This window comes from Protopterus annectens, chromosome 7.part0 (genome assembly GCF_019279795.1).
Source record: "Protopterus annectens isolate FY-2018-M chromosome 7.part0, PAN1.0, whole genome shotgun sequence".
In the NCBI taxonomy this organism is placed as follows: Eukaryota; Metazoa; Chordata; order Ceratodontiformes; family Protopteridae; genus Protopterus; species Protopterus annectens.
This window is the reverse complement of record NC_056739.1, coordinates 1,013,658,555-1,013,730,643: the sequence shown is the minus strand read 5'-3', so window position 1 is coordinate 1,013,730,643 and position 72,089 is coordinate 1,013,658,555.

Here is a 72,089-nt window from a genome sequence, read left to right as displayed (position 1 = left end):
TTTAAAGAGGAAGGTATACGTGTGATGAAACCCGACAAGGGTGGGGGGGGTGGTCTTAATGTATCACTGGGCTTATGAAACACACATTTACAATATGCTGCAGGATGAAGTGACTTACGAATTAGTTTCGAGAAATGAGCTCAACATAGCGTACTCTAAGATTAACTATATGTTGAGTGACCATTTAACGCAGGGTTTTATTAACGAGAAACTATATAATTATTTGTATGTTGCTAAACCTAGGATCCCGGTTATTTTCGGGATCTCCAAGGTACATAAAGGATTGAACCCACTGAAATTTAGACCGATAGTAGCAGGTGCAGGGGGAATTACAGAACCTTTGGGTAAGTTTATAGACCAGACCCTGAAGAATTTTGTTTCAACTTTGAGTTTAATTTGTAAGGACTCTTGGGAATTCCTCAGTGACATTCATCAAAACCTATACCACTCCAATTTGTTGATGGCAACCATTGACTTCATAGAGCTGTTTCCGAGTATTCCCCATGTGACGGGATTGGAATGGTTTAATGAGGTCCTAGCAACAGAATCTGAATTTAGTAATGGTATGGTTAATCTATTGGTGGAATTTATGGAGGTGGTGCTTCACAACAATTTTATATATTTTAACGGAGAGTTTTTCAGGCAAAAGAAAGGGGTAGTGATGGGCTCAGCCTGTGCCTCTACATACGCTAATATAGTACTACACCTATGGGAGAACAAGTTTATATTTTCATCTAGCTGGGTAGGGCAAATTGTATATTACAAGCGATACCTAGATGACATCTGTATACTTTGGAATGGTGACATGGATAGTTTTCTGGACTTTGTCACTTACATTAATTCCACTACTGATTTTTTAGCTTTCACACATGAAGTCAATGACAAATCACTACATTACTTGGATGTTCTTTTAAGTAAGGACCAGGTTAACAATCTTTTTCATTCCCAAATTTACAGGAAGAGAACCTTTTCTAACACCTTTTTACACTTTGATAGTGGTCATCCGTTTTATCAGAAAAAAGGTATTGTAAAAGGACAACTCATTCGAGCATCCAGAATGGCAAGTACCTTAGCACTTTTTTTAAATGAGGTTGATTTTCTGAAGAAACTCATTTTAGAGAGGGGCTACCCAATTCATCTGGTGGAAAATTTGATCAAAGAAGTTTTACAAGAGAGGGAATCAAAATACCCACCACTACTTGGTAAAGGTAGGGGTTTGATACCAACTATTGCCACTGGCCAATGTTTACAAAGCAGTAATTTTATTTATACCTACACTAGAGACTCCCAGCATATAGAAGCATCCATTCTTACATATTGGCCACTTTTGACATTGCAGGATAACATTAACAAAATCATTCCTGACAAGCCTGGTTTTACAAGAAGGAGAGATACCAACTTAAAGGGTTTGTTGGAAGGTGGCTACAGGTACAAAAAGGATTTGTATCTTTGCAACAAAGTAGGTACTTTTAAATGTGGTGCATGTAAGCAATAGGTTCATAGGTTCATAGGTTTATACTAGGCTATCTGCCCTAAGGCATTTATAAGCCTAGCCCAAATTTTTGTGGCTTACGCCACCCCTTATATGAAAAAATACTGTGCCCATTAGTTTGTTGTGCCTCTGTCCAGCAGTGACACAGAGATGATTCCCAGGATAAACCTACGATCTCCCATCCACAGGTCAAGATTTCTCTTGAACAGAGCCAGCGAGGTGCTCTGCCTCACATGGACCGGGATTTTATTCCACAGCATAGGGAGTCTCTGAGTGATAAATCTATCCCTCCAGCACGTCCTATTTATATCCGTGCTAAGGTTTAAGTCGCTTGCTCTAGTGGTTTTGGTGGATTTAGATTTTTTGAGGTGGAGCATGTCCATTAATTCCGGGTTGGACATGGCCTTGTATGTCAGGCACATGTCACCTCTGAGCAGATGGTATGCAACTGAATAGAGCTGGAGTTTCTTCAATCTGGCAGCATATGACAGATTTTGGAGTCCCTTTATCCTTTTGGTGAGGAACTTTTGGGGTCTCTCCAATTGCTGCAAATGTCGGGTGCAATACATCCCGAATGGGGCATTGTACTCGATCATTGGTCTGATAAGTGAAGAGTACAGGGGAACAATGACCTCACTAGATCTGGATGTGAATCCCTTCATGATCAGGTGGGCAATGTAGAAGGTCTTTCTAACCACTTTAGCAACATGAGTGTCAAAAGAAAGGCCACTGTCAACCTGGGTCCCCAGGTCCCTGATAACCTCTTCTGTGCTTAGTGGATTGTCACCTATATGGTAGCTTGGGGTTACCTTGTTTTTCCCGAAGGGTATGACTATACATTTTTTGGCGTTTAACTTCAGGCCATGGCTCTGGCACCAGCTATCTGTTTCCATGAGTCCCTTCTGAAGGATATCTGTGTCCGATGCACTTTCCACTATGGCGCCCAGTTTGCAGTCATCTGCAAACTTTGTCAGCCAAAGTCCTCCCATGTTGGCCTGTACTTCTGAGAAGTAGATGCCGAACAATAGGGGGCCAAGTACCATGCCCTGTGGGACACCGCTTGTGACCGGCTTGGAGTCTGACATAGTGCCAGCAACTCTAACCCTGTGGGTTCTGTCCTTAAGCCAGTTTGCAACCCATCTTGTGACATATGGGTTTACATTTAAGCTGGTAAGTTTTTCTACAATACCCGAGTGGGGTATTGTGTCGAAGGCCTTTGCAAGGTCAAGGTAGGCTGTATGGACTGCCTTTCCCTCATCAATGGCCTTGGTGACTGTTTCAAAGAAGTTGACCAAGTTCAAAAGGCATGATCTGCCCTTGACGAAGCCAAACTGGGTCGGGTCCAATGTCTGCAAGTCCCCTATATCTTTGTTTATGAGCTCCATTATGATCCACTCCATAGCTTTGCAGACTAGACTTGTTAAGCTTATGGGGCAGTAATTACCAGGGTCCGTAGAGGCACTGCCTTTGTGGAGTGGGACCACAGTTGCTGTACGCCACTCCTTGGGCACGTATCCTGTGGTAAGGCTGAGATTAAACAGCTGCCTTATGTGCAGGTTTAATTCCTCATTTAGCTCGTGTAGCACACAGCCGGGGACACCATCCGGTCCCATTGATGCTGTGTTTTTAGCTTTAGAGAGAGCAGCTTTTACCTGCACATTTGAGATGTCTGGGAGGATACACTCTGCTGGGATAGTTATCTCTCCTTTGGGGGAGAGAGGGGGGTGAAGTTTGCACTGAACCTGTCTGCCAGTATGTTGGCAATGTCTGTGGGTTCAGTGATTTTTGTATCATTTTGGACTAATTCTGAGCATATCTGGGAGTTTCCACCCAGGTTCCTAACATAGCTGAAAAAGGCCTTATGATTGTCCTTTGAATCCATGGCAATTTTTCTCTCAAAATTGGCCTTAGTTGATTTTATGAGTGCTCGTATTTTTTTACTAATAATGTTCAGGGGTGACTTCCCTTTTATGGATTTTGTTCTATCATGTAATAGCTTTCTCCTCTTATTGTAAAGTTTGTTAATGGCGGGGGTCCACCAGACTGTACGTTTGCCCTTTGTGAAAAGAGTCTTGGTTTTATTTGGGATTGCCTGATCCATGCAGTCCTGGAGGTGTTCATAGAAGGCATTTGTAAGGGCTTCCGCAGCTTGGGTTGTGGTTTCCACTGGCTCAGGGGCCTTGAAAGATACCACACCAGTCTTGAGTAGTGTGAAGTTTGCTTTAGAGAAGTTCTTCACTGTGGTCTTTTTTGTTTGGGGTGGGGGCAGGATGTGGATTTCCAGTGAGATTAGTTTATGATCAGATCTCACCAATGAGGGATATACTTCCGGTGTGGAGCATTTTGTCCCCATGTTTGTGATAATGAGATCTAGTATATTTTCTCCTCTCGTGGGAACAGTGACTAGCTGTTCCATGGCATTTGAATTTATGAACTCCAGGAACCGTTGGGCTAGAAAGTTAGGGCTTGAGTAATGTTCCCAGTCTATATTCGGGTAGTTGAAGTCACCCAATATGATGGTGTTTGGAGATACATTTATACCCTCCAGTGTCTTAAGGAAGGCTGTGTGGGGTTCCTGAGTTTGAAAGGGTGGCCTGTAGCATGCTACAATTTGTAGAGCAGTTTTGCCTATGGTTAATTGCACCTGGATGGTTTCCGAAGCTTCGTGCATTGCCACCAACCTGGAGGTGTGGGTATCCTTTATGAATATGGATACACCAACTCCTTTTGTGGTGTGGTCCGGGTTTTGGGGCCGGAACGCATGATATGAGGTAAAACCTAATAGTGCCGGGGTGCTCTCAGGAGCCTTGAACCAGGTTTCAGTTACAGCACAGACATCGATGTTCTCCATACTGAGAAGGGCCTCAAGTGCGTGCATTTTGAGATTTAGACTTCTGGCATTGAGCAGCATTACCCTCAGTTTCTTCCCATTTTTGTTTTCTAGGGTGGTAGGTTTAGAATTTGAGCCTTGCCTAAAAAGGCACTATGGGGGTGGCAAGAGCCTTAGCCAATATCCGGAATCCCAGGGGTGACAGGTGCAAGCCGTCCCTTGCGAAGCAGCGTGGCTTGTCAAGCATGTCATTCCAGGCAGACAGACACTGGATCCCCTTAGAATGACACCAGACATTAAGCCAATTGTTAAAGCTGATCATCTTGTCTCTATATTGTGGCATCATTCTTGGTGAAGGAAGGATACTGCTCAGGGTCAGGGTCATACCTGCCTGGGCTACATGATCTGAGAGCTCCTCTATGTCTCTTTTCATGTAGTCCAGGGAGGTACGTCTCAGGTCGTTCACACCAGCATGGACAATGACTGTGTCATATTTGTACTTGCCGTGGAGTGACCTGAGTGCTTGTGTTATGTGGCGGATTCTAGCGCCTGATAGGCAGCTTACTGTGACCCTCTCCTTGTTCAGCCTGGTGAGTGGGACGTCAGTGTGTCTGTCTATAGAGTCACCTATGACAAGTATGTTTGGTGTTGTATTTGGCCTTAAGGGGTGTGACTGCTTTGCACACTGCTTTTGTGGTTTATGTGTTGCTTGTGGGGTGTCTTGAGGTAGCAGTTGTTTGGGTGTCTGCTTTGGAGGCCTCTGCTGTTTAGGTAAATTTTTACTCAGAGCCTCTGAGTATGTCTTTGTGTGTTTATGTGTTTGATTCAGTGGTGTGGTAGCATTATGTGAGGCTGGTTTTGTGGTGTGTGTAGTTGCCTTCTCCTCCTGCCTGGTCTTGCCAGTCCTGAGTTGAGAGAGCTCAGCCTCCAGTTTGGCTAAATAGCTGCATCTCTCGCAAGTATTTGTGTTATGTGGGAGGAGAGGGTTGTCTGTGTACATGAGGCAGTTATAACATTGCCTCAAGATTCCCAGATTCACCAGCTGGACCGGAGAGGAGATTGACAACTGACCTTTGGACATGCTAGAATAATATTGGGAATTCCTTAATAATTGAAAACAAGGGCCAGTGGGGAGTGGGGGTGTAGTGCTTTTAATTTTTAGTGCTGACTTATATAATTGATTTAGTGAGCAAGTGCCAGGTAACTTGAGTGCAATGTGTTACAAGTAACTAAATGCAAAAACGACAAACAGTAACTTTCTTTCAAGTGAAACAAGGAACTAGTACAGTAAGCAATGCAGATATCACTAGTGATCCACAGAAGCTGAGAAGTTGCGATTAGGTGGAATTAGCTTCCAGGAAATAACAAGCAAACAAACAACAAGCATATAAACAAAGCTAGATTCAGCAGGCCTGGATCTAGTCTATGCTAGAGCAAACAAGGTGTACCAATTTCAGTAAGATACAGTTTAAATATTCAGGCACTATAAACCTTTAACCAGAAATTCCCAGCTCAGAAGGGCAGAGTCCAGCCTCTTCTCCCACAAGAGTGCAGACCACGAACCTTCTTAATGTAAAATTACTGGCCTGAAGCCCAAGTGCCTAAACTAGAACTAATACACTTGGACACTGGGCTCTCAATCAGCAGTTCCCAACTTAGAAGGATGAAAGCTACCTGTCCTGCCACCACAGTGCTTGCCACAAACCTTCCTAATGTAAAACAACTGGTCTGAAGCCCAAGTGCTTAATCTGCGCCTACATTCATGACCAAAGTAATCTCTTTATTCCATCCAGAAATTTTAGAGTTAGTACCCAGGGCTACTTTAATTGTGCATCCAAAGGGGTGGTTTATCTCGGTACCTGCATTGAATGCTGTAGTTTTTATATAGGCAAGACCAAGAGACCACTAAGAAAAAGGATATATGAGCATCTATATGAGATTTCAAAGGAAAAGGATACCAACGCCTTTTACAAGCATTTTTTGGTCTGTAGTAAAATGAATTTAAAATTTCTGGTTTTGGATCAAGTCACTCAGGACCCCAGAAGGGGTGACAGGGAGACGCGGTTGGAAAACAAGGAATTGATGTGGCAACTTAAGCTAAATGCCACAAAAATTCCAGGTTTGAACGAAGGTATTAGTATAGCCAGCGTTCTAAAATTAAATAGAGAAAAATTATGAGTTGGTCACACATTACTTTTTAGGTTTTATTTTCATTTTTATTTTTCTAGACTGGGAAGTCCCTACTGTATTTTATTGTTTTGGTAATTAATGGTACACTTAATTTTTATAATTAAATTGGGCCTTATAGTCTAGCAAACAACAAAATAGATTGGTGCTGCAGAAGATGTATATGAATGAAATTCATGAATTATTTGCTACATGTTTTTAATATGATAAACGACTGTATCTATTTATCTATTTATTTATTTATTTATCTGCATGTTTAATACCTATAAGAGCTCGTATAGATGCAATATTGCAAATTTTTAAAGCATTTTTATCAACATTTATTTGTGCAATGAATTTCACTAGCTTGCTGCTAGATTTGATATTACGGATGTCACTGGTGCTTTAAATCTGTAATTAGAACAACTGTAATTGAAGTTGAACTAATTAGTTGTTAACTTCAAGTAGTATATAACAATCCAGTTTGGTAAGGATTCTACATCTTGAAAAAGCCTGGTAGGAACCAGGCGAAAGCACTTGACTGATTTTTTACCTTTTTATATTTCTTAAAGAATAAAAGTTGTTGAATATCTCTCAGCTATTTTGCTCGTGATTTTCTTCAGTTGGACAAATTTTGGATCCTTCGAACCAAGTCCTGTCACCCGTGGTGGTTTTTAAGCTTTGGATTTTGTATTGCAGTGGTTTTTTGGTCTTTATGAATGTCACTGAGACAGTTTTAAGTGCTTCACTACCAAGTGTGGTAGTCATACCTCATTTTAAATATAAAGACAGTGGACTTCAATAATTTTCTGGTTAACTGGTATCAGTCCAGGGGGGGACCTCAGTGTTTATCAGTGTGGAAGGCAATGCTTTCCAGGCCAACTTACTTCACTTGGGATGGCTTTCACTTTTCAAATGTTTTTGTCTCTCATAATGTCTGTAGCATCTGTTGCCCCATAGTGCTTTATTAGGCAGAGTTTGAGTACTGGACATCCCAGTCTAACACATTCCAATTCAGCCACCATTACAATGACGTTACTTATTGCTAGCAGTCAAAGCGATAAAAGGCCAGTACATATGAACTGCCTGAATTATGAAGATATCCATAGTGGTGCTATTACAGAAAAAGGGTTACATTGTTCTAAAACACACTTTTCATACCTAGATTCAGCATCTAATATGCATTCAGTCCATCAGTATCTTATTGGGAGATAGCTACTATATTTATCCAAACTCTTATATCATAATTTCTCATGCTACTGAACCTTGAACTCCAGGCCAGCCTAATGAAATTGAAAAAAAATATGACTTTATCGTTAACTACTGATCGCTTTTTCAGTTCACCTACTGAGCACAATGTATATTAAGCCATGTAGATGATCCAGCAATGGAATGCACTAACCATGGGTAACAGAACTACTTGCCCAAGTTGAGACATTACATATCATATGAATATGGAATAATCCTCACCTTTGTCAGTGCTAGCATAATCAAATTTCTCTCCAAAAACCAAAGGTACAAGTCTTCTTGACCTTGTCCTTAGAAAGATTTCTCATACCTCTACCTTTCAGATCTATTTCAGATCATTTTTTTCAGCAAAGTATTGATAGCCCACCCCTGCCATACCCACAAATGCTTCCAATTACAGCCACTTTCTTGACTTCACCTCATATGTCTCACTTCATCAAATGAATGAAAAAAATTGTACATTCCAAGTTATTGCAACCCCCCCCCCCCCCATCCCCAATGCTTCTCAACTCTCCCTGCCTTTGTCTCATAGTTTTTCTCTGTTCTCCACAATGTTGGATTTTCTGTTAAATAACTGCTGAGGAGTACAGTGAGTCAAAAAATCAACAACAAAAAAAGCTGAAGTATATCTACATTCTCTTTTGTATGCACACACACACAAGTACATGCAGTTAAGTCTGCTTGTCTTAGCAAGTCTATTTTTTTGTATTTTTAAAGTTCTGCACATTTTTTCTTTAATCATAGTTTGTGCTGAGGCTTGATTTTATAATAGATTTAACAGAGCATCTTTAGTTGTGGTTAATAGTTCAGGCTGTTCATATTTCACAGGTAATCTAGGATATTTTTTCTTCTGCTTCATGCCTTGAGATCTGAGTTTTTCATTTAAGTTAGTTAAATCATTTGTGTACACCTGCATATTTTATTACAGCTTAAGTATTTCAGCTTTATTTTCAGCAATTCTTATTTCAGAATGACTCAGTCTTTTGGGTATTTCAGTTAATATTATGTTCATATTTATGTTCAATTCATTGGATAGATTTTCAGTTGCCTGGTGAAATCATGATAGTGCAGCTTTTATTTCTTCTTTTGTAAAGTACTTTGTTTTAGTTTTAGCACTGGATTATTTTGTTTTCTACTGGTTTTACATCTGTTGCTTCTATTTTATCTTTTACAGGCTGCCATTGAAGAGAGTTTTGTCATGATAATCGGTGAATCCATGCCTTCCATTTCTTGAAACATGTTGGTTCAGTAGAAATTAAGTCCATACCTCTCAATCTCTAAGCACAAGAAATGTGAACAAAGCTAAAGGTGACATGGAGACAAAGGCCCCAAATGAGGGACAAATTATAAATATTGCCCTTATAAACTTAGAAAGCTGCAAAATAATAGGTTTTATGTTAGCATACATTTTCTGAGGGACATAACCTGCAACTCAAATGTGCGACATTATTTAATGACGTCAATCCTTAATGATTTGACACAAAATCCCAATTTTTATGAGGAACAGACCAAAAGTATGAGGCAAAAAACAAGTGACATTCTGCAAAAATCTGGACAGTTGAGAGGTACAATATGTTAAATCTTATTTTAAATGTCTTTTTATTATTTTTTCATTTCTTTTTTTTTTAACTTGCCAAACTTAGGGTGCATGGACTGTACCACTCCTGTTATTTTACTGGAAAATGTTATTTATGTTATTTGTTTGTGCTTGGCGTACTTGTGGTTGAATTAAAACTAAAGGTGTTTGCTATCCTGTCTCTGGTACTTGTTTTCTGTGGAGTTTGGTTGGGACATCGCTTGCTTTTCGTGGTTTACTGGAAAATGTGTTTCTAGGTTCCATTTCTGATTAATTTTGCCATAGTGGCAACATCCAACTAGGGTGGTTTTCAGAGACATGAGACAATCACTCTGATAAACTTTCTACAATGTTGCTGGATGCTCATGGATTTTATATAGAGCGTAGTACAGGTGCACTTCACTCTTCAACAGCCATCGTGCCCCTTGAAAATATACGTCATGTATGCTTTGGAACCATGAATGATGACCCCATCAAAAAGCTCCTTGTCCATGACTGAGATGATGTAAACCACCACACATTTACAGACATGGAACACTGTTAAACATTATGGTGACCCATTAAATTACAGACGAGACTTGCAGTTTGTTACCTGTGTTGTGTGCCATCTTAAATAATATGGTAGTATAGAAGCATCTACAACATGGGAACAATGCTGTATTTCCTGAAAGACCTGCCTCAAAGCAGATTTTGGAAGCAGTGTCATTGGAGTAACTGGCTACAGCAGCACCCCATGCAAGGCAAAACTGGTGCAGTAATTTGCAGTCTTAATTATAAAAAAAAACACAAATAAATGGGTCAGTTCTCTGGTATGGCATAAATAAACAAGAAGCACCACAAAACCAGCACTGCAGAGGTGGTATAGCCCAAATGAATCACTTTTTTTAAAAAATCTTGCTACAGTGGCTTAGCGCTTTCATCCAAATACAAATAGACATCATCAGAACTGTTAAGGCAAATTGACTGTCCCAATAAATAAACTTCTTAAAAAACATGTGACCAAGTTCATTGTCACATCACCTTAAAAGCATACTAATGACAAAAATATGATATATATATATATATATATATATATATATATATATTTAACTTGTTAAAAACAATTTAAATATATGCTTGTGATCTCAACTCTTAAAGTATTTCTTAGTCTATTTAAAAAAATACTAAATCTTTAAACAATTATACTTTAATTCAGTAGCTATTGATATGCTCTTTAAACCTGGTGGGGATCTCATCTGCCACTTCAGTTCTTTCCCCATTAAAAGAGATATCCACTTTTTCCAAAATCTTCTTCTTCTTCTTCTTCTTCTTCTTCTTCTTCTTCTTTTGACTTTTCCCAGTTAGGGGTCACCACAGCAGATCACCTGCCCACTCATGATTGGCAGTGGAGTTTTACAGTGTCGAGTTACCAGGCTGGCACCCAAGCTTCCACAGAAGGCACACACACACACACACACACACACACACACACACACACACACACACACACACACACACACACACACATGCACGCACTCATGCCTAGGGCCAATTTAGAGTGTCCAATCCACCTACAGCATGTCTTTAGGATGTGGGAGGAAACTGGAGCACCCGGAAAAAACCCACGCGGCCACAGGGAGAACATGCAGACTCCGCACAGAAGGTACCCCAGCCAAGGATCAAACCAGAGAACCTCTTGCTATGAAGCATAAAATGTTTAAAGGATATTCTAGAGAATGCTTTGCCAATGCACTTTTATTGTTCTGCCTACTAATACTGTAAATATGTTGATATATACTAGCATTCAAATAATGAATTGTTTTACCTACATAAAATGCAGAACATGTCTGACATCATGCCAGATACATAACATAACTCTCTTGGTACTACAGTTAAATTGTGTTTTTTTCCTCCACCTAACAACTATTGGAATGCTCACTGAATTTTTATTGGTGTTTAACAACACTGCTAACACCCCCTCATTTTTAGTTATGAAGTCCTGATTTATTCCCATGTTGTTAATTCTTTTCTCAAGAATATTTTTAATATTAGATTTTTTTAACACAAAACTGCGTTTCTCACTTACAACAAATTCAGGCACTCTGAAGTTGTTCAGTATTGCCTAGTGTTCTGTATAATGTTCCTGATGGCATTTAAGTCTATGGAATAGTCAAAAACAAGCTTGCCAACATTGTCTATAGATGGTATATTAGAATGTTTCTCTGACTGTTTGTCATTTTCCACTTTTTTTAAGTTGACTCAAGCCAGCTTTTAATATTGGATCATAATTTAATTTCTCCCAAGTTTTAACCCTCTCCAATATATGACATTGGGAGAATGTCGCATTGCAATGTCTTTTCATTGTTTGAAGTATTCCTCTTCAAAATAAATATAGTTATTTGACAAAGGTAAGTCCATAAATTCATTGATGAGTCTAATATGTACTGTCCAAATGTGTTATCCAAAGGAATAAGCTTATGGAACCATTCAAGGCCTAACTGATGAGGAATACCAGAAAATAAACTTTTAATGTCCATTATAATAAAATATGATTCTATAGTAATATTGCCACTTTTTGTGAGTAAACACATCATCCTGTTGACATAATTACAAGACTCCATCACAAGATCCCCCTCCCTTGTCTGGATTCATGTATCTCGCCTTTTTAGACATTTCATCTAATATTGTCATTTCTTCTTGTATCAAGTTATAGATTTTTCTACCACAGGGACTTTTAAAGCTTTTCTAATGTCCACCTCACACAACTTTTCAAATGTATGTTTCTTTGGATGGAGAGGTGGATTAAAAGTGCTACAACATATAAAAAATACAGTTAGCTGTTTGTCAGCAAAATACGTCCTTAGGGTTAATCTCCTTGTAAACAGTTTAAGGTCTAACAATGTGGCAGCAATATCCACATGACTAGTCAGGACAAAATTAAAACCATTGATGAATAAAACATGTTAAGTCTGTTCAATGTGAATGTCATTAAAATTATATATTTTGAAATTGAAAAAAAGAAGTAAGTTTCACAGTACTTGTTGACATAGCAGAGGGAAAATAAATAAAATCTAGTTCCTTTCCTCATTCCAAAATTCCACACTATGTTGATGGTGGGATTTGTTTTCATTCTGTTCCTGCCCTTCTTGAAATGACCATAACTACATGTCACATTAGATGCCCTCTGTATGGCTATTCTCTCTCACGACATTTCAGTTGGACTGTGCCCAATAGGGTTAATTCATTGTTATGTTTTTTTGAACTGTTATCACTTGTATTGTCCATTTCAAAATTGCTTGGAGCATTATATTTACGCTTGTTCCCCGATCTTCCAATACTATTGGGGTACAGCTTTTTATTGTCCATCTCTTTCATTAGCTTCTAGTTTTTTGTCTCCAATTATTGACCGAGAAATAGATTAAGATATAGAGATCACAAGTAGGCATGTTTTAATTATATTTAAATTGTTTTTAAAAGCAATATATATTTCAATGTTTTTATTTCATTTATTGCACCTTTAAGTTGGAGTGACAGAGAACTGGTTCACTTTTTTAATTAGTATATTTATTGGGGAAGTTAATTTGTCTTAATGGTTCTGATGATGCTTATTTGTATTTGGATGAAAGTGCTAAACCACTCTAGCAAAATTTTTTAATAAAGTGATTTAGTGGACTTAGATCACCTCTAGATTGCTGCTTCTGGCATTCTTGTAGTGGTGATTAGCAGCATTATCAAACAGAAAGCACCTGTACTGCAGTTATGCCCATGATAAGCACAGCACAGATTAAAATTGATGGATGGCTTAACACCTCTGTGCTATGTGTTAAACTGTAGAGCCTGGCATTGCTGTGTATCAGACATTGATTTTCCTGCTCAGACCAGATGATATGGTAGGGCACAGTAGTCATTATTTACAAAGGTGGTGTGGGGACACTGGCAGCTGTAAGGGTTATGAGTGGGAGTCATGGTAGCCATGCAGGTGGGAAAAAGGCTGGGTGGTGAGTCAGGGAATAGATTTTCCATTGTTGAGGTAGTGTTTCCAGTCTGTAAACACAGATTAAGTGTATTGAGGAGCCCTGCAGTGCTAGAGCTAGAATGCATTTTGCATAAGAGATAGGGTAGCACATTGGGGGCAGGTACAGGAGCCCTGAGGTGTCCACTTTTATGTTGGGAGCTAAGAGCTGGATGTTATGGACAGGAGGAGATATGTATAGCAATGAACTGCAAGGGACAGAGTGGCCGCCTAGTGTTATACCTCAACAGTGGAACAAGATGATCATAGTTCTTCATGACAAAAAAATTAGCCATGCTCATGTGGGGTGGCTGACTGACAGGTATGCAGTCATTGGAACAGTGAGTGTCATCTGTGGAGCCTGACCTGTGACTATCCATACTGTATATTGACCCTTACACAGAATTAGCTTGTATGTCCTACAGAGACACGAGAGGGCACATGCCTCATGGGATGGACCAATAGCAGGCATATTTGTTCCAAGTCACTATATACCGTGTTATACTTCATACCCTGCATGCCATCCTGCTTTCCATGCAGCAGTCGCTCATTCTTATGTAGTCCATGTGGTATACTCACCGTATTAACCATGGTCTTCTGTTGCAGCTGTCTGTTAATGGATTACTGACCTGTGCATCCATGAACAGATGCCAAGTGTGGTACCCAGCTCAGGAAAATATATGTCTTCATGGTTGTGATTGATACTAACATGCCTCTCCCCTGTTGTGGGGTGTGCCTATCAGAGACAGTGAGGCCAAAGGATATCATCTGTGGTGATGATTCTTTTGTGGGGCTTTCACTGATAGGACAACCAGTATTTAACACATATAATATAGCAGATTCAGCCTGCACCTCCACCATCATCACTTTGAATAAAATGTGTACATGCCCTAAAATTGCTGTGAGTACCTCTGTAATCTGACTGTGCACTGTGCAAACAGCCATCATTATATTCTGGTACAGGTGGATTGCTGATCTCAGGCATATGCCATACTGTTGTGCTGTACTCTCCATCAATGAAAGATGTTAATATATGAAGATCATGCACTTGTGGCACTTTTGGGATATATGCCTCACTCTCCCCAAACCTATGGCAAACAGAATTGTGAACAACATATGGGAAAATGTTTACCTTGTGATGCATCTTGTTACCATTGCAGCACCAGTGTTTCTAGAAAAAAAAAACGATAGGTAGAGCTATTCATCAGTTTACATCTTGAAATATGCATGCTATTAATAATGTGGCACATCCTCCACAGACAGTTAGGCAGTCATCATCAATGCAGCCTCCACATTCAAGCCACAAGCTGTCTGTAATGGTTCACTCATCTGCCCGGACACCGCTGCTAAAATCTTTACTAAATGCCTAGCAAACTGGCTCACTTATAGAACCCACATAATCAAAATAGGGGAAGCCACCTCAAGCAGTAGACCTGTAACAAGTAGCGTACCCCAGGGTTCGGTCTTGGGTCCTCTGTTATTTGGGATATACTTTTCTGAGGTGCAGGCCAAAACCAGTAGGCTATGGCTGACCAAGTTTGTACATGAGTGCAAGCTGGGTGCTGTCATCAATTCTGCTAGGGATGTGGACATTGTCGAAGAGGTCTTACTCGGACAAATGACTGTTGCCAGAAACATGGCCTCAAGCTGAATTCCAAAAAATGCATCATCATCCTCTTTGGGGAGAGTAATATCCACACAAATTATCACATTAATAAGAATGTCCTATGTATGCAATCAGTCGTGAGGGATTTGGGCACCCAAGTTGATAGCAACCTGTCTTTTGACCACCATGTTGCTTCCGTTGTATGAAAAGCCTTCTACATGGCCCACCTCATAAGTAAGGGTATGTCATCCAGGGACAAGGAGGTCATAACATCCCTGTATTCTTCCCTTAAAAGTCCCATTATTGAGTACAACATTTCGGCATGTACCTCACAAAGCACATGCAGCATCTGGAGAGACCACAGATGGTCCACAGCAGGAGAATCCAGGGCCTCAAACATCTACCATACACAGATAGTCTAAAAGCTCTATCCCTCTATTCAGTTTCATAAAGACTTCTCAGAGGTGACCTCTGTCTGGCATACAAGGTGATCCCAGTCCCCACCTTGATGGGAGTACTGTGTATCTGCAAGTCAAGCTCCACTTGAGTAACCCCCATGTGTGGCCTCAACCTGGTCTGTGACATCAACAAGACTTGTTGGCGGGACAGATTTGTATCCCAGAGACTCTCCCATCTATGGAATAGACTGCCTCTCCACATCAAGCAGAGTACCTCTTTACCCCTTTTTAAGTGCAATCTGTATAACTGGATGGGAAACAGAAAATATAAACCTGGGATTCCACCCATGTCTCTGTTGGACAGGGGCATCGAATGATGATTTGTCTAAACATGGGCTAAACTCTTGGCTAGGCTTATAAGGGCCTCAGGGCCAATAGCCTAGTAACCTCCTATGATTCTATACATTTGCAGTCTAGTCCACCAACTCACCAGTTGTCCTCCTGCTTTAGGTTTGCATTGCTCCACTGATGTCACTCATGTGTTCATGCATATTGTCTCTGTATTTTATTTGTTTGGCTCTCAATTACCTTACTTACATAGGAAGAATGCTTGCCAAGTGATCCCAAGGACCATAAGATGCCTAGCCATATACACCTTTAAGTCCTCACACCTGAGTTTGCCTTCCTTTTCAGGAACTTAATGCTTATCAGTCAAATTAAGCATTGCTATACCTGACAATCCTTATTTAACTTTGTGTTTACACATCGAATCATAATGCGTAACCTTAAAGGTAGTCAAAGCAGTATTTTGTTTCACCTGTAGTGGTAACTCTGTTTCACACCCAATCTTAGCAATCTTAATCATGTTATTAAAGACAAGTGAAACAGGACTATTCACCTCACCCTTTATCATTTTTTCAGGACATAGTTATGTGTGATCCTATGCTTGCTCTTACCCCTTTTCTTCCCTTCCTCCTTCCCATTCATACAATGAACTAAGATGACACTTTGCTGTCCTAGCCCTCATTAGCCTACTTAAAGTACCCACATTGCAATGATTAGGAGCTTCCTTGCATGCATGAGCATACACAGACTTGTGTATGGCACCTTACTGTTTTTTGTCATGATGATCTCATGACCACCAATAAAATGGTCAGTTCTCTACACCTCAGTAGCATGATTGCTGTCAGTAACATGGTGTCAGGTTATTTACTACAGAGCCTTTCTTCGAACCTTAGCACTCTTTGTCCTATCACACAGCTATGAGCTGCATCAAGCCATGTCATGCAAACACTGCTCCATGGCATTACAAATGTTTATGAATACCCCATTAATCTCCAACAAGATAAGACAAATGGCATACCCCATTAATCTCCAACAAGATAAGATGAATGGCATACCCCACTAATCTCCGGCAAGATAAGACAAATGGCGTATCTAACATTCTGTTGCAAATCAGAGCTGTGAGAAAGTAAAATTTAAGTACTTAAATGCTCTCACATGTTCAGGCTTTCATTTCATAATGCATTGACCTTCAACAACAGAAAAAGAAAAATAAGCACTATGACTACTTTTTGTTTTAATTGATTTTGCTTCCCAGATTTAATTGCAACTTAAAAAGAAATGTGCAGAAAAATGACAGAAGAGGAACACTACCTAAAATAACAGGAAGAAAAAAGGATATTAAAAGAACACTATTGAGACATGCAATAGTGCCAACAGTAAATAAAACCAGATAAAAGTCATAGGCTAAACAGAAAAAGGATGTTATTTAGTGAACTAATGGAGAAAGGGGAGGATTCATACCTGCCTGGTGGTAGAATGGTAGATATATTAGGAAATGACTGAGTTGATAGAACAGAAAGCCCTTCAAAAACTTTGAGAATAGAAATGGTAAGAAAAGTTAGGGATACAACATAAAATGGTGAGTTCCTATTAAATGATCGAAGACGCATTCTTTTAACAGTGTCTTGATCGAACTTGAAAGCACGAAAAGGCAAAATAGCGAAACGGCATATAAGCTGCTTCCATTATTTTGCCGTTTTCATGACTTGTAATGCAATCTCAGAGTTGGTATATTTAAGTGGGGGGGTGGGGGGCACAGCCCTCCACATCGGGGGTGTGTGGGGGGTGAAGCCCCTGACTTTATGTAATGTTTTAAACATTTTTTGTTGTTGTTTTTTGGAATAGTGATTTTTTTTTTTCCCTTGGAAAAAAATCATTGTTCTAAGCATTCAAGATTGTAAGCTTTCACTTACATGGGTTCGATAAATCATTGTTCGCTTTTTTAAGCGTTCGATGATTTAACATAGACCCAAAATGGTACAATATATAAAAGTAGAATAAGTAATGCAATAAAAGAAAAAGGCGGGGATGCTAACAAAGGGATGCTTCTCTGAGGGTGAAAAGGACAATATATCCATAATAAATAACAGTTCTCATGGAAGTAATGTTAGTTAACAAGATGGACGGGGAGGATACAATAGTGATGGAGGGGCTAGAAGTAAATAGTACAGACAAGAAAAAAAGACATACAGCCATTCAGCAAAATTGGCATTGTCTTAGCAACAGAATGAAGGATGAGGAGGCAAGCCATACAAAGAGAAATGTAGAAGAGGCCAATGTGGGATGCTGGTTCTGAAAATACGTACACAGTTATATAGAACTTTGCAAGCATATACCCAAATTTTATTCCATTTAAAGATGAAAAGGCCTCCCTCTTCTGAAGAGGAAAAAATGCTCTGAGTCAGAAGAAGGGTAAATTATGTATCTCAGCTCTCCTTTCTGGTTTCTTATGAGTAGAAGGAAAATGACTCTTCTGGTTCTCCTTTTTGGGGAGGTTTCATTCTGTGACACAAATTCAGAAGTTTAACTGGAAAGGTGGAGACAGCCAAGAATCTCAGAGCAGGTACGATCTCTGTAAATTCCTCCAACTCCATGGGAGTTTCACAACTTATTGAGACATTAAATTATATAGACTGAACCCACCTAAGTGTAGGCCCAGTGGTAGATGATCTGGGTACTCAGGTTGTTAACAATCTAAACTTTGACCACCTTGCATCCACAGTAGTAAGGAAGTCCTATGTAGCACATCTTATAAGTAAGGCATCACCTCATCAGACCAATAATTGAGTGCAATGCTCTCTTTTGCATGTATCTCACCAGGCACCTGCACCAATTGGAGAGACTAGAGAGGATTTTCACAAAGAAATTGCAGGGTACACAAAACAAGTGTTATGTGGAAAGACTGAAAGCCCTGTCACTGTATTCTGTTTCCTACAGGTTGCTAAGGAGTGACGTCTGCCTGGCTTACAGGACAGTTTCTGATGGAAATGCTACACATTCGTAAATCAAACTGCAGGAGGGTCACTTAGCCTCTAACATGAAGAGGTCATGGTGGAGAAATAGATACATGTCCCAGAGACCAACACTTCTCTGGTACAAGCTTCCAATTCACGTAAAACAGAACCCCTCCCTGACCCTCTTCAAATGCAACCTAGATCAATGGATGTGTGACCACAAATTCACTCCTGGGATGGTGCCCATGTCCTTCCTGGGCAGAATAAATCTGTATTGACTACCATAGACCCTTACCTCTGCAAACTTCACTCAACTAACCACCAGCAATTGGGGCAACTTGAGATAAATATGGCTAGGCTTGTAAGGGGGTTCCTATTAGATGACAGAAAATGCATTCTATCGAATGCATCTTGGTCGAACTTAAAACAATGAAAAGGCAAAATAGCTTTTAAGCAAATTCTTTCCCAGGGAAAGAATTTGCTTGGCTTCCTCCATCACTTTGCCATTTTTGGCACTGTAGTGCGATCTCGGAGTTGGTATATTTAATAGGGGGGTGGGGGTGAAGCCCCCCACTTTATGTATTCTTTCAATTTTTTTTCTTTTTTTTTTTTTTTTTTTTGGAGCAGTGATTTTTTTCCCCTTGGAAAAAAAATCGCTGTTCTGAGCTTTCAAGATTGTAAGCTTTCGCTTACATGGGGTTGATTATTCATTGTTCACTTTTTTAAGCATTCGATGATATAATATAGACCCTTGTAAGTGATCTAGGGCGGTTAGCCTAGTAGTCTCTCATGCACCTATTCCTCATCCATCAGATTAAACTCTCTTGTTTCCTTGGATTCTTCATCACATACTCTTCCAAGGAGTGAAAAAAAGCAGTTCCTCCTTTCCAGGTGGGAAGGGATTTCATTCAAAGCTGATGTTAGTGCCAAAGAAAGAAAATACTTGGAAACCAGTTATGGATCATTCTTACCTTAACCTGTTTGTGATAGTGCCCAAATTCAAAAAGATATCACGTAACAACCTATTACCTTCCCTTCCTGTTTCAAGTTTCCTGTATCATTAGACTTAAAATATGCTTAACATTATATCCCTATTCATAAAAAATTCAGATGTTTCTTAAGGTTTTATGTCTGGATCAAATTCAGTTCTCTGCTTTACTCTTTGGACTTTCCACTGCACCAAGAGTGTTCACAAAGTAATAGTATCCATAACTGATCAATACTCTGTGTTTGTCAATTTAAACTGAGACCACAGTACCCTACTGACACAAGGTTATCCTGTTTTTCCACCTGAAAAATGGTTGACTTACAGTTTCAGAGCAGTCCTTGGTCAATTCTGATTGTTTCTTAAATACAAACTTGTCTTTGCTTTGGCTCATTAGTAGCAGTACAGAAGAACTGCCTGCTCACACCCTTGTTCTCCCCCTCCTCCTTCCCTGTTTATTACTTTAAGCCAATCCCAAAGTTCATAAATGTTACCTGTGGCAGGCACCATTTTTAAAACTACAACCACCCTTTGTCACTATCATATGTTCATTTATCAGTTTACTCTGTTACCTGATTGCTTCCAGCCCCCTCATAAGAGCTACTAACAGGGTCTCTACCCGCTTCGCTCCCCACCCTGCCCCCTATTTCCTCCTGACCCCCAGTGGTCCTACCTTTATTACACTCACAAACCCCTCCCATCTTTCCAATAGCCAACTCCAGCACTAAACCAACACTATCTCCTCCATCTTCCCACTAAGATCACACCTTCTCAACTAACATGTACAAGCATACCTTACCTATGCTCACTGCATGCACTATCCTTGCATGTCTTACATCCTACCAAAGCTCCATCATTCCCCCACTCAACCACTACCACTGTACTACTACTCACACCACCATTCATGTCTCACCCTCACTCAGCTCCCCTCCCACCAACTCAAGAACCATTCCTATGCACCCCACATATTCTACCAACTATATTACTGAAACATAAAGCATCCCTACAACTTAACATAGTAACCCTCCCACCATACCTATTACCCATGGAGCACAATCATAAAGATTCCCTAATAAACAAACACATTCAAAAACTGAGAAAACTAATAACCTCATGTATATCAAAACTAGCCCTAAGTGGAGACATCCACCCAACCCTGGCCCTACCATTTCCAACCACGATCCTCATAATTAGACTAGAAACCACAACTTCTCCCATATCACAGTCAATAGAAAGCCAAGTGACTTCATTCTACTAAGCCTAAATATTAGAAGTATATCCAACAAAGTCCACAAACTCCATGCCACCACAGACTTGTACTCCCCAGATATAGTCATCCTGACAGAAACCTGGCTAAAAGCTCACATTACCAGTAAGCAAATACTCCCTACCGGTTATGGCATACTAAGAGTAGACTGGCTAAACAAGAAAGGAGGCAGTGCAGCTATAATATTTAAACAGCATCTAAACATCCAGATCTTAAAATCATCAGCTCCACAAATAGACAATGAAGAAATAATATATACCAACCTCAAAATTAACCAAAACAAAACCATCAGCATAATTGGATGCTACTTTCCACCTGGCCAAAACTTCCCTCTACTAGAAAACCTCCTCAGCTGGTCTATCCACCATCTCCCCCAAGAAACTATAAATTTAGGTGATTTCAATATTGACTGGCAATCCTCTTCTGGCAACCATCCAACCCATCATGTAAACCTTCATGGCTTCAACCAACTAGTCCAGTCGCCAACCAGGATAAATAAAAACTCCAGCAAGCACACTACCCTGTATTGGATACTAGTCAGTAAGAGCCCCCAGTCATATATAACAGGCTGCTTATCAGATAGCCTCAGTGATTACTCCCCAACATTCCTATTCAAAAAATACCTATACCAAGCGAAACCTGTCATCTACCGTCAAATATGTAAAAAACTAAACTTTAACCCACTCACATTCATCTCATCCCTCAAAGAATATAACTATCATCCTCTAAAGTACCTCAGTCTTGATGATGCAGTTGAATTTTTTAATACTACCTTCCTGAGCATCCTTAATTACCATGCCCCCATAAGACTTTCCAGAACCAAAGCACAACCCTCCCCATGGCTACAGAAAACCACTAAGTCAGAAATGAAAAACAGGGATAAAGTCTGGGAGCACTGGCGCAAAACCAAAACCCCCTCAACTAGACAGACATTCCTAGAACTACACAATAGAGTCAAAAAGCTAATAAAACAGGACAAATTCCAATACTACCAGTCAGGCCTAGACTCCTCCGAACACAGCCCCAAACAATTCTAGTCCTCCATAAACTTCATCCTCCACCCAGTTAAAGTCAGTACCCCTCCTCCTAACATCCCTCACTCCTCCAAAAATATTGCTACCTCATTCAACACACACTTCACACAAACCATACTATCACTAGCTAAACAACACATCCCCCTCCCCTCCAACCAACACCTTCAACTAGTAATCTCCCCACTGCCTTCTCTTTTTCTCCTGTACCTACGTCCAACATAAAAAAACTCTTAACTAAACTTAAGCCCACCAAATTAGCAGCAGACAACCTCCCAAGTGAATACCTACAAATCGCAGCTGATGCTCTGGCCTACCCAGTATCTATCTTGATTAACCGATCTCTGTCAGAAAGTTACGTTCCCACACTGTGGAAAGTATCACATATAATTCCCCTCCACAAAGGCGGCCCCTCCACAGAACTATCCAATTACCACCCCATAACTATTCTCTCTCCAGTCTCCAAAATACTAGAGAGATGCATACACTCTCAGGTCTCAGACTACCTCCTTACTAACAACCTCCTTTCCAGTACTCAGCATAGTTTCTGACCAAACCATAGCACCACCACTGCCTTATTCTCCTTTACTAACACTATCCTTCAGCATAAAAACAATGGCTATCTCTCCTCTGCTACTTTCTTAGACCTATCTAAAGCATTTGACATGCTCCCACGCAAACAACTCATCTCTGTCCTCAATAACCTATCCTTCTCTCAATCAGTCACCAACTGGTTTCAGAGTTACCTGTCTGACCGGCAACAATCCGTTGTATGGCAGAATTACATATCTCCCCAACTACCTGTTTCCATAGGGGTACCCCAAGGATCCATCACTGGACCCCTACTCTTCTCTATTTTCACCAATAATTTAGCCTCTGCCACCAAACATGGCACACTCATACAATATGCAAATGACTCAACCATCATCTGCTCAGTTCAGTCCCTACCCAAACTGCAAAAAGTCACACAGGAAGCCTTTTCCTCTGTTGAAACTTGGTTATCCAATGCCTAATTAATACTCAACCCAAACAAAACTAAACTATTCATCTTCCAACCCACCAAACATACTCAAAACATCTCTCACTTTAACATCACAGCAAAAGACCACACCACTATATACCCAACTGAACAGACCAAATTGCTAGGAGTGGAAATAGACAATAAACTAAAATTTGACATTCACATATCCATGACCATAAAAAAAGTCCACAAAAAACTAGGAGCGTTATACAGAAATAAGGAACTTCTCACCAAAGCAGCAAAGATTTCAATAGCAAATTCCCACCTTATCTCCACCCTACTTTATGCCTCTCCAATATATACCAACCTAAGGCAATGCGAGCTAAATAAGCTGGAGACCTGCTACAACAAAATCGCCAAATTTGCCACAGGGGATCCTACTGTAGTCACCACTGTCTCTCACTTGCTGAACTGGGTTGGCTTGAACTCCCTCACCTCCTTCAATGGTATCAACTCTCACTCATCCACAAACTAGTAAACCATCCACTAAATGTCCCATCCCTCCAGAATCTACTCCAACCCTATCGCACCACCAGACCACTAAGATCCAGCAACAAAAATCACTTGCATATCACTAAAGCCAATAACTCTGCTGGTGAAGCACTATTCTCTTGCGCCATAGCCAAATTATGGAACTCCCTCCTACCCACAATGACATCCGTACCATCATGCACCCACTTCAAAACCTTACTAAAAGCGCACCTAAAAACATGCTGGCTATGCCCTTGCAACTCCCACTCTAATATCACCCACCCCATCCAACCACTACCTTTCTTTCCACCCCACTAACTACCTTGATTATAGCAAGCTCAGATGCTCATAAGCCCAGTACTTATTATACAGCAGGAACTTCTTATTGTAACATTTGTTAATGTCTGTTATGTACTTCACAGATAAAGATTCTAGCTGTCTACTGATGTACTATGTTCTTCATCTGTAAATATGTTTGTAATTAATTGCTATGTTAATCAAATTGTTAATCGCTATGTAATCCAATGTAACTACTGCCGTGTTTATTTTAACTGTGGAACTTTTCTCTCTGTGCCTCTGCTGAAAATGGACCTATGTTCAGTCGGACACTCCCGGTCAACAAATGTAAATAAATAAATAAAATAAATAAGTATCTAGCTCTAGTTATAGCTCATTTGTAGGTAACAGGATATCCACATTTTTCTGTATCTTCGCGGAGTCTTTCAAAGTATCAGGAGTCTCTCATGAGTGAGAGATGTCTTATATAAGGTGGAATTCCAAGAGAACATTCAAAAGTCTTTCTTGACACTCTCACAGGATTATGCTCCTGGAATGTCAGCTGCACACCTCAGTTTAAAGAGCTTTACATCCACAGGAAAAAGGTTGATATCTAGATATAGTTCTAATGTTTTCCACTCAGACTACTGTCAATGCAAAGGAATACCACAGGACTGAGTCTGATGGCTTCTTTGATTGTCATAATTCCCCTGGCAAGACTCCACATGAAAAATATATAATGGCATGTTGGTCCAAGCACCAACACCCTGTGTCTTTTCAAATCTCAGTGTTGGTGTTTGTCAGAAGAGAAATTATTTGATGTAAACAACAGATATCTTTAAATCCAGGTCTCCCCTTTTCCGCCCCTGTTTCAAAGGAGTCTGTTACCACAGACTCCTCTGATTTGGCTTGGGGAGTAGTTCCAGGAGGGTTAGAAGTTTATGAAGTTTGGGACACCAAGGACAGACACAAGCACATAAATATCAAATAAATTATTGCCCTGATCAAGGCAGTCAACTCTCTGAATCATCATTGATCTCTGGGACCTTTTACAGTTATTACAGACAATACCACAGCCATGTAGTTCATTAACAGGCAAGTGGAACCGGGTAGTACTCACATTTCAGATTAGCCATGTTAGCTTGGGGTAGGGCTTCATAGTGCAATCACACTCTACAGTCATTCTACATTGCTTTAGAGCAGAATTGTGTGGCTGACAAGCTGAGCAGGACCAGAGCAGATTCTCATGAATGAAAATCAGATCAGAGGGTCTTCCCAGATTTGATCCATCTGTGGGGAGTTCCTCAAGTAAGATGACTTTGCCTTCTCTCTGAACAATCAACTGGCAAGATTCTGTTTCAGGAGTCCACCCAAAAAGGCCTGGAAGACAGATGCCTTTTCTTTTCCATGGACAGGGATGTTCCTGTATGTTTTCCACCTTTTCCAGTAATATTAAGAGTACTTCTGAAGAATCTGGTGATTCCCTACTGACCCAGACAGCTGTGACTCTCCCTTCTTTTGGAAATGACCAGGGACAATTACCAAAATCTTCCTCACAGATTAGATCTACTCACACAAGAACAGTGAAATTTGACACACTCTGACATCAGTCAACCTCTACTGACTGCCTGGATGATATGATTTTAATTCCTATTAAGAACTTGTTTACTGAAGTTGAGCAGCAAATAGTAATGGAGGCAAGAAAACCTGCTACTAGAAAATCATATATTAGGAAATGGAAAAAGTTTTCTACATATAGGGTAAAACTAATCTTTCTCACAATGGTCTAAACACAGCTCACATCCCTATTAGTGGGTGAACAATCCAATGCTTGGTGAGTTCTGCTTCACAATGATAGGAAGAGCCGTCATTGAAGGATCAGAAAGTGATATTGTTATGAACACTTGGATGTCACAAGCCAGTTATCCCTGCAGTAACGTTTCTGACGCCATCTGGCTAAAAACAATAAAGCCAGAAGGATCATGTGGCCCCATTTTCACATTCTGTAGTCATACTGAAAATCATGATCAAGTGAGGTTTTGCCCTTCTGCTCCGTGGGAGGATTCTGTCCTCCCAGAGCTCTGTTAAGCACCTGCATTACTCTTTGACAGGTATACATGCACCAGTCAAACTCCCCAGCTGACATTGTCACTGGAGAGAGTTGCACCCAGGTGCTTGGAGCCAGAAGCAAGAGCCTTGGTTGGGCTTGCCACCCCACCTCTGCCTGACCAGGTAAGTGAAAAAATAAGGATGTTCTAGAACCACTGTACTAAGCCCTCATCAGACCAATAATTGAGCACAAAGAACCTTTGGCATGTACCTCAGCAGGCACATGTAACAGTTTGAACATCCACAGAGGTTTCTCACCAAACAAATACAGAGTATAACCAATATGTCATATATAGATCGATTAAAAGCCCTATGACTATATTTGGTTTCCTACCAATTACTGAGGAGTGATCTGTGCTTGATCTACAGGGCAGCCTCTGACCCAGCCTTGATGGAAATGTTGCATATTCACAAAACTAACTCCACAAGGGTTACCCACTCCAAGGAGGTAAATCTGATCTGTGACATGACTAGATCACACTGGAGAGACAGATACGTGTCCCAGAGATTTCCCCTCCTCTGTACTAGGCTTCCTATTCATGAGAAGCAGAACACTTGCCTGACCATCTTCAAATGCAATCTGGTCCAGTGGATGGGAAATCATAAATTGTCTCCTGGGGGAGGCACCTATGTCCCTTATGGACAGAGGAAGTCTGTAAAAATTGCCAAAACCCTGCTTGCTGACCTTTGTCATCTTTCCCATGGGGAGAGAAAATTTGGTAAAATTGGCTATGATTGTAAGAGCTCTTGAGATGTTAGAGTAGTAATCTCATATGAACATATGTTGCCAACAGTATAACCAACACCCATTCAGGGCTATTTATTCTCTGTTTTTGCAATATTTGTGAGTTACTCTCCTATGGCCTTTCTTATTCCTCTGTTAAAGTTAATGTATTGGTCATTTCAGCATGTCTGCCTCTTTCAATGCAGTCTCTTGTTAAAATGTTGTTGAAAGGGGTTTGACACCTCCTTGGGATCTTAATTTTGTGTTCAAGAAGCTAACACTTTCTCCATTTGAACAGGTAACCTGACTGATTGGAAGTTCTTAACATGGAAAGCTGTTTTACTGATTGCACTTACCTCTGCTAGAAGGGTATCTGAGTTGTAAGCTCTTATAGAGAGTCTACCCTATCTCATTTTCCACAGTGACAGGGCTTCTTGAGAACTAATTCTCCTTTTTATGCCTAAAGTGGAATCAAAGTTTACTTTAAGCCAAACTAACTCCCCATTTTCTGTCCCAAAACCAAAAAACAGGGAGAAAGGATACTCCATACCTTGGATGTCCACAGACAATTCAGGTACTATCTTGGGAGAGCTAAATCCTTAGATCTTTGGATCAGTTATTAATTTCTTGTGAACTAAAGAAGGGGCATCCTGTGACAAAACACACTATTTCCAAATGGTTGCCTACAAAATTAGGTGTTGTGTGCTTTCTCTGACAAACTGTTAATGCTCCTTTAAACTACTCATTTCAGTAGGTATTTCGTTACTTACACCTGGTCTGTCAGCAGTTCAATTTACTTAATAGAAAAAAAAATTCCTCCTACTTAAAATAGAAAACTTTTACTTTGTGCAACTCGGGCACATGTTTTCAGTTTTGGCAAGGATCTGTGTCTGAAACAAAATCAGTATCAAAACATCAGTTAAAATTTCCTGCAAGCAATCCCCCATCAGCTGTTTCAGTACAAATGCTTTTAACATAGCATCTTGTTAGCATTATCCTGTGAACATGCATCTTTAGAATAACCTAATTACCCTCTCACAATTTCTGTGAAACTGGCCATGTAAAATGACTGCATTATGTGTATAGCTCTCTGCTATTAACAGCAGGACTGCTTTTTACATGACTAATGCACTTCCTAGGATTTGAGACTTCTAAGAGATTTCTTTGCCATGCGCCATATGTGACTGACACACAATAATGTTAAACAGATGCAGCTCAGAACCAGTCCTTTGGTAGAAATGCACATCAGTTTTGGATAGAATCTTTTCATACAGTATTTTGTATTTTTTCATTATACAGTGACTGGCCAGTAATAATCCAAAACAATCACACTGACTGGTCACCCCAATCAGTGTGCCCTTTGTAAATCAAATAGAGTCCAATGGCAAAAAGTCCAGTCACCCGGTCTTGCTTCCATTAACATACGCTATTAAAATTTTACTTTTCTTTCATATTTTTTTTAAATAAACTTACAAAAACTGGAGACTTAAAACAAGCAAGAGAGAAGGGACAGAGACAAATACAAGGATAATCAGGTACTTTATACAAAACTAGAAAACTGTACCTGATTATCTTTATATTTTCTCTCTCCCATCTCTTCCATTCATTTGAAATCTCTGGATTTCATTCTTTTAATTAAAAACAAAACAAATAGCAATGGAGATCTTCCTTTTTCTGTTGCACAAGTCACATATGCATGTGCAGTACATCAGGAAAGCCCGATGATGGCAGGGAAAATGTGCAAGAGCACCACAATGTCGTTATGCAAAAACATTATTTAAGAAAAGTAAAATTATTCTTAAATAATGTCTAGTATAATAGCAATAACCCATGGCTGAGTGTGAGTAATGATGGATTTATCCACAGTCGGTGTAGTTTGGTCTTGACGACAAATCCAATTATGGGCAAATCCAGCATTACCTACAGCCAGCTGTGGGTTATTGCTATATTCATTTATTCAGTAACTGCATATTTAATGGTGTCATTGCTGTGTTTTCCAGTATCTAGAAATGTCACTGGAAAAGAATAGTTAATTCTTCTTTTTGATAAGTACTTCATTAAACAAGAGATGGAAACCATACTAAATTATAAAATGTGTAGTAAGCAGTAATGTAAGGCAGAGTCTCCATCAAGCTAATGATACAACATGTAAAAAGAAATAATAGCTGTGATGGTCCAGAAAAAAAGATAACACTAGAGTGTCTTCTGGGTTTCCTAATTGATATAAATACCTTATAGTGATAGGGCTAAGTATCCTTTATGATAAGGAAAACTATCAGATTCAGGAAAAAAAATGTCTTTGTTTTATATAGATACAAACACACACACACTAGACTGTCAGCTTCTGTAAAGATAATATTCATGGTAAGTAGTACTTATCTTGGCAAACGTTCATTTTGGTGTAGATATCCTGTATCTATTTTATGAATTATATATTACCATTGGGATAATTATACTTGCCTGCTATTGAACAGCATCTTTATTATTATAAATGAAAATGTTATCAAAATTGAGCAACATCATATACTTTTCCTTCAGGGGACTAAAGAGAGACAGCCACGGAAGTTGTGTAATGATGCGACATGTTAATTACTTTGTGTTAATTAGGTAAACTTACAGCAGAGAGGCTGTGACTACAGCATCAAGCAGCATGACGATGAACATAAAAAGTGTTTTGGTTTTCTGCCTTTTGTTTTATTTTGGTATAGCATTTTTTTTTCTTTTCTGCTAGCACTGAAGTAATTATCTGGAAGTAGGTGCTGGCTGAACATGTTAAGTTTTTTACTTTTACCTTTATTTTTTTTTACTTTGTGGTAGAGTTCATAACTTTTCCACCTCTGCTTGCACTGAGGTAATTGTTATTTACTAGCAGGTGCAATTAGAGTTAATTTGCTTTCTGCATTTTTGTGGTAGAGTTCTTTTTCATACACACCTTGAGGTTATGTACAAGAGATGACAGTTGTGCAGAGGCGTAGGGTTTCCAAGACAGAATTTTTAGATAGGGGCTACAATAGGAAATTGATCAATAGTATAAAAAGTAAAGCGGAGATTGATATATCTTGTAAGGCAAGACCTTATTACTCGGGTGAATGGAGAGACAGAATTAATTTAGATCATAATAAAAGAGTTGTCCCCCAATAAAATTTGAGATTTGTAACTAAGTTCATCAATGGCATCGCCCTTGTACATAACATTATATCTTAAAATTGGCAGATTTTGACTACTGATACTAAAACAGCAACTGTAGTAATCCCAAGTTTACTTATAGGAGATGTAACAACTTAAAAGATTTGTTATATAATGGTTCTCATTCACAGTTTAATAATGTAATTAGAATAGATACATATCCATGTTGTAGATGCAAAGCCTGAGCTGTCATCTCTAAACAGCAGATCTTTAAACACCCTAGTTTTAATTTTAACCCTAGTTTTAATTTTATTTTCAGACCGCAATGCTATGTTGACTGTCAAACAAGAATTGTGATTTATTTAGCTACCTGTGAGAGGTGCGTGTGTTTTTAGGTCGGTAAGATGACAAGGAAATTGAAAGAAAAGATTTTACATCATATGTATGATATTACGAATAATGATATGAACAATGCACTGGCCAAACACATTAATGAATATAAAGAGCATAACTTTTCATTTAAAGTTTGACAGCACTTAAAAAATAATTTCAGAGTGGGTGATATAAATAATCAGGTATATTTAGCTAATTTGAGATGGATACTTATATTACAAGCAGACAGACATTTGAAAGCTGCCCTAAAGGGGCGTAAATTGAGGAGCTGATCTCATTGGTCAACACATTGCTTTGTAATAGGTGCACCCGATTTTAAAAAGCTTGATTATCCTGTATTTATTCATGGATCTGATGAAGCGTAATACACTCAAGAGCTTATCCTTTGTTTTATAATGGTTTATTAAAATTTCTCAGTTTATGCCTATAGCCGTTGTAGCTTTGCTGGTTATTTTTGTGATTTTATATTTCCTGTCCAGCATTGGCTTTTATTTGCTGGTGGGCCATTTTGTTTTTTGTTAGACACAAGATATACAAAAGATTAAGAGAGAAATTAGAGGAATGAAAAATGCTTCCACAAGAAAAAACTGTCAGAAGCTTCAAATAAAAATGTGTTTTCACTAATACAACAAATCTGTGAAAAGCATTATATAGACAAGAAACTTTGAGCAGTTTGGAAAAAGAAGTACAAACATATAAACAACAAAACCCAGAGATTTTTGAAAAATATAAAAACGAAATATGAGCATAGGAAGGAAAGAGAAATTTGATATGGTGCAATATTTATGCAAAGTCAAAAGCCAAAGGAATCAATACAAAAAAGGTAGCCCCAAAGATATTCAAACAGAAATACAGGTAAAGAAATCCAGATATGGAAAATTTCACAATAAAAAAATATCAGAACGAGGGAATGCAGAAAAGAAGATTAGTAAAGTGAAGTTAAAAAAGAAAATAAAGTTGAAGTTATGGAATGCCTGCAAAGTGAAGGATTTGGTGTAGAAGGTCTAACACAGTTTACATCATGGCATGATGGAACAAGTCCCCAGAGTAAGTAGAAACAGAAAGATCAGGAGACATCTGAAGAAGAAATATGGACATGGGAAAGAAAAATAGATTTATTATGGTGTAATATGTGACACACTCCCTTCTCCTTCCAAATGTATTACAACAAACAACTCTGACCCAAAAGAAGAAACCACCGACTGTGGCAAAAAAGAGGCCAAATAGTAAAGCAAAACTATTTATTCTAGCACTTCGGTGTTTCCACTTTCAAGGAATAAAAAATTCTCAAAAAAACACACATTTATATATCACATAATTAATTACATTCAATTACCAATTAAGCAATAAATTACCCCCTTAAAGTAAACATTTCCAATTCAGTTCATTATTTAAACCTTTAGGGACTAATGATTTATACTTTAAAAATATAAATGCTTTCCTTATATAACTTCTGTTTCAATACATCCTCATTAATATTCAAACATTCCACTTGTTCTAAAATTGTGCCATGTAATAAGTTAGTGTCACTATTATGCAACAGTTTAAAATGTAAAGCAATCATTTTGTCCTCCCTTTGGGTCAGAGTTGTTTGTTTTAATATGGTATAATATTTATGCAAAGGAGAAAACAAAATTAACCAATACAAAAAGATCAGCACCAAATATATTTGGGGAGAAATACAAGCAAAGGAATCCAGTCATGGAAAACTTTACAAATCAAAAAATAAGAATATAAAGAGGAAAAGTAGAAAAGGCCATTTGTAATGGAGAAGTTAAAGAAATAGAAACTGAGGTTATGGAGTACCTGCATACTGAAGGATTCAATGTAGAAAATCTAACTCAGAAAGCACCGCAGCAGGATAGTGAAACAGATGTCCATATTAACAGGAAGTGAAGATATTTTGGAGCCTTCCACATGCAACCAGTATAAATGTTCACTTGAAGCTGGACAGCAAGGGAAAGGAACAGTAATTGTGGCAACTCTGACTCGGTCAATGTTGAAGAGTTATAGGCCAGTGAGTTCCCATATGACAGAACAACGGATGACACAGGATGAAATTGAAGAGACTGTGCCACAGGAAGATGCTATACAACTTTCTATAGAACGCCTGCAGGAAATGGAGATCAAAAAATGTACCATCAGTTTTGAATAAAATGAGCTAAGAGTAGAGCTGCTTGATTTAATGCAGATAGGTAGACATATTAAGATCAATGAAAGAAATAGACTGAAGAAGGCTAATAAAATCCAAAAAGTCAGAAGTTTGAAAAAACAAATGAACACATAATCAGGACTGTGTATAGACATTTATGGGATGTAACAGAAGTAAACAGGATATATTACAGTGCAGCTAAATTAATAACAAATAAAATTCTATCACAAGAATACAGGGTAGTAAGGGAAAGGAAGGGAAGAAATCGAATACCATCATGGAAGTATCAAATAATTAAGACAAGAAGTGTAACTGTTAAAAGAGTATAGAAGAGGGAACAGATCAACAAAAATACTCAGAAAGATGGATGTAATAAAAGTAATGAGCATTATTATAATGGATAAGGATTTATCATGCTCTATTGCAAATAATAAACTAAACTAAACTAAAAATTTCAGCACAGGCAGAAAAACATAGAAGATACAGAAATAAATGTAAAGGAATGTACAAAATAAGCAATTTATTGATGACCCCAAAAAGTGTTATTGATAAGTGGGAAGCAAGGTAAAAGGAATTGAAAGACCACCAAAAAAGAAGAAATAGATACATTTTGGAGAAGTATTTAAGAAGATCCAGTGGGACATAACAAAGATGCTAAATGGATAGAAGTTAAAGAAAGAATAAGAACAGGTATAAGGAAATGAAATGGGATGAAGTAACAGCTAGAGAGATTGAAACAAAGTTAAGAAAAACTTCTAACTAGAAAATCCTAGGCCCAGATGCAGTACATAACTTCTGATTTAGCCATGAGTAAGAACTATTTATATGCACACCCAGAATAGACACCAACCTGGCTAACAACAGGAAAAACAATACTCCTACTTAAGAGTGAACCTGCAAACTAGCCTAAAAATGACAGATTGATAACTTGCCTTCCAACGACGTATATACTATACACTGGAATTGATGCCGGCAGAGTTTGTAGTCAGAAAAAACCCCAATTATGACAGGAGAACAAAAGGCCAATAAAAGAAAGTCATATGAAACAAAGGATCATTTGTTGTTAAATAATGTCATAGTGGAGCACTGCAAAAAAAGGGAAGAACCTAAGTATGGCATGGATTGACTACAAAAAAGCACTTGACAATATCCACCATTCATGGATAAAAGAGTGCTTAAAAACGTATATGATACACCCTACACTGATAAATTATAGCACTGCAACCATAAAATAGTTACAAACTGCTTGGCAGTTAAGCCATGATAAAGGACAAATTATTGTTCCAGGGATTACAATCGAGAGGGGGGATATTCCAAGGTGACTCTCTGTCACTGTTGCTCTTTTGCCTTGCCCTTAACCCATTAATTTGTCTGCTTAACAGATTAGGTCATGGCTATAATTTGGCTCTCAGAAAGCAACAAAGTATAAAGACTTCTCTTTGTCAATATTCTAAAACTGTATAGCTCATCAGATTAGGAACTGAAAGCATAACTGCAAGTAGTGAAAACATTATCAGATGATAAAAGAATGTCATTTGGTGTTGATAAATGTGCAAAAGCAACTTTTAAAGCACGAAAGCTGCAGCATCAAGAAAACATCAGTTTTAGGGCAAGAGTGTGATATAAAAGAATTTGAGCAAGAGGGGGTGTATAAATATTTGGGAACTGATGAAGGATCAACAATAAAACATGAACACATGTGAATAAAACTTAGTAAGGAATATTTTAGAAGACAATCCTGAAAACAGCATTGACAACTAGGAACAAAATTCAAGCTATAAATCAATTTGCTCATCCTGTCCTAACTTACAGTTTTGTAGTGGTTGACTGACCCCAAAAGTTACTGGATAGATTAGACAGGAAAACAAAAAGGATCCTTCATGCTCATCATATGATTTATAAAAATCAGTGCAAACCAAGACTATATATTCCCCATTTCGAAGGAGGTATGGGCCTCCTTGAAATTGATTACATGTATAGATCTGCAATCATGGGACTGCATATATATCTGCTGACCTCACAAGACCAAAATGTAGTGAAAGTTTTGAAACATGAAGAGAATGAATCTAAGATGACTTCCCTTCTTAGTATAGCAGAAGTATATCATCATCAAGAAGGAATGGAAATCAAACCAGAAGTAGATAAAAATCAGATAGCAACTGAATGTGCCAAAAAACAAAAGAAAGAGTATAAGGTGAAGGACCAGATGAGAAAGCAAGAAATGTGGAAAATACATAAATATAGTTGCAACTACAGAAAACTCCTGGAAGAACCTCATGTTGATCTGTATCGAATGCAGGAATGGTTAAGGAGAGACAAATTCCAACCAAAAGATGAGAGTTTAATATTAGCAACCCAAGACAGTGGACTATGAACACATTGGTTTACAAAGTCCATTGAACAAATAGAAACAGACAAACGTAGGTTTTGTAAAACAGAATTGGAAACAGTCACACACCTCGTTGCTGGTTATGATATACTAATGGCAGAAGGACTGTATACTGAAAGTCATAATAATGTGGCAAAGACTGTTGCACTGAGGTTTCATTATAATGCTGAAGTAGATGAAAAACACTGAAAATATGAGCCACAAAGCATCATAGGAATTTTATCTAGTCTATATCACATGGGATCACCCATTACCAACAGTTCAAAAGACAGATGCTAAAAAACTAGGTATAGCAGTCCATGAAAAGAAGACAAAAGTAACACTGATCATTGAAATCGCTGCACCCAGAGACTATAGTGTCTTGCGTACAGAGAGACACAAAGACTTAAAATATCAGGATTTACAGGCGGAAATGAGAGCAATGTGGAAGAAAGGTATCCAGGCAGTTCCAATATTAGTAGGAGCAGTGGATCTTATAAAACTGAATCTACAATCCTATTTAGATATGTTACCAATACATGTAATTCCATACGAATTGCAGGAGGAGTCATTACTGGGCACATTGTGGGTGCTGCGAAGAGCAATTCTGGCTGACATCAAAGATTGAAACAATACTAATTTTGTAAAATGTAATCATACTTTGACTTAGGAATGGAGTCCATTCCCATCATGGAATTAGAAACCCAAAAGATTTGTAGAAATTAAAAAGAGAGTAGCCATATCAACCTTGTGTATATGCATATGGTATGTATACTCCTATAGTGCCATGATGCAGTGTTGTATCCATACCTAGAACAAATCTGCTCCACAGTGGACTGCTACAGTATATGCCAATTGAGCTAGAAATATTTATTTGGTTTTGCTTACTGTGAATGTCTGAGCACATTATCTGTTTTCCGCAGAGGCCTGAAGAGAAAAATTCCAAGTAGCAATCGTACACTATAAGAAAATGTAAACAAGTTGTAAGGAATAGTATACAAAAATACTGAAGATCATGAAAACAGAATAAATGGGAAATATCACACAAAGTTTAGTAAGTGTTAAGAAAATGACATTGGTGCACAGTACAGAACATTACAGCAACAGGAAATTGCTATAAATGTAACAATATCCCTAATTAGTAAACTTGTGAGCTAAAGTTATGTGATGTGCATCTATATTCATGCTGGTAAAGAAGAAGGTAAAATAGCAATAGTGTCCATAGGTTTATAGCTATGTACTAGGCTAGCTGTCCTTGTGGACCATTTTAAGCCTAGCCAACTTCTGCTGATGCTTGAATAAACCTATCCCATTTAGTGTCAGACTGTCCTTACTCATCTCATGGCCTATAATTATTACTTCTCTTGAAAATAATTGGCATCATAATTGGAGGGGACCCATGCATGGCATGAATGATTTAGGAGCTGTGTTTATGTCCATTAGTAGTACAGGGGACAGTCCTCAGGTACATTTTTTGCTACCCATTCATAGATCCAAGTTGTGCTTGAATATGTACATGGCTAACCTTTGTTTTACATGGATGGGGACTCTGTTCCAGAGCAGTGGTATCCTTTGTGAGCTATACCTGTCCCTCCAAACCTTTCTTTTTACGTTGCAGAAGAGGTTTAGATCCATGGACCAAGCATTTTTGATGTTGTTTTACTGGCTAGTGTGTAGCAGGTGCATCAGTATTAGGTAGGAGGATGCTTTGTATGCCAGACAACGTGTATCCTCTTGGGAGAGTGAGTATAGTAACAGGGTTTTGAAGCAGTCTATGTAGGACATATTTTTTAGGCCTTGTATCCTTTTAGTGAGTTATCTCCATGGTCATTCTAATCAGTGCATGTGTCTAGACACATAGATACCAAAGAAGGCCTTATACTAAATTATGGGCCAAATGAGGGCTGGGTAAAGATGACCAATGATATCACTTGATCTAGTCACACTCCCTTTGTTTATAAGCTGCACAGTATATAAGGACTTATGACAGTAGATACATGTTTCTGATGGGTAGAGGATAATATACTTGCTTCAACAAGGCATCAAAAGCCAGTTAGGGAAGAAATTATTTAAAAAGCAAGAAGAGTAAATTAAATATGTGGGTATTTTTATAATGAAGATTCAGTATATATGAAGATTCTAAAACAATTATTTACATGTAGTGTGAAGTTGGCTTAAAAGCAAGGAGGTTGTTCATTTGATTGATGGTGAAGGGGAACGTTAAGTAGTTAAGCCATGTTTATGGAGTATAAGTAGTACCTATATAAGTTTCTGGACTTTAGGAATTTTTTAGGTATTGGTCATTTGATCAAAAGTTCTTTTTGGGTTTGTGTCATTGCATTGTAATGGCTGGAGTGTTTGAGAGATGGTGCGTTGTATTTTGCATCTTAATCTGTATTTTATGTTGGCCTTCTGCTCAATGACACATATGCACAACAACTGCTTCCTGCCCTTCTACACCTTTTCTATCCACAGTCTTCCCTTTCTCCTTTCTCTATGTACTCATATTTTCTTTATGTGGAAAAGAGACTATTTCTCAAAAAATATTCTCTTATTCCACTTCATACCTTGTGGTTGCCCCGTGTATGTTTCCATTTGCTTGGTGATCACCCTTTCTTATTTTCTTGTCTATCCAGTTTTATCCCCATTTATCTGTTAGAGAGTTGACACTTTATTATGGCACTCATACTGCTCTGTCTGGTGGCCACCATGCTGCCCTTTTTTTGGTGGATGAGCATGTGATACAACTATTGCATGCTACATTGTGCTCATCAGTTTGTACTGACCTGGATTTGCTGACCTCCCCCGATCATGACATATTGCATCATTCTCACTATGTACTGTGACACTGCTGCTTCCATCAGGCAAACTAATACTGATTCTTTCATTAGCACTTTGCCTTCTTTTATCTGTGAAGTCCTTTGGGTCAGCTTGCTGTCTTAATGCAGTGCTTAATATATGACTGATTAGCTATGCAGCCTTATTAAACAGTAACCTCTTTGAGAATTAGTTCTTAAGCATGCAGCAATTGTCTATGAGTCACACACTCGTTGCAATTGACAACTGTATATCAGGAGTGGTTAAGAATGAGACTTGATATGAAGGAAAGATGGAACCATGTTTAAATATCTATTAAAAAATGTTCAGAAAGTGGTAGATAGAACCTGTTGACATTAGTACAAAAGACTGTAAGCAATTTTATGAATTAGTGAAGCAGAAAAAATTGATAAGTGAAAATGCTATGAATGAATGAAAGGGGTAAAATGTTGGTGCAATGTTAACAAAAGAAATCTGACTGTGATATTAACAGCCATGTAGTGTTGTGCATATGTGACACTGAACAAAAGAAATGGTCATAAATATAAGCTTTCATCTGATGAGATAAGTCTGAGAGAAAGAAGGGGAGATTTAGAGAAGAATTATGAGTTATGCTGTGCAAAATGAATCTGACATAAAACATTACTATAGTCCAGGGTGGGTGTATATCCTAACAGAGGGTACAAATATTTCAAAGAAATTTTTTTTTGTCTGCAACATATGACTATAGCCCCTGAAAATGATAAACTAAATAGATTGAAAGCAATGTTAAGTTAAAGGAGGATCATAAGAAATGGGGAAAGAAGATGAAAACTGGGATGTTCAATTTATTTTAATTTAAAAGTATTCTTGCTTTTATTTATTTTTGTTTAAAATTATATAAATGCCATAATGGCTATGTTCTAAAATTTAAATTGAATGTTTTTAACAATAACCCTTCAAGCCATGGCCATCATTTGTGCTACAAGATTCCACCTTGGTCCAACACCCCATTCAAACAATTGCAACAAAGTTTCTTTGTGGTACTCTTATAGATAGGAAAAAAGCATGTCTGTAACATAGGATACAGTGTCAAAAAGCTATGTAGCTTTATTGATAAGTAAAAAGTGGCTGTTATAGTTTGACAGACAAAGCTATAGTGCAGTACCCACCTCACAAACCAGTCCTGGAGTATGAACCGAAGTGTTTGATGTTAAGATAGTGATTGAAAATTGGCAGTTCTCTACACTAGACTAGTGCTGGTTTACAGTAAGACTGCACTATTTTCGTCTAACTGCTGTTCTTGGTTGCAGCATTATTTTTTCCTTCCAGTCCTAAGCTAGTGTCATCCTAAATACTGCTGTGCTATCGCTCATTGTTGTCTTACTTTTATTATTCTCTGCAGTCATCAAAAATGCCCTGTTCTCTATACCATCCTTGTCTGATACAAACCACAGGAGTTTCTTTTCCTCTAATGGCAACCTTTGTAATTCTTGCTGCTTTTCCTTTGTTATCTCATAATTAAAGACGGGGATTTCAGCACACCTTAAAACTTTTTGGGTCCTGCTTTCTCTTCAAATCATAAAGTCTTACTTTCTATCAGCATCATTGTAACAAGCCTGCCTGTAGTCCTTCACTCTTTCACCAAACTCCATCAAGCTTCTCCTTTTACCATGCAGCTGCTGTTCCAAGAGCTTTCATGACTATGCACTTCACATGCAGATTGAAATTATTCCCCATTCTTGCAAAACCCTACCGTTTACTGATTGTTTACTTTATTTTGATAATCTCATTATATTCATTGAGATAAAACAAATGAGTGTTCATTGCATTGCTGATATCTCTCCATTTTTCACCTATTTTGTTTCTCAGGTGGGTTCAGCAAGCTATGATAGTCACATTTTACCTACCAAGAGAGCTTTGAACCTTGCTGAATTGGTGCATTGTTATGAGCATGCCCTTAAATCTAGGTGTAGGATGAAGTTTACTTTGATATGTAGGAGTTATTCTTCCTTCACAGGCAAATCAGTGGATGAGCATAATAATCCTACAAACACCAATTTAAACCTTTAGTGCTAACTTATGATGTAAATAAACATTTATTGCAATAGCTAGTACAAACACTTGTTTAAGCAAGGAGTGATACTTTAAACTTGAAGTGGAACTGATGTGAGCCATTTGTAGCTCACTTACTGACATGATACACTGTGGAGAACAAACTGAAGTGTCTGATTTGTCTAGCTTCTTAAATCAACTTGAATTTTCTGCAAGTAAACTGCTTTGTACGTTAGCTGAAGCAATATTAAAAGTAGAGGCCATAGAGTTTACGATCTGCATTGATAGAACTTGGATGATTGATAAAAGTTCTTAGCTCTTTTTTGTTTGGTTTGTACAGGTCTCATTTAAACACTGACTGCTATTCTGGTCTTTGTTTAATTAAGACTTTATATCACTGATACAAAGCATACTCCTGGCCATTGACTGCAATTGTCAGTTATGTAAGTTTCAAATATACTTCCCACACATTGTTTTACATAGATCCATCATACTGAGTCCACTCAGCAAACATATATTGCTCTTTAGCTAACCACCTTTACTGCAAATTGTTTTCACATAGCTGCCATCTGCTTAGCATTCTTGCAACAATCTGAGAGGGTTCTAAATAAATCCTGTGCCATCCCTGATGGATAAAATACTTATTTTACTGTCTTGTACTTCATTTTAATTGCTTTATCTGTCAATCTTTGCACTTTAAATCTTTTTCAAGTACTGTTGATATTTTGCTATTTGTGGATTGCTGACAACTACACTTTTATGAAGCTTTACTGGCAGTGTTACTGTCTAAATTACTACTTAGCATTTATGTTGGTACTTGTATTTCTGCAATTTTGACCTCACTAAAGGAATTCTACAAAATGTCTTTTGTTTTAAGGACCTGTATATATTTGACATGTTTGAGAGGCTCTTGACTGATTCTCACAGAGTTCAACAACTCTTTGTAGCCTTACCTGAACTTCTGATGTGATTTCCTAGCATCACGTGCCATCCAGGCACAAGCTAAGCACTAGTATTTAAAAATTACACTTCCAGAAGCTATTTTATTGATAGACTACTGATTCCTTGTTTTGTTTGTGCATTTATCTGTATTTAAGGGTAAAATTATTGCACTTGCTGCAAGTATCTTGCTATCGATCTGACTTTAAATTACCCTGTCTAGCTAGTTCTTGCTACTTCCCCTTTGTTATCTCATAATTAAAGACGGGGATTTCACCACACCTTAAAACTTTTTGGGTCCTGCTTTCTCTTAAAATCATAGTCTTACTTTCTATCAGCATCATTGTAACAAGCCTGCCTGTAGTCCTTCACTCTTTCACCAAACTCCATCAAGCTTCTCCTTTTACCATGCAGCTGCTATTCCAAGAGCTTTCATGACTACGCACTTCACATGCAGATTAAAATTCTTTCCCATTCTTGCAAAACCCTACCGTTTACTGATTGTTTACTTTATTTTGATAATCTCATTATATTCATTGAGATAAAAGAAATGAGTGTTTATTGCATTGCTGATATCTCTCCATTTTTCACCTATTTTGTTTCTCAGGTGGGTTCGGCAAGCTATGATAGTCACCTTTTACCTACTAAGAGAGCTTTGAACCTTGCTGAATTGGTGCATTGTTATGAGCATGTCCTTAAATCTAGGTGTAGGATGAAGTTTACTTTGATATGGAGAAGTTATTCTTCCTTCACAGGCAAATCAGTGGATGAGCATAATAATCCTACAAACTCCAATTTAAACTTTTAGTGCTAACTTATGGTGTAAATAAACATTTATTGCAATAGCTAGTACAAACACTTGTTTAAGCAAGGAGTGATACTTTAAACTTGAAGTGGAACTGGTGTGAGCCATTTTAGCTCACATACTGACATGATACACTGTGGACAGCAAACTGAAGTGTCTGATTTGTCTAGCTTCTTAAATCAACTTGAATTTTCCGTAAGTAAGCTGCTTTGTATGTTAGCTGAAGCAGTATTAAAAGTAGAGGCCACAGAGTTTACAATCTGCATTGATGGGACTTTGCTGATTGATAAAAGCTCTTAGCTCTTTTTTGTTTGGTTTGTACAGGTCTGATTTAAACACTGATTGCTATCCTGGTCTTTGTTTAATTAAGACTTTATATCACTGATACAAAGCATACTCCTGGCCATTGACTGCAATTGTCAGTTATGTAAGCTTTAAATATATTTCCCACGCATTGTTTTACATAGATCCAACATACTGAGAGTCCACTCAGCAAACAAATATTGCTCTTTAGCTAACCGCCTTTACTGCAAATTGTTTTCACATTGTTGCCATCTGCATTCTAAAGGAATTCTACAAAATGTCTTTTGTTTTAAGGACCTGTATATATTTGGCATGTCTGAGAGGCTCTTGACAGAGTTCAACAACTCTTTGTAGCCTTACCTGAACTTCTGATGTGATTTCCTAGCATCACGTGCCATCCAGGCACAAGCTAAGCAGTTGTATTTAAAAATTACACTTCCAGAAGCTGTTTTACTAATAGACTACTGATTCCTTGTTTTGTTTGTGCATTTATCTGTATTTAAGGGTAAAATTATTGCACTTGCTGCAAGTATCTTGCTATTCATCTGACTTTAAATTACCTTGTCTAGCTAGTTTGTTAAAGTTGTTTTGTGGTAGCATACACTTTCAAGCAATCTTGTTGTGTTTTTACATTAAGAGGAATGGGATATTCCATCTAGTGGCAGTAAGTGGTGGCTTGGTCTATCTGAGTAGGAATATACAGAAGTTAACCTTTAAAACTAGGTCTTGGATGTAGCCCGCAGTTTAGTGATGCATTGCACAAAGTCAAGCTCAGAGCAGTTAGCTTGCACATCAGGTAGCACTAATAACATATCCTAACACTATTGAACTATAGTACCTAACCCTAGAGACCACCCAGAAGACCTCTGTAAAACCCAGTCCTCAAACCCTTACACAGGCACTGACAACATGGCTATGCAATTTCCAAATATCTCCATAGCTGGCTTGGTAGATATGAGCATCCTGAGGCAAAGCAGCAATCGTCTTATGTTTGCTGACAACCATTTAATCCTTAAAGCAATGAAAGCAACAAAGTATGCGAATGATGTGCATACACAATTTCCTTGCAGGCAAAAATTGGAAATACAAACAAGATTGTCAAGAACACACACACTACATACACCACACACACAGTGTCTACACATATAGACCATCTTATGCTGAGTCACCAAAAAGCAATCTCCCCAAACATCATAGACCTCCGAAGCCTGCAAACAACAGTGCCTGTCCTCAGCAATCTGTAAAGCATACAGCAAAGGCAACAACAAGCACTGCACATAAGCCAATACCCAATGGACCCCCAAAAATATAGCCTGTAAGGTAACAAACAATTTACCCAGGTCTCCTGTCATAGAGGACTCCATTGTGTAACACACACACACCTCACTTGCCAGATTGAACAAGGAGAGGATTACAATAATTTTCTTATCTGGAGCGAGGATCCACCAATTTACACACACACACTCTCAAGTCATTGGACCTCAGGTACCAGTATGATTCTTTTATAGTCCATGTAAGTGTAAATGACCTGCGCAAATGTGTCTGTATTATATGAAGAAAGACATTATGGATCTCTCTGAATGTGTGTTGCATACTAGTATATGCCTTGCATTGAGCAGCATTCTACTTTTACCAAATAATTATTCACAGAAACACAGTACAAACAAGTAAATGGCTGCATAGAGGCTGTTGTACCTACCAGAAGTAAGCTGAAAACAACCCCCCCCCCAAAAAAAAACACTGGTGGGATCCTAATATTAACTGGGTGTACAGCAAAAGGAAAATAGTCGGCCAAAGTAGAGGAATTCTCATAATGATGAGCACAGTAATAAAACTAAACAGGAAAGTAAGAGGACTAACTAAATCCACAGCAGAGAAACGACAGGCTGCAGCAAACTGTAGTTTAAAGTCTTTTAATAACCTTTAAAACCCAAAAAACATTGAATATCTCAAGCGCCTTTGCCTGGTTCCTACCAGGCTTTATCAAGATACAAACATAAAAAAGTAATGCCCTTAAATACAATAACCATTGGTCACATGGTATTTTTTTAATTGCTTCAATTTAAGTTAATTAGTCAGTTACACCTATACTAGGGACGCTGAACAGTTGGAACAAATTGTTTTGAAATACTGGCCTGTTTTGACCCTTCAGGAGAATTTTCATGACATTATTCCAGAGAAACCAAGTTTTGTAAAAAAGAGGGACATGAATTTGAAGGGTCTTTTTGAAAGTAAAAATCATCTTTCAACTAATTTTGCTGCTGTTTCGAAAATAGGCACACATAAATGTGGTGCCTGTAGACAGTGTTCTCTGATTATTAATGATAGTAGTGTATATATTCCTTCAAGGAACTTTAAGGTCCATACAACTGGATATTATAATTGTGCAACCAAGGGTGTGGTTTACATGGGGATCTGTGTTCTATGTTGGAGTTTTTATATAGGGAAGACATAAAGGCCTTTAAGGCGAAGAATTTATGAACATGTAAATGACATCTCTAAAAAGAAAGACACAAAAGCCTTTTATAAGCACTATACACAGTGCCCTGATATGAAACTTAAATTTATGGTACTGGAGCAGGTTGCACAGGACCCTAGGGGAGGAGACTGGGAAACATTCCTGGAATGTAGAGAACTTATATGGCAGTTAAAATTAGACGCAGCTAGGTCCCCAGGTTTAAATGACAGTATTAGTATTTCAAGTGTACTCAAACTACGTAAAGCGAAACTGTAGTGTTATATATGGTTATATATATATTACATATATATTTTTAGAATTTTATAGATAGAACATTAATATAATATGGTTGAAAGAATGTTTTTTAACAGTGAACGATGTGTCTGGAAGTATTTTGGTATTAATGTATTTTTTTTTGTAAGTATATGGCTTGTTAAATATTTTGCAATGCAAAAATGTGGGTGAGATTTTTAACATTTGTTTTTTAAAGGAATTCAATTGAAGTAATTCTGACTGATTAATTAACTTAAATTGAAGCAATTAAAAAAATACCATGTGACCAATGGTTATTGTATTTAAGGGCATTACTTTTTTATGTTTGTATCTTGATAAAGCCTGGTAGGAACCAGGCGAAAGCGCTTGAGATATTCAATGTTTTTTGTGTTTTAAAGGTTATTAAAAGACTTTAAACTACAGTTTGCTGCAGCCTGTCGTTTCTCTGCTGTGGACTTTGCTGTTGGTGTTTGTATTCGTTTCTGAAGTACTAACTAAATCCCACAAGGCCAGTTACAAGGTCAAGATAGCTTCTCAGGCTAAGGACAGCCACAAAGCCTTCTACATGTCCAAAACCTCAAAGGTAAAATGTAACATTGCGCTAAACTTAATTAAATGGTACCAACTTCACTGAGCAGTGTGAGATAGCAAATCTGCTCAATGTCAAATTCAGCTCAAACTTCACCCCCCACCACTTCCCCTTATGAAATCCCTACCAGCATAACCACCTCAGCCATCAGCATGGAGCAGGTCATAGTGGAGCTCATTAAGGCTAAAAACACAGCCTCAGTGGGGCCCAACAGTATCTCCATTTGCTTCCTAAATAGCCTGAAACATTACTTAGTAGGACCACATGAGTCACTTTTCAACTACAGTCTCAAAACAGGCTGTATATCAAGTGAATGAAGGATGGCAGTGGTTATCCTCCTTCACAATAGTGGGCCATCAACTGACCCTGGAAACTACCGACCTATTAGTTTAACTAGCCTATTATGCAATGCTATGGAAAGAATTATTATAGAAATGATCATGAAAGACATCGGCAATATACAGGCACTGGAACAAAAGTCATCAGCAACATACAAGCACTGGACCCATTCCATTTTTGGTTTTGTCAAAGGATGTACATGCCTACTTAACTCAGTAGACTTATTTAAGAAGGCAACCAAGACAATGGATGAAGGGAAAATAGTGCATACTTCCTACCTAAGCCTGGCTAAGGCATTTGCCACAATAACCCACACAGGTATTGTGGACAACTGCACAGAACTAGGCATAAATCCCTGCACATCTTGCTGCATCACAGTTGGCTTACAGATAGGAGCCTAGAAGTCAGGATTGGTGACACCACTGCCACCAAGTGGCAGGTAACCAGTGGAGTACCTCAGGGCTCCATGTTGGGTGTACTCCTGTTTGACATCTACTTCTCAGAGATCAAGTCTAATGTGAGGAGCCTTTGGTTCAACAACTTTGCGGATGACTGAAAATTGGGAGCAATCATTAATTCTCCCTGGACACTAACACTAACACAGACAAACAGCCGATGCCAAAGCCACAGATTAAAACTCAGTGCAAAGAAGTGCATTATAGTACCTTTTGGAAATATGTCTAGCCAGACAAATTACTCCATTTATAAGATACCCATAAGAATTGACAGGTAGTTAGAGATCTGGGAACATAAGTAGACAATAAGTTGGCTTTCATCAACATGCAGCCAGGATAGTAAGAAAATTGTTTCATGTTGCCCAACTTATAAGTATGGATGTGACATCCAGGTCCTAGCAAGTTATAGTACCAGTCTGCTTATCCCTTAACAGACCCATCATTGAGTACAAGGCCCCCTTCAGCATGTACCTAACTAGGCATATGCAACAGTTGGTACACCCACAGAGGTTCCTCACCAAGAGAATCCAGAGTATTAACACACTGTTATATATAGATTGCCTTAGAGCCCAGCCTCTGTACTGAGTCTGCTAAAGGTTTCTGACAGGCAATCTGTGCTTGGCATATACAGCATCCTTGGATCCAGCACTGATGGAGCTTTTGCATATCTGCAAAATGAGCAGCACCAGAAACACTAAATCCAGGCATTTGAACTTTGCTTGTGACTTAAATAGAACATGCTGGTGAGACAGATATGTGATTCAAAAGAACCCTATGCTGTGGAATAGGCTGCCAATCCATAGGAAGTAGAGTCCATCCCTCCCCTATTCAAACATAGCCTTGACCATTGGATGGGGAATTGTAAATTCATCCCCAGGCTTGGCCCCATGTCTCTTACAGACCTAAACCAACAGTAAACATTCCCTAACTAACATACCCCCAGAACCACAATTTTTAGCAACTTCCTAACTACACATCCCTCCTAACATACCCTGACAATTAAGATGCACATGTTATCAGGGAATACAACTGGTCTGGGATGTGGCTAGGGCTATAACATCCCTGGTGGTATTTAGCCTAGTATATATATCTATGTAAATAATGCATGCAGTATCTGCTGTTAAAAAGAACTACTGCAGCTTGCATATTTTGTCATTCTACAGAGTAAAGTATTTGTTACTGTGACCTATGTTTACTCTGAACTTGAATTAAAACTGATCTAAATGTCATTTACAACTGGTTCTGTAGATTTTATATCTACACAAGATTCCGTTCATGTAATCTAGGTTATCTCCATACTTATTCTAAAACAGATGCAAATGTAAATAACATCTGTATCCTAAAATGCAGTGTAATTTCAGTATATAATCATTAAGCATAATGTGTTAGTATAATCCATACTGTGTCATATCTTGCACTAGAACTGGGGTAAATAATGTACATGATGTCTATCACTACTGTCATTCATATGTAATAAATAACGTTTGGCAACAAACCAAGTTGTCCCGGGACATCTTCATGGGGGGGGGGGGGTTAGGTTAATATTAGAGAGAGTAAGTAGGTTGGGGAGGAGAAAGGGTTAAGTGAAGGCAGGGATGGTGGAAGGAAATTAGATAATGATGGGGAGGGGCTTAAGAGGTGTAGTCTAGTGTAGTTGGGTTAAGCAATCACATTTCGGCATGAACTTGCTACCCACCCATCCTCCCTCTTTTTGTTGGTGGGGAGTAGGGTTATTTATCAGTGGGGGTAGGCAGAGAAGAGGGATAGGCTTGCCCTCTTCTGTTCCCCCTCTGGTGTCTGGATGTGCATTTCAAGGATCTGGGGAAAGGAAATGAGTAGTTGGAGGAAGCTTGCTGAATAGATAAGCAAGCTGAGGTAAGGATGGTGCTCATTTAGTGGAAGGTAACTCAATGGATGGTGTATGAAGTGAGTTGAGCCACTGCTTCATAAGTAAAGTAAGCAAGCAGAGGTATGGACCCTGCTTGTTGGGCAGGGTGAGTAGGTACGCTGCCCTAGTTAACATTACAAGCATGGTGCTTCATAAGTATAGTAAGTGAGCAGAGGTATGGACACTGCTTACTGGGCAGGGTGAGTAGGTACGCTGCCCTGGTTAACATTACAAGCATGGTGCTTCATAAGTAAAGTAAGCGAGCAGAGGTATGGACGCTGCTTACTGGGCAGGGTGAGTAGGTACCCTGGACTGATTAACATTACAAGGATGTTATGCTGTATTTAGAATCAATTACATTATGAATAGTTGTAAATAATGAATTTGGTGATCAAAGCTATGTTATAGAAATTTAATAAAGGTCATCAAATGTCATTTGGTGTGATGTGTGTTATTGAAGGGGACTGGGACAACTGAATATGATTTATTTCTTATTCTAACTGATGCTCTTTTAATGTGTACTTGGATTTTCTGTTTCTGAGACTCCATTGAAAAAAGACTTATCCTAGGGTCTTCTTAAACAGTAGTCACAAATAAATGAAGAAATAAATTCACACCTTTCTTAAATGTGAGCATGCTTTCTGTTTAGCCATGACCCTGCTGGTGCTAGTTTGCAATTCTTCTATTATGAATTAGAAACCTGAGAGTGCAAAGCCTGTGGTGACACCTTCTTGTGCCTGAGGCAGAAAAGGCTTATAGTATTTTAGTGTTATTTTATAAAATCTAGAAAAAGAGCAAATTGTGTCATGAAGGAATGTAGAAATTAGCAAAAGATAGTATTTTATACATAGTAAATTATCAGTTTGAACAGCTATAAGTAGTTATGCTTTAACTCCAGAAATAATGAAAAACAAGTGTCTCTAATAAAGCAATAAATTATCGTCCCACTAAGTTTAATATGTGGGAACACTTAAGCTGTGTGTGGATTAATTGTCTGAGAATATGAATAACGGTACAGGTGTATCTACCTTACAGATACTGACTGTCACATAAACTCTCTCTCCTTAAGAATACATTTCCCAACTCCACTGAAAGGCACACTGTGCTTTCAGAAAGATTATACAGCAACCTAAGACCGGAACTACATGGTAGAACTCTGAGAAAGCAAAAAAAAAAAAATAGATACACACACACACACACACACACACACACAAAATGTGTGTGTGTGTGTGTATATATATATATATATATATATATATATATATATATATATATATATATATATATATACATATCCGTGCTGAGTTAAGATGGCTGGCATGGACACAGCTGATTTTTTCCTATAATGGTCAAAGTCAAATGACAGTGATAACTTTATGTTTTCTACACTCAAGACAAGAACCTGCCCCATTAAGAGGGGTGTAACAGTAGAAAGGTTATCGATTACCACTGTTGTAAATAAAATAGTGTTATCACTCATGATAGGGTGCACATTGGCTAATGACAGCATGATTACATGAGGATATGTAAAACTGTGTCTTATTAAGAGAGAAAAGATAAATGCAGTAGCTACCTGGGTACATCCAAGGTAGCACAGCGTATCCCTTTATTATCTTTAAACTTTGGGCAGTAGTCATTTAGAATAGTAAAATTCACTATGCCCTGTTCTTCCCATAGGAGTTTCCCTAAAATATGCTTTTCTACCCAATTAGTCTACAGTATTTTTTTTTTTTACTTTCAAGTGTTGCAGTGCAGAGAATTCATAGACTGTTGAACCGTGGCAAATCATTTTTATTGTACCAATAATGGAGGACTTGTTTGTTCTACATAATGTATTATTGCAGATTATTTCTACATATTACCACTAATTCTAACATATAGTGCTGGAATTATTAAATACTTACTTATTTTGCTTAGCTTATTTTTTCTCTGTTAATAATGCTATATGTTTCTGAATATTGTCCAACATTCTTTTATAATATATTCTAGGTTTTCAGTGCTGCTCAGCACCATTTTTAAGGGTACAGCTTTCCCTGGACTTCAGCAGAGCAAGAGCTGTACTGTAAACTAAATTTCAAAACAGACATTTGTCTGAAGCTTATCAGTTAAACTAATTAAAACAGACATACAATAAAATTAACCTTCAACTCCTGAGCCACAAGCATTTGCCTCACATTGTTTGTCTCAGTATTTAGAAACACAGTCATGCATTTCATTGAGAAATGATGCAGAAACAGAACAGGATACTCCAGAAGCAATAAATCATAGTGTGAGACTGCAGAGACATTTTTTCTAGTAGCTGTCTGTTCCCAGCATGCTAGGTACAACTTTGACTCTCGCCATGTTCCTGTCTGCACATGACAGTACACTTTGAATCTAATTTATTTCTCATTGGTCTTCCAGACATCTGATGAATATTCTGCTGCTTAAGAGCTTTTTCGTCTGTTGTTCTTCTTCATACTAGCTGTTAAGTTAAAAATGACTAAGCTTTGCTTGCAAGTAAGCTTAATAAAAAAAAAAAAAAAAAAAAGGCACGTTAATAGTAGAAAAACTCATTTCAGGCAACCCACTGATATCGAAGCCCCAGCCTTTCATCTTCTATAGTTTTTCCTCATTGACAAAGCTCAGTGATGAAACTGAAGAAAAGTGTCAGCAAAGCATCAGAAATGTCATATGTGAATTTTCATTTCTTATTGTGAAAGCCTAAGACACTTTTTATTGAAATTAGTGCATTAAAATATGTCCTAGAATGCATGTGCAATGCTTTTGAGAGTATCAATATGCAAATTTCAGAAATATCACACACAAAATGTTGACAGGCTACTGCTCATGCTCAGAGGATTAACCTCGGAGTGCACACAAATAAATTCAAGTGTGTTTGCTGGGGCCAATATATTATCTCTGAGATTGCACAATCCTTAGGGAAATGGCATATTCCTCTGTCCTGGGGCACAACTATCGACCAAAGAATGTCAACTTTTGAACATTTTTTTCTAAACTACTACATACACTCATATCTATACATATATATATATATATATATCAAATAGACACGTACATAAAATAGACACAGGTGTACACACACACACACACACACACACACACACACACACACACACACATATATAGATAGATAGATAGATAGATAGATAGATAGATAGATAGATAGATAGATAGATAGATAGAGCGAGAGAGATGGTACTGTATTTTCATTAACTGGAATGAATTCACTCAGACAAATATAAGGACTATGGCTCATTAAGGAGCATTTTCTTGATGGTGTTAAGCATGATTAACTGCAATGCTGATCAGTGTGTAACTTCATTAAATGTTGCTTTTAGTGAGATTGGGTATTTTCTGTGAGGGTGCATGAATAGGAGAAGAAGAAAAATCTTTGTGTCTGTTTTTAACATTTTCCCTTTCTGACAATGGGGGCTGTATAAACACACACATACATATATATATATATATATTTATATCAGGGGTATCATGACACAGTTTGAGGGATCACTGCAACCCTTAAAAATGGTTATACTTTGGTTTGATTTTTTATTAAGTTTTCATTTGATGTGATGCTGTTTAATGAAGCATTTTAGAAATGAATTTGAATATGTCTGCTGAGTGAGCAAATTATTTACAGTTTCAGTAAAAAAGATAATGCTATATCAAGGTGATCCATACAGTTTGAACTTTAAGTTTTTAATACATTCCATAATGGATATCTAGTTTTGTACATTAGGCATATGTCATGCCCCGTATCGTTCCATGTCATGTATGTTGAAACTTGTTTGGTCTTATGCAAATGCTTATATATTAAATACAGTTGAAATTTGGTGTCAAGAAAGCATTCTCTTGCATCCTCCAAGGTTAAGTGAAGCTAAACTTAGTATCAACAGAGTTACAGAAGTGCATGACATTTTTGGCTTTCTATATGTGTGGCCTCTTTGAATTGTTGAAATTTTGCTGAAGTGGGACATGTTGAAGCTATGGTGAGTTAATCGCCTTGTGTCCAAAGCAGGTGAAACCAGAAAAAAACACTACTGAGGAAAAGACTGACATTGTTGTTTACATTTGGTAACTAAATATTATGGTTCCTTTGATGCCATGGGTAGCAGAGATCTAGAGTCTGTGAATTACTGCATTTATGTGAGTAGTCAAAATTCTGACATGCCTTCAGTATAAGTAGATTTTAAAAGAAAATAAATCTTCAGCAGTATAAAAATAGTTGCACTTCTGGTCTTTATATTCTTGCTCCACCTGGTATCTAAGCATCTCATACTTTGTTATATATAAGAATTTTTGTATCCATATAGTACTCCCCAGAATTACACAAAGTTTGCCCTCCTTTAATCCTTTTGTTAATACAATTAACACACAGTTAAAACTTTTTAAATGAAAAAATTCTCCTATAGAGATCTCCATCAACAGTGAATTTTCTCACATTAGAAAATTGAAGAGATGGTCCATTGCAAAGACAGATTACTATATATGATTTAACTTATTCAATTTCTGTGAACAGTAGCACAGCTAGAGAAGATGCTACCTGCTCTGATTAACTAAAATGTTAAAATTCATCTGAAGTAGAAAAGGTAAGTAAAAGTGGTTTCTAGTATGTTGTTAACACTGGAGATGCTGCACAAAGACAGCAATGCTGAAATGTGATAGCAACTTTAGGCCAAATATTTTGGAATACCGCTACTGTTAGTGAAAGGGTTAAGGTTATGGATAAGGAAGGGGATAAATTTAGTGTTTTTGTATGCATTCATGTTTATGGACATGAGTGTGCAAGAGTTTTTGGGTTAGTGTTAGAGTAAAGACCAGCTTAGGTGATAGTTTTAATGAATTGAATGTCTGTTGCTAGGAATGAAGTGAGAGTGTTTGTCTGGTTGTCTGCATGTCTTGTGCAGTCCTACTTTTAAGCAAAGGGTTTTTGGTAAGGTAATGTAAAGGGTTGGTATTAGTGGCAGGGCTAGCCCACATGAGTAAGGTGGTACAAAGAGCTTTGTCCTTGTCCATCCATACTCGGGCTATCTCTAACCCCATCCCTACACATGTACTTATGAAAAACCTTTTGCCTAACAGTACCGCTATTCAGACAAATTACATCTGAAGGTAGTATGGGTTTCCTGGGACATGAATGGGGATCTATAGGTTACAAGGATCTGGTATAAGACCCTGTTTATGGTGCGTTGCTTATGTATGAGTTAAAATGGTTCATAAACTTTAACTAGTCTGGATGTGAGGCTGGTTTTAATATAGACTTTAAAGATTCCACCTTTAATTCCCTCCTGTGCAGTAACTTTTTAAAAGGTGTGAAAGGCATTATAACCTTGCATTGCCAGGGTACTCTCACTGACTTTAAACCATGTCTCTCTTACTACATAGATATCTACTCTCTCCAAGGAAAGAAAGACTTGTAGGGAGTGGAGTTTCTTAATAATCCTATTGATGAGCAATACCACCATTAAATATTCCTCCGTAAGTTCAGTTAAGTTGGTAGGTTTATCAGTTTGGCATTGCCTAAAAAAAAGACACACTGAGGGTGGAAAAGGTCTATCTAAAAGCCTAGACAGGATAAGTGCAGACCATTCCTGACAATGCAACTTGCTCTATCAACCATGTCCTCCCAGGCCATCAAATATTGTACCCCACCCCCCCCCCACAGGTTGACACAAGAAGCTAAGCCAATTGTTAAAATCAGTCATTTCCTGTTGGTAACGTGGCATCATCTTGCGAGAAGGTAGTATGCTGTTCAGTGTTAGGCTCATTCCTGCTTGAGATACAATCAGTGAGCTCGATCATATCTCACTTCATATAGTGAAGAGACATGACTCCCACATGAACTATGACATAGTCATACTAGTACCTGTGATTCAGTTATCTGAGTGCCTATGTGACTTGATGGATCCAAGCCTCAGAAAGGCAACTAACTGGTATCTTCTCTTTATTCATTGTGATGAGGGAGACATTGGTGTGTCTTACTAGAGAATCAGCAATGGCAAGGAAATTTGGCAATGGACTAGTTTGCCTTAAGGCTTAGTGGTAGAGGCACTGGGTACAGTGTTACTATGTAGCTGCTGATGAGGGTTTAACAGAGTGTTTACATGATGGCTGAGAGCTCTTTCTTAAACTCCACTGTGCAGGAGGTTTTCATGTTTTAGGAAGGTTGCCTGTAAGTGCCTCAGCATAAGTAGTTTTATGTGTAGGGTCTTTACCCTGCATTAGGCATGGTACAAGTGCAAGTAACCGTAAAAAACACACCCTATCTGAGCAAAGGTGTGCTCCAACTATTTATTAGAAAAACTTAAAACTTAAGCACGTTCATCCCTTCAAGGACTTCATCAGAACCTGATATAATTTAAAACCACATGACTTATACACAACCTAAACATACATCACCCAATCACATTACATCCTCATATAAGTTCTTTTGACTCTTGAGTGTCCATCATATATTACAGTCAATCAAAGTAGAAGTCGCTGTCAAAAGCAAATAAGTGGAGAAAGTAATACTAGTACAATACAAATAGGATAATTACCTAACTCTTCAAGTAATATCTGTAACTGGACCTACATATGTATGGCCACATTTCAAAATGTAACTGTTGTAAACTGATTCTGTTTAAAATACATATATTTTAAAGTAAACAGTGTATATATACAAAAATAAATATTAAAACAAAAACAAACTTCTTATGGCCCTGACAAACACAAATGTGTTTGTATAATGCATTGTTTCTGTTGCATTTCCTTATGTCGTATAAGTGTTTGTAAATACTTTTAGAAAGGTTCCTCTCTGTTTTCCCCACATCAAATGAGCAACAGGAGTGAAAGAGGGCTAAATACACCACACCACTTGTGTTGCAATCTCCTTTTTTGAAAGTAATTTTTGTGTGGAAATTGTTGCTCTGGGCAATTTCTCCTGTCTAGACAGTAATCTCACAAGACTATAGACCACAAACCTTCCTGATGTAAAATAATTGGTTTGGAGTCCATGTACTTATAGCAGAACAAAGACACTTAGAATAATAAGCACAATAAGCCTTCACCATCAATTCCCAGCTCAGAAGGGTGAAGGCAACCCTCTCCTCCCACAAGAGTGTAGACCACAAACCTTAAGGAAAATTAACTGGTTTAGAGTCCCAGTGCTTAAACCATCATTAAGGCATTTTAGAATAACATGCACAATAAGCCATCAGCCAGCAATTCCCAGCTCAGAAAGGTGTAGGCTATCCTCTTCTACCCCAAACCACCGTAATGAAAAACTGTTCTGAATCCCAGGCACTTAAACCACAACAAAGGCACTTTTACAATAAGACACAATAAGCCTTCAACCATTGATCCCCAACTCAGAAGGGTATAAGCTACCTATTCTGACGCAAGAGTGTAGACCACAAACCTTTCTTATGCAAGTTACTAGTTTTGAAGCACAAGTGCTTAAATAACAGTAAAATGTAATCAGGCTACTAACAAGCAGTAATAAATGCAGATTAAATGCAAAGGAACACTTTAAAAACATGCAGTAAAAATCTAAATAAAGTAGGAAGAAGTACAAACACAGTAAAAGCAACTGAATAAATTGCACATTAAGTAAGTGGGAAGGTAGGAAACAGTTCAAGTTTAAGAGACAAAGGGGAGCGCCTTCTCAACTGATCTTTTAATGCTCAGTAAAATGAGCTGATGAGCTCAGACAGGGAAGAGAGGCAGTCAACTCAAAACAACTAACTTTGAATACAGGCAGAGAACAACAAGTCAAAAAAGCACTGTAACAAATGACCCTACTAAATATTTGTAGTTATATGAGGAATGCTATTTCTCAGCTCCTCTCACTAATTATCTGGATGTTATTCACTGTCAGCAAAAGAATTCTTTTCTAACTAACCCTAGCCAACAAAATGCAGTACAAGAAAAAGATAAAAAAAAAAGAAATAACCAAACCTTAAATTAATTATTTCAATCCAAAATTAAATGCAGACAAAGATAAGCACTAGTCGGGCAGAGAAAAGCAAGTCAAACAAGCAGTGCTAAGAAACATTTTTACAGCATCCCCACTTGAACCATAGTTTATTTGACACATTCATTTCAATACAAGCTTAGCTGTAAGGTGATTTATGCTTACGATGTACTCCTGTACCTCGAACAATTGATGTCACTTAATGGGAACTCGCTTTCTTTAAACATTAACTTTGTTTGCTCCACATAAAAATCACAATATGTAAATTGTACAAGATAAACAACAGATTTGCTGTCACTTGATTTCAAATGTCCTTTGGAATTTCATGTAGAAAAAGATCAACACTTAAAATATGGTCGAAAAAAAAAATATACAAATACACAGAGTATACAAATGCTGAAACATTAGGAAAAAGGATACTGGAGAATTTCTTCATTGTCTGGACATACAACAGCTTGCAAAAATCTGTGTTTAAAAAAAAAGTCTGACGGTTCTTTCAGAAAGGCCCTACAGCAAGATGTTTGTTTTAATGGGAAATAAGACTTGAAACTGATCAGTTCCAAGAGAAAATAACCCTCATTCAAGATAACTATACTTAACAGAACTATTTGAATCTGTTCTTCAGCAACCTGGCTATCTGGTAAAAGACATGGAAATAGCGCACGATATAGATGCTCAACTAAAGGAACAGGAAAATCAAACAGAAATGTTATTAGAGCAGAACACCTGATTAACAAATGAAATAGGGAAATTAAAAATAAGAGTATACAAAATACCTGAAAAGATTGAAGGAGAAAACATGGCAATTTTTTTAACTTGGATTCCAAAAACTAAATGTACATGGATAACCATATGGGAAAAATGCACACAGATCTACAACTGGATCTCTACCAGATCAAATGCATCTCCAACATCAACTTTTTTTTTAACTCTAATATTTAGACAAACAGCTTTCACTATACATTACATATTCTAGAACTCCAACAAACTGTAAGTAACACCATAAGATCGCATGTTTTTATATGATCTGCATGATCGAGTGAAGGGATATAGGAAATGTTTTCAAAGTAAGTTTGTTAAAAATGAGTTAGAATAATTGTAGCCATTTCTAACTCAATAAATAATCATATAACATTAAACAACACACTTTTATAGAGTATTTGTTTTTATAATGTGTCATGTTACATGTAATTTTATATGCTTGGTTATTTTAAGTCCATAGTCTTCCTGCTATTTATTATTGGGAATTTCGTTAGTAATGTTCTAGAAAATTAAAGAATCACATCTTGTATTTCTGCTGAATTAGTATATATTATAAGTCATTAGGGAACTCTGTTAAGTAATGGATACAGTATAAGAAAAAAATAATCATGTATACTTTAAAGCAAGTATATACGAGGACTATGTATTTTATTTAGCAGGTACTGCTTTGAATTCTTTGGCTTGTTATACAAACCTATGGTTACATGATACGGGCTTTTAGTGCTATGAATTGTGTAGTGGATGAAGAAAATAATCCTACCACTTTAGCTGGTGAACAAACTAGTGGCCAGCCCTCACCAGACAGTATAATTGGTGTAACTGAGAATGTGTGGGCCACAAGGATTTAAACTATGTCTTCCTCAAAAAATTATTGTACAAAAAGATTTGATAATGAGTTAATGTACAGAAAAGTGGAATATGACAGAAACAGTTGAAAATAGGAAATTAGAATTTGTGATTCTAACAGAAGAAAAGCAAAGCATATGGAAAGCATGGCATAACCAAACATTAAGGAAAATATCAAGTGATCTATAATTGCAAACAGAAGAAAAGGTTTTGGGCTAGATAAATTTAAGCTGGAGACATTATTTGCAGGCAGTTTTTATAGACTGGAATGCACAATAATTTTTTCACAAAAATAATTGCGAACAAAACGAAACAATTAACTCTCATTACCACAGATTCAGATCTGAAGCATCCATTTCAGAATGCTACAATGTTCAATTAATAAAACAGCTAGATCATGGAATAATGATATAAAGAGAAAGGTTACTGGTTAGTTATATTAATTCTTCATATTTTGACAATGACAATTTCTACACAATTATGCAGTAGCAATTATAGTTAATTATTCATGTTTCCTGGCAGTCTCAATTGCCCTATTACTCACCATAGACTCCAAAACTTAAGTGGGAATTATGGTGGACCATATCAGTACTAGTCCTGGGCACATTTCTTTGATCTGCAGCATGTTCCAGATGGACACCCCAGTGGCATGCACTTAGGTGCAACTCCCAACTGATTCCCTTGTATGTCTATGCCTAAACAGTGAGGTACTCCACAAGCTGCCAACCAGATGTTTGCATTGCATACCTCTCTGATCTCACATCACAGCTACAAACCTGGCTGTATCAAGGCCCAAGGAGACATTCTTGAGCCTCACTGCTACTTGTCTGACCGCTCAATAAATGAAGGAATGTCCCAACAACACCGCCTTCTGCTAGCTGAAAAATGAAACTAGAATTTATATACAATATATCCAAGTTTAAAACAACTACTTAATGTAGAAAAAAAAAACAGTGGTGGATATCTCTGTCTGTCTGTCAGTCTGCTTGCCCTCTGTGTTTACTCAATTAACTTACTTTCCAAGGCTAAATCAGAAGCCCTTCCACTCTTGAAAGAATGAGTAGAGAAATGCTCCTCTGAAATGCCTTATGTCCCTGAACCTGTCCTAATTGTAATGCCATGACCCTTCAAAAATGGACAACTTTAATCTACAAAAAAAGTCTGACTCCTTACACTGGACACCAGCAATTCCCTATCCCTAGGTAACACAGCCTACTGATCTTTGCAAAGGTGGTCAGTTTTAGACTTACTTAACTATATCACAACTCCTGTGACTGTTAAACACACATGCCTCCAAGAAAGCCAAACCAGTTCATTGACTTAAAAAGCACCTATAAAAACTGCCAGTAATGATTATAACATACAAACCTCATAAGAACTTACTAATGCATAAAAGCATTTCAATTGAACTCTCAACAGATGCTTACCCAAAGGCAGCATGCCATCCACTGCAATACTCTGGACTTCTTGACATTTCAACATTCTCACAGTACACTAGTGCTCTGTGAAATCATTTTCCCCAAATATTCTTTCAGTAGCACTCAGAGTAGCCAATAACCCCCTAATAGTTCTAACTGCCTTCCCTAATTGCCACCTTTACACCACATACCTGGCTGGAGTTTCACTGAACAGTTCACCTCTATCCCTGATACCCCCTCTATAAAATCCATAAAGGTAGTCAAAGGTACACTACAAAATCTCCTGGCTGACTCAGCCTATGGAGACTCTTCAGAAAGCTGCAAAACTGTCAGCAATTACATTCAAGCATTCTGTTATATGCTTTGCAGAAAACGTCAGATTAATTTTGAAGCAATACAGCAGCAATCTTAAAACAGCTTGCACAAAGCTATACTTTGAAGATTTCCTGGTTAACACCTGCACCACAGCTAGGTTGGCAATGTAAAACTTCACTTTCCTATTGCTCATCTTTGTTTGCCAAACAGTTGTTGGCAAAATTGGAATAAGCTCTGACAATGTAATGTCCCTTCACTCCTTGGGCCAACACTCTGGCAACTTTTCAGCAAACCATTCACTCCTGAAAGGGGCCCCATCCTCTGACCTCCTGCATAATTTATATACAACTAGAATTCCACTGAAGGCTTCCATTCACCTTGCCAAAAGGACAGTCCTTTAAAATTTTGAAGAAACTCTACCCAGATAGCCATGTCCTCAATCAACAAATTGGATACCATAACTCTATGTGCTTACTGCTGTTACCCTTGAGTAAGTTAGCCAAAGACTTAATAAAAGCTCTCCCAGAACTTACTGCTCAGCAGGCAGACTTCAGCAGTCCAAGCAATTCTATTATTTCACTGACCCTCACTTTACCTTTGCTGAAGATAAGCTCCAGTTTGCTCCTCAACTTGCCTATTTTTCCTGAGGGAGGAGGAACATACCGTCCCTTCACAATGATTTCAAGCTGCAGAAATGTCAGTCCTGCTTGTCTTTGACTAAATGTACCCTCAGTTCCTTATAAAGCTGCAAGAAGATCTGCACTGCTTTCAATCCTTCCACTGGTACCTGCTAAAATCACTACAGAACTCTGCTGGATTTCTCAAAGGTAGCACAGGCCACTGTACAGCCCATCAGTGTGGCTTTGTCTAAACAGATCACCCCCTTTAAACATATGCTCAGTGCTGGTCAGTCTTAGTATGGTGGTGAAATGCTGACTCCTTGTCTGTCTTCACCATCCAAGAATCAGTGACGGTCCTGATGTCCTGTACTGCTTCTTCCAATGCAGCATATTGCACCTTAACGTCATTCGTATTTATTACATTCACTGGCACTCCTTCTAGGAAGGAACGATGACAGATGAGCATACACTAGATGGCCTATCTGCCTTATTTAAGTTGCTTGTCAGTGGTTATAAATGACTTTCTAGTTTGCTGAATGTCTCTCGGTTTAACTTAGCCCACAATCCTTAGAATACAGGATTGAATCTAGAGTATTGATGAAAAGACTGATACAGTCAATTTTTCTTGTTTTAAATATCTTTTTAAAATCATCACATTTTAAACTTTCACAGAGCTTTACATACCATAATAATTTCCATTAGTGACGGGTGGTATATACATTTCCTTTTCACAGTTTTCATTCACTCCAATATTTCATATATTGCTCAGTTCTTAGTTTCATTTGCACCTCACTTCTCCTCCAGAAAATTATTTTATATGTATTTTACCACAAAATCCATTTAATTTTAACATATTTTTCGAATTATTGCTTAAGACGTAGGCAAACACACATTTATATAAAATAAAACAAATTGTGCTAACCTAACAGTTAAAAACATTATACACCAAGTATTCTTTTATACAGTTATTAATCCAACATTACATAAACTGAATTACTGGCCTCCCGTAATCCTCACTCCTCCTTGAAAACATTATTCTGCATATATTGTTCCCACAATTTTCATTTTCGTCATATGCAGTTTGCACATACCCATTTCAAAAGATCCCACTTCCAGTTTTTATCGCTGTTATAAATTTCAGTACTTCAAAGTCAGTTGGTTTAGAATTTTGATTTCCATTTTCTGTTAACTTTTTTGGTAGCCACCAGAATTTATAAGGTCTTACTATATCTAGGCAATTCAGATCCTGTATCCTTGCTAAAAAAAAAAAAAAAAAAAAAAAAAAAAAAATTTCTTAGTTACACCCATTTGCTCATCCAATATTTTGGCAGACTAATCTATAGGGAATTTTTAAAGTCTACCAATGCATTACACTCCCAAAACATATGTTCCAAGTTACATCTTTCTTTCGCATCACACCTCCAATATTTGTCATCTACCTGAGGAAAGATTCTTTGGAGTCCGCTTTAGGTATACAAATACCTATGCACATGCTTCCAAACAAAAATCTTAAATCTTCTAGACTTTCTTACATATTTGTTAGCCACACATATGTCCTTCCTTTGTTTCCTTGTGAATTGCTTGTCTAGTCTCTCTTTGCAATCTTTTATAACATCAACTGATTGATTCCTACAGTTATCATGCAATATTTATTTGCCCTTCTAATTATCATTCTGTTCTAGATTCAACTGGAAACTCTACCAGAGTAGGTCTTTCAGTGAGGATTTCCCCAAAATCTTTCCCTTTCTCTCTGCCTATACTCTGATATCGATCCCCGATAGGAAAGGCAGTCTTTAGCATGCAGTCCAAATGTCTTCTTGGCCTCTTCCTACTCTGTTACCTTTCTCTCTGTAGTTATTTGCTTCCATTACCTTGTTTCTTTTTCCAGTTTTCTCCAGTAAATTCCAACCCCCTTTTGCCTGTTTTTTTGTACCCCTAATTGCAGTCTGGTCTATGTCAGAACAACAAAAAATCAAACTATCGAATGCTCACGAATAATCAGGAACTCAAAATTGCTATTGTGGTGGGCTATACCCCCCACTAAATATATATTCCTACTCCGAGATCACACTACAGTGAGGAAAGGGCAAATATTCTGATCTTCACTGTACTGGAATCCCAAAAAATCAGTATCGAATTCCTGATTTTTTGCTCATGTGACCGCTAGACATTTTGTGTTTTTGTCGTTCTAAAGTAGACCCTTGCAGTCATTACCATTGGCAGACTCTCCTATATCCACCCTCATGTTGGCTTACTTTTTAGAATACTTGCTGCTACTTTATAATTTTCTGATTGGCTGCTGATGTTCTCCTTAAGGATCTGCATCAAAAATTATGTGCTCTCCTTATTTCTTGAATTTCCTTGTAATGAAAGGATATATTGCAGGCACAACTAGCTGGAATTTTGTAAATTATTACATGCCATTGGTGAATATTGAAATGATTTATATAAGATGCTTGTGTTATAAATGTATTACAGATGTATGTCATATGTATATCAAACTGCTCTGTACAGATGTTTGTGTTGAAAATGCATTTGTAAAAGTGTTGTGTTTAAAATCTATCAAAAGTTGTCCTACTGGAAGAGAACAGAAATGTATGTGCACTGTTGTAACTGTTTAAATGTATATATTTTAACAGTGGAAACTGGGGCATAGGAGGTTAACTTCAGTCTAGTAAACTCTAGAAAAATATCAGAAATTAAATTACTTTATAGGATGCAGTAAAGAGGCTACCTCTCAAGTTTTCAATGCAGCGAGACAGAGTCTGCACTAGAAAGAATTCTGTATTGTCCTTGGAGTGAGCTAATTGCTACTTTTGAAGCATGAAGGGATACAATTGTTTTATGACTTCCAGCATATGCCAACGATCTGAGGAAAAGCCCTTGTCAGTATATTTTTACACGTAGATGCTAAATGCTGCCAGCTTCTAGGAGTGGGGGTTTTGGGAACTAGAAGTCAAATGACCAGAAATTATGTCATTCTGCATGCTATCCCAGCAGTAATATTTTAGATATTAATATGAAAAAGTCTATTAGTGAGATAGAGCATTCTGCATTCTGTCTTGGACCTGACAACAACTAGAAGATCCATTCACCACACATCTGCCTTTTCTAATGAAGTAAGTTTTAAGGGAATAGTATAACTCTGTTAGATACAGTCAGGAATATAGTAAAGCTTAATTAGATGTTTTTCTTTATTTTTCTGAGCCTGTACTGCAATATTATTTTAAATATTCCCTGTGGATTTGAACTCTGATATCAGTGTGGATATATATTTGGTATTGTCTTGTTCTTTTATTATTTATTGTTAAATATATTTAAACCATTCATTGTGGTTGATCTGTGTAGAGATACTTAGTTTTGAGAGTACTTGCATATTTATTTGGTGACACTGTGTGGGCCACTCATAATAGCCTTGCTCTTAGTAAAACTGCCATTTGTATTAGTATTAATATTACACAGTAAAATTGGGCACCCTTTGTTAAGGGCCCTAAAATAGTTGAAAAGGACTGACTGGTGGCAGTCGTAACTATCTTATAGTCTGGAAAGTCGGGAGCATAGCTAGTAAACCTGTGCCAGTCTTTCCCAGGTGTGTGTGTGTGTGTGTGTGTGTGTGTGTGTGTGTGTATGTAAATCAAACATGAAATAGTGTGTGTGTAAGCAACTTGGGAAAGACAGAAAACACTGGTTGGACAGAGAAGGTGCTAGAGGTCTTGTCTTTGTCACTCAGATGGGATCTCAAATCTACAGCTGTGCCAGTGGGGAGTCTTACTGGTGATCTGCAGAAAGAGGGAGAAACCAACCCAGACTGATTATGGTCTCTGTGTACTCTTAAGAGAAATTGCACTTGATGCAGAGAGCTGCATCTAGAAATACTGTGTGTGTACTTGTCATCCTCTTAGTTAACGTCCCCCACTGTTGCCAATGGTAAAGATTGAGGCTCCTTGATTACTGGTCTAGTGGGGGTTGTCACATTCCCAAATTCCATTTACTTTTAATGAAAAGTGCTCCTTCCCTTTTCTAAAGATCTCACCTCCAGATCTATTTTTATCCTTTACAATATTCAAAACATATGTTACTTTTCATATAGATTTTTAATTTCCATTATACTGTAATTTTTTTCACAGCCAGTTACATAAAACTTAGTAATACCTTACTATGTCCAGACCTGAGCTGAAGCTGGCTCATCTGGCACATGGTACAACTCCTCAATAGTAACAGCCCTCTGTGCTAGTTTGAGGACAAAAAAGGTCCTTTTCTCTGATCTGGCATTTGTCCTCTCCTAACAAAGAGTGCAAGTTTCTAATGCCCTACCCCCCACAATTACTTTTACAATCTTGTACTCCTCCTCCTCCTTTCTAGGATGGCCAATCATTTCCCCTTACACCAGGCACCTAAGGCAGCTGCTACATTCACCTCACCTTAGCTACACTTCTGGTCTAGGCAATTTGTATCCTGTAACTTTGCTCAAAAAATCCTTTGTTACTACCATTTCTTCACAAGAAATTTTGTCAAAACAGTCTGTAGGGGAATTTTTAAAATCTACAAGCTCGTTACAATACCTAAAATTTGTTACCAGTTATCGCTTTCCTTCCCATCACACATACAGCATTTGCTACCTACCTGAGATATATAATGCACTTAAGCAATACTTCCATGCAAAAATCATGAGCCTTAAGAATGTTGTTTATGTGGAAGCCTTACATCTTTCTTCATTATTTTGTGGTAAATTCTTTCTTTACCTCATTTTTTTTACCTCAGATTTATTCATATAGTTATCATGCAGTATTTTATATATTCTGTTGATTATTTCTTTTTAGCCTCATCTTCTGTGCTAGGTTCCAATAAAAATTCTACCAGAGCTGTCCTTTCATTTATTGCTCCCCTATTTCTTTCTCATTGACTGTACTTTATAAGTCCTCGATAGGGATGCCAATCTCTAACCTGCAGTTTAGTCTCCTGCCGATCCTCATCCAACCCAATTGCTCCCCACCACAGAAAAAGTAATTTCTCCCAATATCTTGCCTTTTTTTTTTTATTTCCTCCAGTAAATTTCAACCTACTCTTGTTTATGATCAATATATATATATATATATATATTTATATATATATATATATATATATTTACAGACATCTGTATTCGCAACATTTCCTTTCTCCATTCCCACAATAGTTTAGTTCATAGAATATTTTGCGCTGTTTTATTGGTATAATAGGCTTTATCATGGTTGCTATTCTTGGTATTGATTCATACATAATCTAAGGCCTTTTTGTCTTATGATCATGTACACATCCCTCATGCTACAACTGCTTTCAACAGGAGGCCCTTAATCAGTCCCTGAGAACATTTCAAAATACCTATCCAATCATCTAGGTTGTTTGCAGTAAGATAATGACTTACACTGATTAACATACAGGGGAAATTTACTCCAGAGGGCCTGTTTTATAAACTTGTCCCTCTGACATGTCATGTTTATCTGGTGGTGAAGATTCATAAAAGCCTTTAAGGACTTGAATCTATAATCCTAGTCTCTCTTAGCACCCCCCCCCCCCCCCCTTGCACCACCAGCATCCTTTTCCACTTGGATTTATAACCTTCTGCTTGAGTTATGTACATAGGGCTTAACTGCATAATTTTAAATTAGTCCTTCAAATCAGGTAGAGCTAAATCACCTTGTTCTACAGAAAGAACCAGTGTATCCCACTTTACACTTGCCCGCTTCAACTCTATTTGTCCTCCACAACTTCTCCCCTGATAGAAATACACCTGACCTGCATATAAGCCTAAATGGTTTAAAACATTTTCAATGATTTTAGGATACTAAACATATCCATAGTAAAGAGCTTCTATGTTCTCTGTTTTTATATTCTGTTCTCTTCAGCATCCACAGCAAAATCATATTTAATATACCTAAATACTACTTTTTTATCCCTATAAATATGGATATAGCTGAGCTAAGCTGTACATGATTACTTAGTTTACTGTTATAGTTTGTTTGATCTTCAGCTATGTTGTACTCTGAAGAGAGGTAAATTATCTCAAAATGTTCACCAACACTGAACTGTCATCTTCTGAATTAATGAAGTATAGAATAATATCTGCAAATAAAGCTAACTTTTGGATTACCATACCAGTCATACCCTTAACTTGGTGGTCCCCTTATTTTGTTTGCTGACTGCTTTAAATACAAAGAAGTTTCAAAGGGAAAGAGGACTTCCCTGCTTGGTTCCTCTGACTTAATAGAGCTGGTCAGTAATGAACCCATCCCCCTTAAATTGTGCATCCAAGCCTTCATACATCCTTATTATTAACACTATTATTTTAACAGAAAATGCAAATGCTACCACTGTCCTTTTAAAATTTGAGCTGACTCTATTGAATGATTTGTCTGTATCAAAACTTACCAACAGTACAGGTGATTACACTCTACTCCTGTCTTGGATAATCATTGTTCAGTTAATTATTATAGCAATAACCCACGCCTGGGTGTGGGTAATGCTGGATTTACCCACGGTTGGTGTGGTTTGATCACGAGGGCGAAGCCCGAGTGGCCAAACAAAGACAACCATGGGTAAATCCAGCATTACCCACACCCAGGCATGGGTTATTGTTATTATACAATGAAATTATTTAAGAAAAAAAAATACTTTTCTTAAATAATGGCATTGTATAATGCTTCCTTGCTGCCCTTCCACAGCTGTCTGGTATTCTGTTGCAGTTCTGATGTACTGTGCATGCGTATGCTTACGCAGTACATCAGAGCTGTGGGTGGAAGCAAAGGAGAAAGCAAGATCTCCGTTGCTTTTTACAAACTGTCTTGCTATGCTAAAGGAGTTTAACTTAGTGAGACAGCTTTAAAGAAAGCAATGGAGAATCTCCGTTGTTTTTTTTAAAGCTGTCTCGCTATGTTAAACCCATTTAACATAGCGAGACAGCTTTAAAAATAGCAACGGAAGATCTCCATTACTTTTTTTAAAGCTGTCTCACTATGTTAAACTAATTTGACATAGCGAGCCAGTGTCTAAACAGTAACAGAGATCTTGCGTTCTCCATTGCTGTAAAAAAAAAAAACGTATACTAATGGAAAAAGTCCGGGCGACTGGACCTTTTTCCATTAGTGTAAGTCTGATTGACAATGTGCATTCTGACCAATCAGTGTGCACGTTTTGGAATATTAATGGGGGGTTTGTTGTATAATAGATGTTTACCCCTTCTCCACAAAACAACATAGATCTTGTCAAGTTTGATGATATATTTATCATTATCTTACCTAGTGTGTATATAAGTGCTTTCAAATTGTGGTTTGAATTCAAAATAAGTCACTATGAAGCCAGATCTGAAGGGTATTACAGCACAGTTTTCTTCCAGGATGCTGGTACTCCTGCTCTTTTTTATAAATATTGTTAAACAAAGCCTTCCAGATTAATCTCACATTCCTCCCTCCTAAGATCTGCTCTTGTTACAGCTTCTGCAGTAATGCCATCTGCTCTTGGATATTCTCCTGTTGATTGATCATTCATTAACCTTTTTGTATCATCTCTTCTAATGCTGGTATAATTAAGTCTTTCATTAATATTTCCATTTCTGCTTTTTTCTTATTGGTCTACTTCATATGATTTTTCATAGAATTTCTGGTCTATTGCATTAACCTCAATAGGATATGCTTTTCTCCCCATAGGGTGTTTAAGACAGGTTGCAACTGTTTATACTGTCTATTGTCGGTCATTGTAATGAAAGGTTGTATAATCTGGAGCACTGTTATCAGAAATGTTTGCTTAACAGCATATGTTTTTTTCTAGACTCTCAGATATTGACCAAGTTTTCCCTTATTTACCTTTAGCACTCTGTAGCTCTGTAGTTGCTCCTCTTTTTACTGTGAGATTTCCATTCTTCGGCAATACTTCACCATTTGCCTTCTCCTTTAAATAATTCCTATGGTTCCTATTTATTTACTGTATCTCTGTGTCTTATTTCAGCCATGTTTTAACTCCATTTTCATTTTAACCCACTCAGCTATTCCTTACAGAATAATATCTTTCTTCCATGTTACCTATTGAATCATACAGACTGCCCATTCCTTAAACTTCTTATTTTTAAAACGTTAAGTAGGATAACTTGTAAGTAAGAAAGCATTAATGTCGCACTTTTATGAGCCTACATCATTATCCTAATGTTTATAGTTACACATATGGTCGTTGACTGCATTGCCTTAAATTATCCCTTCAAATCAGATTTATTGGATGGGTTTTATACCTTTTAGTTTAACATGCTCCAGTGAAATATACATTATCTGGGTTAGACTAGATGGAATCTTGGGGAATAATATGTAAATTCCGTCTGACTTCCTGCTACTGAATTCATGTCTTCATTGATAAATATTCTCTTATAATTCTTCATAGATCTCCTCTTTTGTGGTATTTTCTCAAGTATGAACCCTTATATATCCTCACAATTGCAAATCAGATTGTAGTTTCCATCAGTTAATAATCCCTCCTGAAAGCATATAATTTTCCCCACAATTCTTCTAAATTCCATAATTCCAGTTTTAGACAGAATTTAAATACACGCCAGCAGAATTATGCTTACAGGATACTAAACCCTTACTGCCACAAAACTGACATTATTGCCTTTTTTCCTCTTATATCACTATTGTAATAACATTACTCCACTTTGCCTTTGACCCTAATATTCCACTGAATATCCACTCTAAAATCCGTTGTCAAATTTACATGCTCATTTTCATCCATGTGTGTTCATTGTAACATTGCTATTTGCACCACATAATACTTAATAAAATTCAGTGAACTTTGCTTTTTGTGTGTACCAGCAAGGGCCCTTACATTCCATGTCCATGTTTACAAAGCAGACATTCTCATAAAATTACATTACTATTCCATATTTTACATGATGATTCTTTTGAATATGTTTCCGTCTTTCAGCTTATGTATACACAGTAATGATTTTCAGGCTGATAGTAAGTGTTGTTGCCTATATCCAACTCTATTCTGAACAAGCCACATTTTCACAGACTTCTGATTTTGACAAAACACTTAAACAAAAAGCTAAATATGTTTTCAAATAATAAACATCCAATTTTAACAAGCACACAATACTATGAACACTTTACAAAAAGGAAGCCTATTCTTCCAAATAGCATTGGTTACAACATATAGATTGATGCTTTCTCAGGCATTCTATTCTATAATTAAAAGGTTACACGTCAGAGCCTGTGTTCTCACTCTCTCAAATTGCTATCTTTTATCTTTATTCCCCTCCCATATGAGAAAACAAAAATTCTTATTATTAAATACAAACTTTTAGTCATGGGCAACAAGTTTGCTGGCTACCCTTAAATACACTAAATTGTGCATTGTTATATTCAATGCATTAAAACCCAATGGCTGCAGTATAGACATCTAATTGTGTAACACCTCACTTTCAAAAGTTTTGAACTTCATTGATTCTCACTGAACTGCTTGCCAGTATCCATTTAAAGTTATTTATTGCACCTCAGTGATTTCTCTGGTTCGTAGGTTCAAAAATAAATAGTAGGCAACCAGTCTGCAGACTGTTACATACCTAGCCAATAACCAGAGAGTGACAGGAGAGAATCAAACTCAGTACCTTGTCTGTGAAGTAAACACCTTAATCATAAAGCCAACCCCTAACATGACTTTTTCACTGAAATGTGTCACTGAACTTCTTATTAATCTTTCAAGTTATTTACAATGTACCTTGAAGATTTTACTCACTGTTCAGACCTCTCATGATTAATTGCATGCACCTGCAGGATGCTTGTCTTCAACTTAAAGCAGGTGCTAATTTTAAGAACAGAACAGTAAGTATTTTTATTTTATTTTTTATTTTACATTTGTTGACTGGGATAGTCCAACTGGATTAATGTCCATTTTCAGTAGAGGCCTGGGGAGAAAAGCTCCAAGGTAGACAGATAAGTAATAACAAAGAAGACATATTACCAAGGTAGACAGATAAGTAATAACAAATAAGACATATTACAGATGAGATATTTACAAATGACATAAGCAGACATGAAACAGACAATATCACAAGTTTGAGTTACCCCTGGTAACAGTCAGGGGAAAAAATAACAGTAATTTGATTAATAGATCATATACATTCATGGTGAGAGCTAGGCAGGCTTGTTACAGTGGCAAAGCCAGTTTAGTAACATTGTATGTATGTAATCAAGTAACATTGCAAATCCAAGAATGAACTACCATTGTTCATAGTTTTATATTTTTATTCTCTTTGTCTATTTGCTTAAAAAAGTTTTAAATTAAGATATCTAGCTATCCACCTCTAGCAAATTATTTTTAAATTCTGTATAGAATATAATCAATATACATGTATTTTCAATCAATTTATATTTTTATAATACTTTTAGTCTATGTCTTTATAGACTTCCCTATTTTGTCAGGGTGTCAGTTTTGAATACATTACAACTAACTTGAAATGCTTTTTTTAATATCAGTATCATATATAGCAGTCACAGATAAAACTTCCCTCCACATTGCATTAAAAAAAAACGTTTGGTTGCATGCTCTACAGAAATATTTTACAATACAATGTAGTTTATATCAGAATTCTTTTATATAAATATTGACCAGAACAAAAACCCATTTTACTTAGTTACTACTTGAGTCAATCCATTGCCCTCCTAAACATTAGTCACATATAATGAAGTTTTATGCTTTACAACCCCCCCCCCCCACACACACACACACATACAAGTTTACCAGTCAGTAAGCTTCCAGTCTTTCCAGTAATTTTTTTTCCTGAAGGACCACAGTTCACGTCTAATTTTTGTCTTATGGGATTGATGCTTTACAGTTTTCACATTTATTTACTAATATCACTTTGTTCCTGGTTTTCCTACTTAACTTGAACTACCAAAATTAGTCTGTGAATTGAGTCCAAGGCACACCTAATTCCCCTTGTCAGCTCTTGCACTTTTTTCTATCACTCTAGAATTTTGGTTTAAACATTAGAAATTGTTGTACCACCAAAGTCTCATTATGAGTTTTCTTATTGTCAGAAAATTTAGAAGCAGAGTCTGTGTCAGCTTGTTGGCTCACTCAGTTAGCTAAACTTTATTTTCTTCATAGCCTATTCTTTAGCAAAAATGTCTTTGATCCTCCAGAAAAACAATATTCTGAAGCAGTTGAAAATATTTACTGCAATTTCCCACCTCCTTTCAACATCCATTGATTGCAGGGATAAAATTATTCACGCTAGACTTAAGAGAAGAGAAACAATACTTTTTTCATACAAGCAATCTTGGATCCCATATTTTTTATATTTTTTTCCTTCTGCTACAATTTTGGCAGGATTTGCCGTTTCTGCTGGTATGATTGCATCTTTATTAATATGTGTCTGAACTGCTTTCTAATGGCCAGCTCTGGTGTATAAACATGATCTGCTCTCTCGCTCTGTTAACAAATTCTGCTGTGAAAATACCGCTTCATGTGCTTATTTGTACTTTAATAAATCTAATGCAGTTTTAGTTTTTTAGTTTCTTTGGAATAACAAAAAGTCTTTTTTTTCTGCATGCCCTGTCTTCTGTGTTTTTTGAAAAAGTTACTCTTGAGAAACCATATTCATCCAGGCTTCAAGCTCTGTTTACTGCAGTTTTATCAGCTCAAATGAATACCTACCCAAAGGTGCTTCTATTTCCCCAGATTTTTGTCATTTTACATGTATTACTCCAATATCTCACTTATTTTAAATACCTGTCACTACATTTGATTTATCTCTCTCTCTAATTTACTTGGTTATATCCTCTAGTAAAGCTAAAACTTGAACTTTTACTTAGTGAATAGCTGCAAAGTTCTTCCCATCCACAGCTGCTTCCTTTCTGGTTAATGTCCTCTTTCTCCAAATTCATTCTTTGCTGGCATCCAGGCAATGTCATTACTTATGAATTTTGCCCAAATTGGTAAATGTTACCTTTTTTCCTGCAACAGTTCCTCACTTTTCATATGGGGGCAGACAGAGCCTGCAACCATCTTGGAAGTCTGTTTCCTGTGAGTTCTGAGATAAGATGTACTTGTTTTGTTGTTTTCAGTTATACATATATATATATATATATATATATATATATATATATATATATATATATATATATATATATATATATATATGTGGAATATAGTTAGAATGTTAAACTACCAAAGCACTGAACTGCAAATGATCAACCACAAAAAGTTGAACTCAAAAGCTAGAAAGCTTTACACCAATTCTATTTCTATTTCAGTACAGGTGTAAACACAATAGATACATGACATTATGTGCAAAGTGAAAAAAAAATGCAATATATCAATTTATTCTGTAGTAAGGGAATCATTGGCGGTTGTGTGATCTTGTTCAACCTCTTTAATGTATTTATTTAGTTCCAGTTTGATGACTGGGGAATTCCACTGGGCCAAGCAGAGCCCATTTTCAGTGGAGGCCTGTGGTGAAAAGCTCCAAAAGCAGTTAACAGACTGCAACATAAGTACAGTATGGAATATACAGTATACAAAAGCATAAATATATAATTTAAAATACAAATACAAAATCAGGGAAAATGTGTTTAAAAACACAAATGTTAAAATATAGATAAAGTCAAAAGTAATACAGAGAATATAATTAAAAGTACAAGTCATAAAGTGTTAATACAAGTTTAGTGTTTGTTCTAACAATAATATTAGTGATCAGAGGTTATAGTACATGAGATTGAAGGGA